At 51.2% G+C, this 71469-nt stretch overlaps 3 protein-coding genes and 1 long non-coding RNA gene across 7 annotated transcripts in view; 3 read left to right on the top strand and 1 right to left on the bottom strand.

Moving 5' to 3' along the window:
- Positions 1 to 754, bottom strand: part of LOC116945738 (uncharacterized) — an 11580-nt gene extending 10826 nt beyond the window's left edge. Inside the window, exon 1 of the mRNA XM_032960247.2 lies at positions 1 to 754. This exon is cut by the window's left edge and continues 1581 nt beyond it. The gene's annotated coding sequence lies outside the window, so the exon portion shown is untranslated.
- A 1513-nt stretch (positions 755 to 2267) lies between these two features.
- Positions 2268 to 12201, top strand: LOC116945743 (ER membrane protein complex subunit 8-like). 3 transcript variants are annotated; one of them, XM_076069569.1, is made up of 6 exons: positions 2280 to 2688; positions 2747 to 3136; positions 5327 to 5403; positions 6022 to 6091; positions 10015 to 10112; positions 10904 to 12201. In XM_076069569.1, exons 2-6 carry the CDS (start codon positions 2807 to 2809, stop codon positions 11055 to 11057), a joined length of 729 nt encoding a protein of 242 aa, XP_075925684.1. In that variant the 5' UTR covers positions 2280 to 2688; positions 2747 to 2806; the 3' UTR covers positions 11058 to 12201. The 3 variants fall into 3 exon arrangements, with proteins under 3 accessions (XP_075925685.1, XP_075925684.1, XP_032816148.1); XM_076069570.1 differs by having other exon boundaries at positions 2268 to 3136; positions 10853 to 10986; XM_032960257.2 differs by having other exon boundaries at positions 2281 to 3136.
- An 11725-nt stretch (positions 12202 to 23926) lies between these two features.
- Positions 23927 to 33443, top strand: COG8 (component of oligomeric golgi complex 8). Its single transcript, XM_032960237.2, has 4 exons — positions 23927 to 24879; positions 25862 to 26810; positions 29944 to 30112; positions 31844 to 33443. Exons 1-4 carry the CDS (start codon positions 24380 to 24382, stop codon positions 32251 to 32253), a joined length of 2028 nt encoding a protein of 675 aa, XP_032816128.2. The 5' UTR covers positions 23927 to 24379; the 3' UTR covers positions 32254 to 33443.
- Positions 33444 to 34641: 1198 nt separating this feature from the next.
- On the top strand, positions 34642 to 66864 carry LOC116945749 (uncharacterized). Of its 2 annotated transcripts, XR_004403363.2 has the most exons (4): positions 34642 to 36056; positions 44611 to 44738; positions 50335 to 50481; positions 66241 to 66864. It is a non-coding gene; the product is annotated as an uncharacterized LOC116945749 (long non-coding RNA). The 2 variants fall into 2 exon arrangements; XR_012945259.1 differs by lacking the exon at positions 44611 to 44738 and having other exon boundaries at positions 34649 to 36056.
- Positions 66865 to 71469: the final 4605 nt, after the last annotated feature.

The following is a 71469-nucleotide window of genomic DNA, read 5'->3' as shown; positions in this document are numbered from 1 at the left end:
AACACCGCCCTTAAAATTACTCTCCATTAGCTTCACAGTCTGAATTAAACTGTTTAACCTTATCACCTGTAATCTTACGTGTAAAAACAAGCCCTTTATTTTAAAAAAATAATCAACCCAACCTGAGAAAATCGCAGAAAACGTTGAAAGTTGGCCCAACGTTGGCATATATACTGGGATGTTTCCTTAACAAATGGCAAATCTTTAAATACATTTTGCCTGGATGCCTTGTGCATTCATATTTTAGACAATTGTGGTACGGTACAGAAATGAATTAAATTATGGATGTTTCAAATATTGCGGCAGTTTCATTGCGCTCAATACAGCTGATAAGCACCGATATTCACGTAACATTAACGTGTAGGGTCGTGAGTGTACCTCAAAGTATTACATTTATAAACACTATAACGTATTTGGGTAATTTTACGCAATTACATGTATATTTTAACTCTGGGCCTCGTGTTTTTTCATTTTAAGGCTACAGTGCTATTGTCAACTGTTCAGTTTTCGTCAACTGCGCTTGTGCACCATTGCCAACCCAGCAGCGGCACAAGGTCATTTGTGAGAATTTGGATGTCTAAAAAAATCACAGCCCTTCGGTTATTTGGTTTCCGAATAATAGGGCAGGTTCAGCTTAACGTTCAATAATCGCCTAAAGCCTCTCCAAACACTTACAACCCATGAGAATAAGTTTTCCCTTTTTTCTGGCAAAAAAAAACCATATGTTAAGATGTTAAAACACCAAACTGAAACCTTTTACAAGGAATCATATCTGCATTAACCACAATACTCGCATTCTCACCGCAAGTATTGTGGTTAATGCAGACACGATTCCTTGTAAAAGGTTTCAGTTTGGTGTTTTAACATCTTAACACAACTGTTTTGTTGCCAGAAAAAATGGGAAAACCTATTGTCATATTTTGATACTGGCAAAGAAGGTCCCGTGATGTAACTTACAACGCATCTCCATCATCGGCCAACCAAGACATGTGCCTCCATCGGAGGGATGTACTACTACACTTGATACAAGTGCACACGAGTCCTGCCATCACCAGTTTAGCCGCACATTCAACAATGTCCAGGTGACCACCGTTTCTCTACACGAAAACTAATTTATGACACCATCCCATCAGCCCCACGGCCTTTTGGGAGTGCATCATGCAGCATTGTTTCAGGACAATACACTTTTTTTTACTTTGACATGTATATAAGTAAATTCTCCACAACGACGATAGTAATCAATAGACAATAGGTCTCGTTTATATATCTGCCCTCTCCACACTAAATATAAAAGTGTTTTCGTGTTTTCATACCAGGCCTGTATTATCCAGTAGGGCCTACGAAAACTAAATTTGACTGGTTTTTTTTGGGGGGGGGGGTTATGAAAAAAATGTAACCTAGATATCTTCTTTAATACATATATTTATAAAGTGCATGGGTAGGCACAGTGTATATAAAAAGAGGCAGAGAAATGTCAATGGTTCTTTTTGTCATAAGGTGAGAGAATGTAACACTGGAGATGAACTTTTCGATATTTTTTTCACATGCAAAATTAACAATAACATTTTCAAATGGTGTTTTCTTACAATAAAGCGAGTAACAACGGCGGTAGTTACATGGGCAACAGTACCAATTGAGGGACTTTATCATTGAAGCCCTGCAAAACAGAAGTGCCTAGGGCCGACACAAACCATAGCTGTAAACCCATACAGTTTACCCCGTATTCTTACACGTGGAAATTTAGTTTTCAGGTCCATACTGCGTACAGCCGTTTCAATACGGGCAAAACGTGTGTTGTCTATTTGTTTGTGTTTCTCCCTTGTGATAGGACTTTGTAGGATGAACGTTGAGATTTATTAGGGCACGGGTGACCAAATCAACTTTAATCCGACCCTGGTTCATACATCCCCATAAGTTGAACGAACTCATGGGGGTGAGTGCATAATGTCAGCAGCATTGATTCAAGACGAGCAAATTCTTTCACGTTTCCATTGTATAGAACGACGATGGTGGAAATGAAACGGACAACAAGTCTCCTTCACATAATCAGTGCCTCCACCCAACTGGCTTTCAACAAATCCCATCAGCCAAAGGGCTTTCCGGCAGGGAATCATTTCCAGCAGCATCGCTTCGACCCAGAGACACACACACACACAATGGGTTTGCTCCCCCACAGTAAGATGGTGCCCCCCACCCCCCACGGCGTCTCTCCCTCCCCCCCCCTACCACTACAAACCATGGCGACCTCCTGGACGTCACGGCTGAGGAGGAGGAGGAGGCGGTGAGTGCCGCTCCTCGCTCCTCCTCCTCGCTCCGCCCGCCCGCCCGCCCGCCTTGGCCTTACGGAGACGAAGCGAGCAAGGGTCCGGGCCCACCGACTCCGCTGTCTCGTCCGCCGCGGTTGGAGGTGGCCTCTGTTACTCCACGTCTGGTCAACGTTGCAGCGGGGGCATCGCCTGCGCCGGCGAGTCCCAGGCGAAACGAAAGGGAGGCGGTCTCTTTGCGGAACGCTCACACCATCAAAGCTCGTAAGAGGTTGAACAAAAAAAATATCAGATCCAGGAGGTTGAACAACAAAAAAAAAATCAGATCCAGGAGGTTGAACAACAAAAAAAAATCTGATTCAGGAGGTTGAACAAAAAAAAAATCTGATCCAGGAGGTTGAACAAAAAAAATCTTACTCAGGAGGTTGAACAAAAAAAATCTGATCCAGGAGGTTGAACAACAAAAAAATCTTATTCAGGAGGTTGAACAAAAAACAAGCCAACCCCCCCATTGTTACATAGGAGGCCTTCCAAAGCACACCATGGCCGATGTGGAGCTGACGCTCACGGTGCTCGCCTATGCCAAGATGCAGCTGCACGCCGCGCGCTACCCGCACTGCCCCGTGAGCGGGGTGCTGCTGGCCGCCCGGCGCGCCGACGATCACACGGAGGAGAAGCTCGAGCGGGAGGAGCGGGAGCGGGACGAGGGCGGCGTCGCGGCCGAGCAGGGAGACCGGGAGGCCGCCGGCGGCCACCGCCACCACAACGGAGGAGAGAACGGCCCCGCGCGGGCCGTGCTGCTGTGCGATGCCGTGCCGCTCTTCCACGCCGCGCTCTCCCTGGCGCCCATGATGGAGGTGGCCCTCTCTCTGGTGAGGAACGTTCCATTGTTGGTCTGGACCCACGAGGGTCGCCCCCCCCCGTACCCCCTCGGGCCTTGTCGGCTCGGGCGGGCTAAGCCTGGCCGGGCAACTAGGCCGAGTCGGAGCGCAGCTGGAGGCGGGCTGGTCTGGGGTTGCCACCGGTCCCGGGAATCATTAATCGGCGTCTCGTGTTCGGGTGGTAGGAATTTATTCGTAACGATATCTGGTACCGATCATTGCGTCGAACTGTATTGCAGTATCATTCGGAATTTATGTTTTTTTTGGAGGTCAGATCGCCTCGTGAATAAAATGCTAAATCGTGTGTGTCGTACAACCCTCCTCCACCCGACACTACCAAATACGAGTTATTACTGTTTCAGCGTCTCGCCTTTGTTTGACAGCAATCCACACACATTTAATTATTTGGGACGACGTTTCGCGCTTAACCACAACCAGCATCAGGCGACTGCCAGAATTGTGACGTGGCTGTGTCGGGTGGAGGAGGCTGCACGACACACATTGGGAATTTACTCACGCTGTCTCAAAAAAACATCAACAATGAATCATAATATTGGTCGCGAAAGCCATCTTTGTGTTAAATGTGTTACAGTGTATTGCATAGTGCTGATAGACCTAGGCTGGCAGGTCCATGTCATGTTTGTGTTTGCCACGTGCGGGTCTTGTTTCATGTATGCTGAACTCCTTTCGAAAACCGTGCTAATCGGACGTGTAGAGGTTCATGACATTGAGTGAAGGGACCTTTTCTTACGGGGAATGGGAGTGGGGAGGGGGAATCCATATCCCCATTAGCCATGGTAAATGCACTGCTCGATGAAGGCGTCAACCACGTCGTGCTGGTCACCTGTGCTGGTTATGTTTGACCGTACTTTACCTATGTATGTAGAACTACTTTCTGTTTGCACAGTCACATAGTCACTTTAAGATGTTTTTTCTTGTTCGTGTTTTTTTGTTTGTTGTGGTTGCACCCGATTCAAGAGCCGAATGGCTCACAGGGCTATACCAAAATAAATAAACTGAAAACAGCCAACCAAATGCTTGCCATTTGGGGTTGGCGAAGGTAGGGGAGGCCAGGACCAGTTCAGAGGATAACTTGCCACTCATGTTAGCTGTGGCCGATAATTATCGAACTCTGCCAAATATGTTTGTATGATGCGTGAACTGCTACTCTACCGCTCCTCTCTGAACAGAGGTTATTTACTACTATAGTGAGCCAAGAATGTCTGTGTCCCGCGTGTGACGTCACTCCACATCGACAAGCCCCTTTCATTAATAATCATGAGCAGGTGACGTCGCTCCACATCGAACAGCCCCCCTCATTAATAATCATGAACAGGTGACGTCCTCCTCAGCATCAACTTATAACCCTCACTATAAAGGCAGAATCCTCACGTCACGCGATCTCCGTAACGCTGTTGAGACATAGAAGTAAAAAGGACGTCATGATGAACAAGGGATTATAACCTTTAAATGAAATAAGTCTTGTGTCACCGCGCCCTTACAAATTGCACACGAATGGATGCAATGAATATCACGTCACGGTCTGCTTTTCGCTTGCAAGTTTCAGATTTACGGCAATACACCCGTCCTTGAACGGGCAAAAGGCTAGTACAGTAAAACCTTGGATTGCGAGCATAATTCGTTCCGGAAACGTGTTTGTAATCCAAAGCACTCGTATATCAGTTGTGATCACGTGACGCTCGGCAGACAAAGCGTATACATACTACTCGTATTGCAAGGCCTCGCTCGTTTATTAAATTAATCTTTATTTGAAAAATTTGCTCGTCTTGCAAAACACTCGCAGACCAAGTTGTTCGCAATCCAAGGCTTTACTGTATATCTTTAATCGGCTCAACCCTCCCATCGATCACGTGACTTGTGTGTGGCTATCCCCACAGAATCCCTCCCCTCGCCCCACCTCCTGTGAAAACAGCACCTGCCCCATGCAGCTCAGTTCTACTCGCTCCTCTTCTACTCTTCCTTTCTCTCTCATGACTCTCGCATCCCTGCCATCTGAGTCATTCATCCTCCCCAGCGCTCCTCCTCCTCTTCCTCGCTGCTCTTTTTGAGCCACGCCCTCTTTGCGAACCTCGACTCCCCTTGGTGTGGTGTGGCACGGGTAAAAGGTTTTGCGTTATATAAAAAGTTGTTTTGTTCATGTTTGTTCGTGTGTACTTTCAGATCGATGCGTGGTGCAAAGAGCAGGGCCTGGCAATCGCAGGATACTACCAGGCCAACATCAACGTCAACGACTCGAGGTGCCAGGAGCATCGAGACCCATGGCTTCGTGTCCACAGCGACGATAACTCGCCGTGTAACGGTGGCAGCCAGGCAGGATGTGAGAATGAACAGTGAGATTGGGGTCATGGAGTCCATGGTAATGTAGAGCTGGAAGATATCAGCAGTTTCAGTCGAATGGCCTTCACAGAAACCACTTTGTGCCCGGTCATGGAAGCCATGGGGAGGTGTTTGAAAATATGGAAGAAAATAACCCTTTAACAGACTCTTCAAAAAGAAAGGAAGGTTTGAGATGGTGCGTTGATGCGCGCGTGCTTGTGTATTGGGCGTGGCATAGTGGTTAGCGCACTGCTATACGAACCCGGCAAGCCGAGTTCGATTCCTCTCATTGCCAATAAGAGTGATGATTATTTGAACTAATGCTGGGCCTCCCTTAGGTTCACACACCCTTAAATGAGTACCTGGTGCAGTGTGTAAACATCATCACTGGGGAGACAAAAGCGGACAGGCGTGGTGTTGGCCACGCACCCCCTCGTGTGCCGTGCCAGCCTTAATAGGTACTCGCTAACAGCTCTTGCCCTAACAGTGTATTAAAGGCTATACGGGGGATGTTTGTCTTTGGGTGCTGTGTCCCACAGGCCAAACGTGGTCGCTCACAAGGTAGCCGATCGGATCCTGGACAACTTCCGTGATGCCACTCTCGTCATGGTAATGACGCCTTGCATCGACACGTAGTTCCAAACTTCTGCATAGGGTTGTTGTTATGGGGTGATTGTTTTTGTCAGCCTGCAACTTCCCATTGCTGGCCAAAGACCTCTCCCAATTTTTCCACTTTTCCTTTGTCGTGGCTTCCAAATTCATTTATTTCATCTCGCCATCTCTTCCGCTGACTCGCCTTGATTGGGGCGCCGCGATGGTGAGATGTTAACTACCTAGCCTGGTACAGTGAGGGGAAAAAAGTATTTGATCCCCTGCTGATTGTGTACGTTTGCCCACTGACAAAGAAATGATGAGTCTATCATTTTAATGGTAGGTTATTTGAACAGTGAGAGACAGAATAACAACAACAAAAATCCGGAAAAACGCATGTCAAAAATGTTATAAATTAATTTGCATTTCAATGAGGGAAATAAGTATTTGACCCCCTCTCAATCAGAAAGTTGTTTGGCTCCCAGGTGTCTTTTATATACAGGTAACGAGCTGAGATTAGGAGCACACTCTTAAAGGGAGTGCTCCTAATCTCAGCTTGTTACCTGTATAAAAGACACCTGTCCACAGAAGCAATCAATCAATCAGATTCCAAACTCTCCACCATGGCCAAGACCAAAAAGCTCTCCAAGGATGTCAGGGACAAGATTGTAGACCTATTCTTAGCTCTTTCGGCAAAGTCACGTTGAAGGGAAACAATAAAATAATAAAATATATATAAAACAATAAAAATTCTCACGATGTTTCGACCATAACACAAACGGTCGTCATTAGGTGTGAAAAACCAACGGCAAGAAACATTTGAAAGAAGTGTTGGTTTGCGTTTATTTACTTATTTTTAAACGGTGTATTTATTTATAAAAAACGTCAGCGCCACGCGCAGCGATTGGCAGTTTATTTAGAAGGACGAGTCCATCTATGTTCTGAAAAGAGGAGGGGGGAGACGAAAAATTAATGTATGCTGTCTGAAAGCCACCGTAAGCGTGAACAATCAATTAAGACCTGAAATGGTTGATCAAATCCTTCCAATGATTGCTAAGCCAGAAATCCATCTTCTCGGTTGAAATTGTCTCTGTGCTTGTATATGTGGATAAAAATACACCGTTTAAAAATAAATGCAAAACGACACTTCTTTCAAATGTTTCTTGCCGTTGGTTTTTCACACCTGATGACGACCGTTTGTGTTATGGTCGAAACGTCGTGAGAATTTTTTATTGTTTTATATATATTTTATTATTTTATTGTTTCCCTGCAACGTGACTTTACCGAAAGAGCTAAGAATATGAATTACTGCAGTCACGAAAGCTTTAAATCAAAATTGTAGACCTACACAAGGCTGGAATGGGCTACAAGACCATTGCTAAGCAGCTTGGTGAGAAGGTGACAACAGTTGGTGCGATTATTCGCAAATGGAAGAAACACAAAATAATTGTCAATCTCCCTCGGCCTGGGGCTCCATGCAAGATCTCACCTCGTGGAGTTGCAATGATCATGAGAACGGTGAGGAATCAGCCCAGAACTACACGGGAGGATCTTGTCAATGATCTCAAGGCAGCTGGGACCATAGTCACCAAGAAAACAATTGGTAACACACTACGCCGTGAAGGACTGAAATCCTGCAGCGCCCACAAGGTCCCCCTGCTTAAGAAAGCACATATATATGCCCGTCTGAAGTTTGCCAATGAACATCTGAATGATTCAGAGTACAACTGGGTGAAAGTGTTGTGGTCAGATGAGACCAAAATTGAGCTCTTTGGCATCAACTCAACTCGCCGTGTTTGGAGGAGGAGGAATGCTGCCTATGACCTCAAGAACACCATCCCCACCGTCAAACATGGAGGTGGAAACATTATGCTTTGGGGGTGTTTTTCTGCTAAGGAGATAGGACAACTTCACCGCATCAAAGGGACGATGGACGGGGCCATGTACCGTCAAATCTTGGGTGAGAACCTCCTTCCCTCAGCCAGGGCATTGAAAATGGGTCGTGGATGGGTATTCTAGCATGACAATTACCCAAAACACACGGCCAAGGTAACAAAGGAGTGGCTCAAGAAGAAGCACATTAAGGTCCTGGAGTGGCCTAGCCAGTCTCCAGACCTTAATCCCATAGAAAATCTGTGGAGGGAGCTGAAGGTTCGAGTTGCCAAACGTCAGCCTCGAAACCTTAATGACTTGGAGAAGATCTGCAAAGAGGAGTGGGACAAAATCCCTCCTGAGATGTGTGCAAACCTGGTGGCCAACTACAACAAACGTCTGACCTCTGTGATTGCCAACAAGGGTTTTGCCACCAAGTACAAAGTCATATTTTGCAGAGGGGTCAAATACTTATTTCCCTCATTAAAATGCAAATCAATTTATAACATTTTTGACATGCGTTTTTCTGGAATTTTTTGTTGTTATTCTGTCTCTCACTGTTCAAATAAACCTACCATTAAAATTATAGACTGATCATTTCTTTGTCAGTGGACAAACGTACAAAATCAGCAGGGGATCAAATATTTTTTTCCCTCACTGTATATAGGAGCGCATGGGTTCAATCCCGACCCTGACGCTTGTGTATGTGGCATTTGCATGTTCTCCCTGTGGCCACGTGGATATTTCTCCAGGTCGTCTGGTTTTTCCCTCCATAATTCTAGATTTGAAGCTTTCGTGACTGCAAGGATTCATACTCTTTGGTTTTATTCGGTAAAGTCACGTAGGTAAAACAAATTAAAATAAAATAAACAATTAACACATGACGTTTTGGAGGCAACGCAAGCTTCCGTCTTCAGGTGGGACCAGTCACAGCAAAATCGCTGCACCAAGTGGTGAGGTTCTGGGAACCTCGAGCTTAAATACAGGTTGAGGGGGGAGGGGGTGTGGGAGGCGTCATGTAGGGGACTTTAGTGGAGTGCGGAGCTGAGTTAATCCGTCTTTTGTTGTGTAGATGGGTCACTGTGTGTGTGCAATATAAACGGGAAAAAATAGAAGAAAATTAAAGAAGATCGTCGAGGATGTGCTGTACGGGGGCAGTAGAAAAAAGGGAAATAGAAAAGTTCGGAAAGAATATGTTTGGTATACCACTGCTTGAAATTGCAGTTAGAAATTAGTTAACGTTTGGTATTTAAGCTCGAGGTTCCCAGAGCCTCAGAAAGACGTTTTAAATCATACCAAACGTTAACTAATTTCTAACTGCAATTTCAAGCAGTGGTATACCAAACATATTCTTTCCGAACTTTTCTATTTCCCTTTTTTCTACTGCCCCCGTACAGCACATCCTCGACGATCTTCTTTAATTTTCTTCTATTTTTTCCCGTTTCTATTGCACACACACAGTGACCCATCGGCACAACAAAAGACGGATTAACTCAGCTCCGCACTCCACTAAAGTCCCCTACATGGCCCCTCCCACACCCCCCCCCCCTCAACCTGTAAGCTCGAGGTTCCTAGAACCTCACCACTTGGTGCAGCGATTTTGCTGTGACTGGTCCCACCTGAAGACGGAAGTTTGCGTTGCCTCCGAAACGTCGTGTTTTAATTGTTTCTTTTATTTTATTTTAATTTGTTTTACCTCCGTGACTTTACCAAATAAAACCAAAGAGTATTTTTCCTCCATATTTAAGAGATAAGTTGAGAATATTTGGCTGCTATAAATTTCCACATGATAAGCCACTTAGTTGGGCTATCATTTGTGGCCAGGTCGCTTCTGGAAAATACCTACATGGCTGAATGGGCCTTACCTGGTAAAATAATAAATAGTGAAATAGTTTCTATTGCCCTCTCCCAGAATCCCACTCCGTCGCTAATTTTGTCAGTCTCTCGCTCATTGTCCTCACAATGTCGCCTTGCCCATTCACACAGGCAATTTCCACTGCGAACACCGCAATCAAAACCGCCCGGTTCTGATGTTGCGTGTTTGTGTGTGGCTCCTGGCATCCATTCAGCTGGACAACAAGCGCATGAGTTTGGAGCACCAGGAGCCGGCCATCTGCGTGTACGAGAGCCAGGGCAGTGCACAGTGGCGAAGGAAGGACCTCAACCAGTGAGTAACGCCAGAGCTTCACACTTGACTGGGTATTTTCCAGGTTGCTGGTCGGCTGGAGTAGGCGGGTATGTTGACAAGTAGCCACATCCCACAATGAGAGGCATTATTACTGGATGCAGCCGTGTTATTGGTGGTGTGGAAACGTTTTCTGGGTCTCCCGACATCAACAGACCCGGCTAATATTACGCCCGGCAATACTGTCCTTTCCAATGAAATTGTAACCTAAACCATTGCAAATTTGTGAGGCCAGCCAGTGCGGGGGAAGCGTGGCAGCTGGCTTGGCTGAGCAGGGCTCATCTCGGGTGTCACGATATTCGAGCCAGCAGCTCGTCGGCGAGCCTCGATCGCGTCCCGCTTTGTACTGGACATCTGTGAAAAAGAGCTTCAACGCTCATTGGATTCCTCCCTTCTAACTAAAGATTCTGATTTGTACATAGCGATTTATGCAAGCTCCAGCGACGAAATAAATAAACTGCAATGGCCTGGGGTCGCGATTTGACTCGGGAATCGATAACTTTTTTTTTATGTTCCAGCTTACTGATTGGTTATTTATCCAGACAACCAATATACAAAACAACGTCTTAACTGTGGAGGCCACACGAGAGTCCTCATTTCTACTACTGAAGACATGCGCAGTAGTGTATGGCAAGAGCTTCAGAGAAGAAATATTCAGCAGGTGGCCTCACCCGGATTACGTGGCTGTGAAAACCACTTCTGGTTTCGTGCTTTTTTTGTAGCCCGCCCCTGGCCCCCCACTTTTCTTCCTAACGCCACTCGTCGTGGGGCAGGGTTCTCCTGGAGCGAGAGGCTCTCCCCATCACGGGATCGCTGCTGGGCTCGGGCGAGCACAGCCGACTGGTGGACTTCGACGCGCACCTGGCGGACATCCGGCAAGACTGGAGAAACCCGGAGGTGGCTCGCTCCATACAGCTGCTGTGCTGAGTCCCGGGATGATGAAAGGCCTCCTCACAAACCGCCCCCATCCCCCCGACTGCAGAGAACAAAAATCGGACCGGGTTGGCTGTTCAAGCTCCACCCGTGAACACTCTGGAACACTCGCGGCCACTCGCGGACACTCGGGGACACTGTTTACAGCGCTTCATTATTATCAAGGCAGCCATTGGAGTGGTGTCCATGAGTCCGGCGACCAAGGGAAAGACCTAAAGCCTCGCCTCTTCTCTATTGCCGATTCTCTTCCTCTTGTCCCTCCACACCTTCCGTCCCTCCCCTATCCGTTCGTGATCCCTAAGTACCCTCTGTTGTGGTCACTCCTTCCTTGACCCTTGCACGCCCCCTGCCGTCTAAATCATTCTATTTTGTCACTGTTTTGTAAACTATGTTACGTCGCCTTGAGTGAAGGCGCTCTATATAAATAGAAGATCAGATGGTGGGGAGAATGTTTATGGCACGTCTTGGAGGTCGCGTCTCTACTGTGCGCAGCAGCTGCGGAATCTGGCAGGAGGCGGACAACGTTGGCGATGAGGTGTGGTGGCAATGACGGTTTTGATGACGGTGACTTTCTCTATTGATCTGGAATATCTCCCTGAATATTTCTGGATCTCTCGTAGACTGGAGGAGGTTGGTACGTGATTGGCAGTAAGCCACAGCCATTGAGAGGTAAACAGGATGGATGCGGTGTGTGCCGGTGTGCAGAAATATTTTCCGGATCACTCAAACGGACGCAGACCTGGCCAAAGTATAAGCTCTGAACTATTTATTTTAGCAAAGGTAGCCTAAGTTATTGTTGCGTAGTGGATGAGAAATTTACAAGTGAAGGTTTCGGATTTGGTTATCTTAATCCCGAATGTATACGCTCGGTTTGTTGTGCGTTCATGTGGCACCCCACAAAAAAAACGCCTCTTGTCACTTATGTAATATGTGTAGACGTATATATACACACACACTCGCACAAGCATATACACACGGTGTTATAAATACGGTGCTATGTGTTTCACTTGCCACTGCGAAGATGCCTGCTTGTAACCACACATAAGCTTTACCTTGTTTTACGAACTAAGTTATTCATGTACGGTGGAAACTCAATAAAGAGTGTGCCTGGGCTGGGCCATGTTCTCCAGGAAGTCAACACGGGTGTGCGTTTTGTGCGTTTGTATCCTTGCCAATATCTGGACACGGTCACATCTACTACACACGTACAGTGCTTGGGTCATTCCACTGCTGGATTAGGGCTTAGCCGTGCAAGTCGTTGGGGGTGGGGGGATTGACTAGACTTAACCACGCTGGTTGGTAAAGGTGGGGGGGGGGGGGGGTGATAGGGTAGGCTTGCGAGCATAAGTACAGCACAATCGATTTTGCTGCGCTGTCATCTGCTGCCCACAACTTTAGCTTATAACACCCGTTATGTACAATGCAAGCAACTGGCCAGATTATCTTCTGAGATCGTGGGCGTATTCCGGTTTCGTTTGGTCATGAACGATTTCCTAATTAAGACTGGAGAGTAAGACGCACCCCGAACTTGTGACTGGTCTGAATACGGTTACTGTAAATGCGGTCACACACAGATAACAGATTATAAAACGCACACTCGATACGGCAGTACAATTCCTACCACCTGAACACACGCCAATATGTCAGAATATTAATATTTATACTGGAGAAATCCGATGAGCTGTACAGATCTTTTTTCACAGATGTCGAGTAGGGCAGTTCAGAATGTTACAACAAACTATACAAAAACAACGAGGGGGAGGACAAAATATAGTCCACTGAGCTGTTGGCTTCTCGTTAAAACGTGACCTGCCCATAAATGATAGCTCAACGAAGTGGCTTACGTGGAAATGTATAGCAGCAAAATAACAAATAATCTAAACGAATATTTCTAAATGTAGAGGGAAAACCCACAGAAAAAAAAAATCCACGCAACCACGGGAAGAACATGCAAACTCCAAATATAGAGGCGTCAGGGTCGGGATTGAACTTTTGACCTCCTTCCTGCCTGCATACCAGACCAGGAAGATAACAGCATACCACCGTGGTGCCCCTTAAATCATACATAAAGTATCTCGGCCCAAAGTGCATTTGTTTGTACATCGATTCCCAAGCTTTAAAAAAATAATTAAAACAGTCCCTCGATCAAATTGAGCTATCGATACGTTGTTGCGAATCGTATGTACAAATCACATTGGCAAATGTGGCTGTATCCAGCAGTACGCTGCTTCGGAATTTGTTTTATGTTATGGGGAGGAAACAAGGTCGTTTCAAAACGTCTGTGCTGCAATGGTAAGGGCGTCGTCACCTATTCCAATTCGTGTTCTTCACAAAGTTAAACAGCAATTTGATGGACGTCTTGGGTTTGACAATGGGTATTGTAGATTATCTGAGTATAGTGCAAAATTGCCAAGAAGGATTTGATGGATGAACAAGGCCCAATGTAGATTTCTTCTTTGCATTCAGTGATATGCGATTGGATTTTAAGTGGAGGTCACAATGGGGTGTCGTGTATGGTGCAAATCGAAGAGGAGAATTAATAATCGGGTTTAGTCTGTTTAGTGATTCATTAGTAGCTGATCTGTAAGCATCACAGTAGTCAAACAGTGGTAGAATATCGATTTAAAGCTTTCGTGACTGCAGGGATTCATATTCTTGGTTCTTTCGGTAAAGTCACGTAGAAGGGAAATAATAAAATAATAAAAATAAACCAATAAAATAAAAGAACCAACAATAGTGGTAGAATAATAGCTTGAACAATTTGCAAGTGTAATCGAATGGAAAATAAACGTTTGTGTCTATATAAAACCCTATCTTTGATTTGATTTTCAGTGAGATGTGATTAATACGTGGTTGGAACTTCAGTTTTGAATCAATTCGTGAACCCAATATCAGATGGGGGAGGACCTCTCGAGCAAGAAGCCCATGGCCACTGCACGGTGTCTTCACAGAGCGAACTCCCAGAGCGGTGGCTGAGGCAGCTGAGCAGCTGGGGTGCTGGAGACGCACGGAGGGGAACTCGGCTCCCTAGAGCGGGTGGCGCAGGGCACCGCCGTGCATCGACGGTGATGCCAAAGGGGCACTGCGCTCTCGATCACACAGTACACTAACGACACATGGCGACACACACACACACACACCAAATTGCATCACAGGCTGCAATATTTATCAAACACTACTCCCACTATAAGACACGTTGTACTTCACCCATCAACATCCCACTTTACAGTACATCATTGTACAATACTCTTCATTAAATGACACGCACCTAGCACACACGTGAACATACAAACACACAAATACAAAAACAGATATACAATGACAAAAATACGAACACAAAACACGTCTGCTAATTAACAAAAAACGGATGAAAATACCCGTTAAAAACAGAATGAAAAAATACTCTTTTCAAAACTCGTTAAGAACTAAAAAGTAAAAAAAAAACCTGTTTAGTGTTAAACTAATATAATAAGTAAAATAACAAACACATTTCTACAAACCCACGTATACATTAACACTTTTAATTTAAAAGGGGGGGGGTAAAACTTATAGAATGATAACATGTGGAGTGACACAGCGCCCACCGCTGTCCAGCAGCGGCAACTGCGGTGGACAATTTGCGCACACGCCGTCGACTAGAGGGTCCCGGGCCCCTGGAACCCTCTGGTGGGTTCGAGAAGGGAGGCGCGGCCAGGGCGGAGCCAGGCCGCGCCGAGTAGAATAAAAGCAGCGGAGAGCGAGAGCTCCGGGCTGCCGGTTCTGGGAGTGGACTCGTCTCGTCCTCGCCGTCGTCGTCATCGCCGCCTTTGTCGCTGCCGCCTTCGCTCGATCATTGCGCGGCCGGACAGTAGTTGGCTGTCTCGGTCGACGCCGTCGGTGCGACGCGGTCAGGGTCGTGTCTAGGCCGGGCTGTACGGCAGCGTGGTCGAGAGAGGCCGGAGTTGGTGTGACGGGATAATAAAGACACAGAGGGAGACGGTGCCTCCTGAAACTACCTCGTCTCCGACCGAGTGTGTGCGCCGCACACCACACACAGACACGCCGAGAGGAGGACACCGCATGTGGAGTGGTATAGCGCACTACACATCTATAACAATACTGTACTAAAGAACTAAGCTTAGAGGCCGATCTTGACAATGCTGGTACCGGTCTTCGGCAAGTCCACTCCGCTATAGTTGTTGTTGATGGTGTTGTTGGTGATGGTGTTGTTGATGTTGTTGGTGGTGTTGTTGATGTTATTTTTGTTGGTGTTGTTTTTGTTGTTTTATTTACTAACACAGCTAACGGTGGCTGTGTTAGTGAATGTAACTCAGAGAGTCGAAAATAACTGCTAACATAGGTAGGTAGGAAGGGAACAACAGAGCCAGTTATGACATAAACTGGTTAATGACGTCCTTCCAATGATTGCTCAGTTTGTACCCATCTTCTCCGTGGAAATTGTGTCTGTGTTTAGATATCTGGATGGCTTCATGAACGAATCTTTGTTGCTAGCCAGTGGGTTTGCAGAGTACCTTCGTCTTAGCAAAATTAATTTCGTGTGTGCCCACAGCGTTAAAATAATGATCAGCCACGGCTGAGGTATTGGTCCTACCGTGTTTCAGATCTGCCTTATGTTCACGAACCCAGTCCGAGAAATGTCGCTTAGTATCCCCAATGTAACTGCTGCCACAGACACAGCTTAGTTTGTAGACACCGGGGTATTGCATGTCAGGGATCACATCCTTCACAGATGAGATCAAATCACGAATTTTATGTATTGTACTCTTTGGTTCTATTCGGTAAAGTCACGTAGGTGTCTCGAAGACTGCGCTGGAGCGCAGTCTTCGAGACAGGCTGGTCCCTTCACCTGATGAAGGCCGCTTGTGTTGTGGTCGAAACGTCGTGATTTTTGTTGTTTTATTTTTTTACCTACGTGACTTTACCGAATAGAACCAAAGAGTATGGATCCTTGCAGTCACGAAAGCTTCAAATCTAGAATTTATGTACTGTGTAGAATCGTACCTGGATCTGGTGTTTGCTCATGATTTTGGAAATCTTTTGGTGACCCCTGTTATGTATGGCAAGGTGATGGTTTTGATTGGCTCCTCGGATGGTTCTATCCCAACGGTTGGGGCGATAGCTTTACGGATTGTCTAGTCTGAATATCCATTCTTCTTTAGGGCTTGGTGTACGTGCTACAGTTCACAGCAGCAGTGCCACTGGTTTGTTTGGGTGTCTGGGGTAGTTCGTTTGAGTGTTAGAGAGTACACATCAACACCACCACCACCACCACCACTCACTGACATCAGTGGGAAACCACTTTCAAGTGCCCATTCTTGATGGATAATTACAATGATTTAATACCGACGATCTTTACACTCATATGTTGAGCTGATTACGTTCAATGTGCCTGACCTATTTGGCCTGTGGCCGCATCTGTCAGAGGACCGTGTATTTGTAAATTTCGCCTTATTTAAACATGACAAATTGCGATATAAGGATGGTTTCTCGGTAATGATACAATGGTACACGGGTGCTAGTTAAACAAGTAAAGTCTTTATTATAGCGACTTGGCTGGGTAACAACGAACCCGGGTACGCATGCCAACTGCCTCTCCAGCTACCCTAGCGCTGTGGATTTCAATATTTGGCTTTGGCTACTCTGTGCCCCCGTTGCTTAATTTTGCTTGTTGCCTGACCCAGCATGGTTATGAGAAATAAATGTACGAACAATGAACATCAATGTTTTAACCAAACTTTCCATGTTGTGAGGTAATCCCTGACGAGCTTAAGGACTGCGAGCGAATAACACGGAAAAAAACCAACGGACAATCTGCACGCCTAAGATAATTTGTTCACGCTCGCTGGTTTACTCTTGGAAACTGCATTGTTGATGATCAATGCATTTATAAAGATCTTTTATATGGTTCTAGGTTACCACATGGATTTCAATGTTATCATAGTTACTTTATATTGGCAGATTCGCACTTGATTATTCACCCAAAGACTTGCAGTTATGATAAAACTTCATACATTTAAAAATCACCTCACGTACCCCAGGGGTCTGCGTACCACTGCCTGAGTGGATAGATAGGTGAGTTACTGAGTGACTTGCCAAATGAATGAGTCGATGAGTTAGCGAGTAACTTGCCAAATGAATGAGTGGGTGAGTTACCGAGTGACTTGCCAAATTAATGAGTGGGTGAGTTACCGAGTAACTTGCCAAATGAATGAGTTTGGTGAGTTACCGAGTAACTTGCCAAATGAATGAGTGGGTGAGTTACTGAGTGACTTGCCAGATGAATGAGTGGGTGAGTTACTGAGTAACTTGCCAAATGAATGAGTGGATGCGTTAGCGAGTAACTTGCCAAATGAATGAGTGGGTGAGTTACCGAGTGACTTGCCAAATGAATGAGTGGGTGAGTTACCGAGTGACTTGCCAAATGAATGAGTGGGCGAGTTACCGAGTAACTTGCCAAATGAATGAGTGGGTGAGTTACCGAGTAACTTGCCAAATGAATGAGTGGCTGAGTTACCGAGTAACTTGCCAAATGAATGAGCGAGTTACCGAGTAACTTGCCAAATGAATGAGTGGGTGAGTTACCGAGTAACTTGCCAGATGAATGAGTGGGTGAGTTACCGAGTAACTTGCCAAATGAATGAGTGGCTGAGTTACCGAGTAACTTGCCAAATGAATGAGCGAGTTACCGAGTAACTTGCCAAATGAATGAGTGGGTGAGTTACCGAGTAACTTGCCAGATGAATGAGTGGGTGAGTTACCGAGTAACTTGCCAAATGAGTGAGTGGTGAGTTACCGAGTAACTTGCCAAATGAATGAGTGGGTGAGTTACCGAGTAACTTGCCAGATGAATGAGTGGGCGAGTTACCGAGTAACTTGCCAAATGAATGAGTGAGCGAGTTACCGAGTAACTTGCCAAATGAATGAGTGGGTGAGTTACCATGTAACTTGCCAAATGAATGAGTGGGTGAGTTACCGAGTGACTTACAAATGAATGAGTGGGTGAGTTACCGAGTAACTTGCCAAATGAATGAATGAGTGAGTTACCGAGTGACTTGCCAAATGAATGAGTGGGCGATAGAGTAACTTGCCAAATGAATGAGCGAGTTACCGAGTAACTTGCCAAATGAATGAGTGGGTGAGTTACTGAGCGACTTGCCAAATGAATGAGTTTGGTGAGTTACCGAGTAACTTGCCAAATGAATGAGTTTGGTGAGTTACCGAGTAACTTGCCAAATTAATGAGTGGGCGAGTTACCGAGTGACTTGCCAAATGAATGAGTGGGTGAGTTACCGAGTAACTTGCCAGATGAATGAGTGGGTGAGTTACCGAGTAACTTGCCAAATTAATGAGTGGTGAGTTACCGAGTAACTTGCCAAATTAATGAGTGGGTGAGTTACCGAGTAACTTGCCAGATGAATGAGTGGGCGAGTTACCGAGTAACTTGCCAAATGAATGATTGAGCGAGTTACCGAGTAACTTGCCAAATGAATGAGTGGGTGAGTTACCGAGTGACTTACAAATGAATGAGTGGGTGAGTTACCGAGTAACTTGCCAAATGAATGAATGAGTGAGTTACCGAGTGACTTGCCAAATGAATGAGTGGGCGATAGAGTAACTTGCCAAATGAATGAGCGAGTTACCGAGTAACTTGCCAAATGAATGAGTGGATGAGTTACTGAGTAACTTGCCTAATGAATGAGTTTGGTGAGTTACCGAGTAACTTGCCAAATGAATGAGTTTGGTGAGTTACCGAGTAACTTGCCAAATGAATGAGTGGGCGAGTTACCGAGTGACTTGCCAAATGAATGAGTGGGTGAGTTACCGAGTAACCTGCCAAATGAATGAGTGGGTGAGTTACCGAGTGACTTACAAATGAATGAGTGGGTGAGTTACCGAGTAACTTGCCAAATGAATGAGTGGGCGAGTTACCGAGTGACTTGCCAAATGAATGAGTGGGTGAGTTACCGAGTAACTTGCCAGATGAATGAGTGGGTGAGTTACCGAGTAACTTGCCAAATTAATGAGTGGTGAGTTACCGAGTAACTTGCCAAATTAATGAGTGGGTGAGTTACCGAGTAACTTGCCAAATGAATGAGTGAGCGAGTTACCGAGTAACTTGCCAAATGAATGAGTGGGTGAGTTACCGAGTGACTTACAAATGAATGAGTGGGTGAGTTACCGAGTAACTTGCCAAATGAATGAATGAGTGAGTTACCGAGTGACTTGCCAAATGAATGAGTGGGCGATAGAGTAACTTGCCAAATGAATGAGCGAGTTACCGAGTAACTTGCCAAATGAATGAGTGGGTGAGTTACTGAGTAACGTGCCAAATGAATGAGTGGGTGAGTTACCGAGTAACTTGCCAAATGAATGAGTGGGTGAGTTACCGAGTGACTTGCCAAATGAATGAGTGGGTAAGTTACTGAGTAACTTGCCAAATGAATGAGTTTGGTGAGTTACCGAGTAACTTGCCAAATGAATGAGTGGGTGAGTTACCGAGTGACTTGCCCAATGAATGAGTTTGGTGAGTTACCGAGTAACTTGCCAAATGAATGAGTTTGGTGAGTTAGCGAGTAACTTGCCAAATGAATGAGTGGGCGAGTTACCGAGTGACTTGCCAAATGAATGAGTGGTGAGTTACCGAGTAACTTGCCAAATGAATGAGTGGGTGAGTTACCGAGTGACTTGCCAAATGAATGAGTGGGCGAGTTACCGAGTAACTTGCCAAATGAATGAGTGGGTGAGTTACCGAGTAACTTGCCAAATGAATGAGTGGCTGAGTTACCGAGTAACTTGCCAAATGAATGAGCGAGTTACCGAGTAACTTGCCAAATGAATGAGTGGGTGAGTTACCGAGTAACTTGCCAGATGAATGAGTGGGTGAGTTACCGAGTAACTTGCCAAATGAATGAGTGGCTGAGTTACCGAGTAACTTGCCAAATGAATGAGCGAGTTACCGAGTAACTTGCCAAATGAATGAGTGGGTGAGTTACCGAGTAACTTGCCAGATGAATGAGTGGGTGAGTTACCGAGTAACTTGCCAAATGAGTGAGTGGTGAGTTACCGAGTAACTTGCCAAATGAATGAGTGGGTGAGTTACCGAGTAACTTGCCAGATGAATGAGTGGGCGAGTTACCGAGTAACTTGCCAAATGAATGAGTTTGGTGAGTTACCGAGTAACTTGCCAAATGAATGAGTGGGTGAGTTACCGAGTGACTTGCCCAATGAATGAGTTTGGTGAGTTACCGAGTAACTTGCCAAATGAATGAGTTTGGTGAGTTAGCGAGTAACTTGCCAAATGAATGAGTGGGCGAGTTACCGAGTGACTTGCCAAATGAATGAGTGGGTGAGTTACCGAGTGACTTGCCAAATGAATGAGTGGGTGAGTTACCGAGTGACTTGCCAAATGAATGAGTGGGCGAGTTACCGAGTAACTTGCCAAATGAATGAGTGGGTGAGTTACCGAGTAACTTGCCAAATGAATGAGTGGCTGAGTTACCGAGTAACTTGCCAAATGAATGAGCGAGTTACCGAGTAACTTGCCAAATGATTGAGTGGGTAAGTTACCGAGTAACTTGCCAGATGAATGAGTGGGTGAGTTACCGAGTAACTTGCCAAATGAATGAGTGGCTGAGTTACCGAGTAACTTGCCAAATGAATGAGCGAGTTACCGAGTAACTTGCCAAATGAATGAGTGGGTGAGTTACCGAGTAACTTGCCAGATGAATGAGTGGGTGAGTTACCGAGTAACTTGCCAAATGAGTGAGTGGTGAGTTACCGAGTAACTTGCCAAATGAATGAGTGGGTGAGTTACCGAGTAACTTGCCAGATGAATGAGTGGGCGAATTACCGAGTAACTTGCCAAATGAATGAGTGAGCGAGTTACCGAGTAACTTGCCAAATGAATGAGTGGGTGAGTTACCATGTAACTTGCCAAATGAATGAGTGGGTGAGTTACCGAGTGACTTACAAATGAATGAGTGGGTGAGTTACCGAGTAACTTGCCAAATGAATGAATGAGTGAGTTACCGAGTGACTTGCCAAATGAATGAGTGGGCGATAGAGTAACTTGCCAAATGAATGAGCGAGTTACCGAGTAACTTGCCAAATGAATGAGTGGGTGAGTTACTGAGCGACTTGCCAAATGAATGAGTTTGGTGAGTTACCGAGTAACTTGCCAAATGAATGAGTTTGGTGAGTTACCGAGTAACTTGCCAAATGAATGAGTGGGCGAGTTACCGAGTGACTTGCCAAATGAATGAGTGGGTGAGTTACCGAGTAACTTGCCAGATGAATGAGTGGGTGAGTTACCGAGTAACTTGCCAAATTAATGAGTGGTGAGTTACCGAGTAACTTGCCAAATTAATGAGTGGGTGAGTTACCGAGTAACTTGCCAGATGAATGAGTGGGCGAGTTACCGAGTAACTTGCCAAATGAATGAGTGAGCGAGTTACCGAGTAACTTGCCAAATGAATGAGTGGGTGAGTTACCGAGTGACTTACAAATGAATGAGTGGGTGAGTTACCGAGTAACTTGCCAAATGAATGAATGAGTGAGTTACCGAGTGACTTGCCAAATGAATGAGTGGGCGATAGAGTAACTTGCCAAATGAATGAGCGAGTTACCGAGTAACTTGCCAAATGAATGAGTGGATGAGTTACTGAGTAACTTGCCTAATGAATGAGTTTGGTGAGTTACCGAGTAACTTGCCAAATGAATGAGTTTGGTGAGTTATCGAGTAACTTGCCAAATGAATGAGTGGGCGAGTTACCGAGTGACTTGCCAAATGAATGAGTGGGTGAGTTACCGAGTAACCTGCCAAATGAATGAGTGGGTGAGTTACCGAGTGACTTACAAATGAATGAGTGGGTGAGTTACCGAGTAACTTGCCAAATGAATGAGTGGGCGAGTTACCGAGTGACTTGCCAAATGAATGAGTGGGTGAGTTACCGAGTAACTTGCCAGATGAATGAGTGGGTGAGTTACCGAGTAACTTGCCAAATTAATGAGTGGTGAGTTACCGAGTAACTTGCCAAATTAATGAGTGGGTGAGTTACCGAGTAACTTGCCAAATGAATGAGTGAGCGAGTTACCGAGTAACTTGCCAAATGAATGAGTGGGTGAGTTACCGAGTGACTTACAAATGAATGAGTGGGTGAGTTACCGAGTAACTTGCCAAATGAATGAATGAGTGAGTTACCGAGTGACTTGCCAAATGAATGAGTGGGCGATAGAGTAACTTGCCAAATGAATGAGCGAGTTACCGAGTAACTTGCCAAATGAATGAGTGGGTGAGTTACTGAGTAACGTGCCAAATGAATGAGTGGGTGAGTTACCGAGTAACTTGCCAAATGAATGAGTGGGTGAGTTACCGAGTGACTTGCCAAATGAATGAGTGGGTGAGTTACCGAGTAACTTGCCAAATGAATGAGTTTGGTGAGTTACCGAGTAACTTGCCAAATGAATGAGTGGGTGAGTTACCGAGTGACTTGCCCAATGAATGAGTTTGGTGAGTTACCGAGTAACTTGCCAAATGAATGAGTTTGGTGAGTTAGCGAGTAACTTGCCAAATGAATGAGTGGGCGAGTTACCGAGTGACTTGCCAAATGAATGAGTGGGTGAGTTACCGAGTAACCTGCCAAATGAATGAGTGGGCGAGTTACCGAGTAACTTGCCAAATGAATGAGTGGGTGAGTTACCGAGTAACTTGCCAGATGAATGAGTGGGCGAGTTACCGAGTAACTTGCCAAATTAATGAGTGGTGAGTTACCGAGTAACTTGCCAGATGAATGAGTGGGCGAGTTACCGAGTAACTTGCCAAATGAATGAGTGAGCGAGTTACCGAGTAACTTGCCAAATGAATGAGTGGGTGAGTTACCGAGTGACTTACAAATGAATGAGTGGGTGAGTTACCGAGTAACTTGCCAAATGAATGAATGAGTGAGTTACCGAGTGACTTGCCAAATGAATGAGTGGGCGATAGAATAACTTGCCAAATGAATGAGCGAGTTACCGAGTAACTTGCCAAATGAATGAGTGGGTGAGTTACTGAGTAACTTGCCAAATGAATGAGTTTGGTGAGTTACCGAGTAACTTGCCAAATGAATGAGTTTGGTGAGTTACCGAGTAACTTGCCAAATGAATGAGTGGGTGAGTTACTGAGTGACTTGCCAAATGAATGAGTGGGCGAGTTACCGAGTAACTTGCCAAATGAATGAGTGGGTGAGTTACCGAGTAACTTGCCAAATGAATGAGTGGGCGAGTTACCGAGTGACTTGCCAAATGAATGAGTGGGTGAGTTACCGAGTAACCTGCCAAATGAATGAGTGGGCGATAGAGTAACTTGCCAAATGAATGAGTGGGCGAGTTACCGAGTAACTTGCCAAATGAATGAGTGGTGAGTTATCGAGTGACTTGCCAAATGAATGAGTGGTGAGTTACCGAGTAACTTGCCAAATGAATGAGTGGGCGAGTTACCGAGTAACTTGCCAAATGAATGAGTTACCGAGTTACTTGCCAAATCAATGACCGGTTTAGTTACTGAGTGACTTGCCAAATTAATGTGTTGGCGAGTTACCGAGTAACTTATATACCTGTCAACCCACGTGGTTTACCCCGTATTCTTGAACAGGGAAATTGAGGTTCCAGGTCCATGCGGCGTACAGCCGTTTCAATACGGGCAACAAAAACACGTTTTTTTTGTATATTTGTTTGTGTTTCTCCCTTGTGATGGGATTTTGTAGGATGAACGTTGAGATTTATAAGGGCAAGGGGTGACCAATAAGGTCTGAATTGGCCTGTAATAAGGCAGGCACTGATAAGGGGTTGACAGGTATGGACTTGGCAAATGAAAGTGTTGCAGGTTGAGTGTCATGTTACGTACAGAGCTGCTACTGTACAGTACTTTCACATTAAACATAGTGCGGGAAACGGTAATATGAAGCTCAACACAATGCAGAGACCACCACCACCAGATCTCGGACCAAATAAATTCCTCGCACACAAACACTAATTCTCGGACTGCTCGGGTTAAACCCCGGGACAGGTGGGAACCCCATCGCAAACCGCGGGCCCCCGGGCGCGAACTTTGACGGACATTGCCACCGTGGCCAGATCCGCCTTCACATTCCACAGTCCGCGTAGGCGACTCCCGCCGTGTCGGCTCTTTTGATTGGGCTACGCTGCAACACGCGCTCAGCGTCGACCAATGGGACGCGGCGACACCGCGGGCCGAGCTTATACGCTGTACGCTTTTAAAACGCGCTACGCCAGGAAGAACCCCCCACCGCCGCCTGCCGCCTGCCGCGCTCGGATCAATGGCTACGGCGTTCGAGGACGAGGGCGAGGATGAGCTCGCCTCGCTCGCCTCGCTCCTCGGCGACTCGCTGCCGGCGGGCTGGCGCGACAGCGGCGACGTGGGCCTCTACCTGCACGAGCTGAGCTCGCACGGCGTCGAGTGGCTGCGGCGGGAGCCCGAGCGCCTCGCCGAGGAGCGCGGCCGCGTTCAGCAGCAGACCCGCGAGCTCGCCTACCACGACCACGGCACCTTCGTGCAGACGGCCGAGTGCTCGGCGCGGGTGCTGCGCGACTTCGGCGACGTCGAGGAGCGCCTGGGGGCCCTGCTCGACAAGCTGCCCGCCTTCGGCGAGCGCTGCCGACGCTTCGCGCGCGACGCCGAAGGCCTCGGGGCCCAGCGGCGCACGAACGCCCTGACGCTGGGCCGACACACCGAGCTCCTGGAGCTGCTGGAGGCGCCGCAGCTCATGGACACGTGCGTGCGCAACGCCTACTACGACGAGGCACTCGAGCTGCTCGAGTAGGTGAACACCCCCCCCCCCTCCCGCGAGTATAGGTGACCCCCCCCCCCGCGAGTATAGGTGACCCCCCCCCGCGAGTATACGTGACCCCCCCCGCAAGTATAGGTGACCCCCCCCGCGAGTATAGGTGACCCCCCCCCCCGCGCGAGTATAGGTGACCCCCCCCCCGCGAGTATACGTGACCCCCCCCGTGAGTATACGTGACCCCCCCCCCCCGCGAGTATAGGTGACCCCACCCCCCCCCCCGCGAGTATAGGTGACCCCACCCCCCCCCCCGCGAGTATAGGTGACTCCCCCCCCCGCGAGTATAGGTGACCCCCCCCCCGCGAGTATAGGTGACCCCACCCCCCCACGCGAGTATAGGTGACCCCCCTCGCGAGTATAGGTGACCCCCCCCGCGGGAGTATAGGTGACCCCCACCCCCCACGCGAGTATAGGTGACCCCCACATCCCCCCCCCCACGCGAGTATAGGTGACCCCCCCCCTCGCGAGTATACGTGACCCCCTCCCCGCACGAGTATGCGTGACCCCCACTTCCACCGCGCGAGTATAGGTGACCATTCTGAATTGGTGACCCGACTCCCCGACCTGGTGACCTGACCTGGTCACCTCGCAGGGAGCCTCCATGGTGGAAAAACTAAGATACAAATGCAGTCTCCCGACTCTGTCATCCACTCTGCCTGTGTCCCCTCTGGCTGCCGCTCTGTTTGTGTGCTCTGAAGAATGGCTATTACCCAAAACGTCGCCTATTATAGCCATACATTATTTATTGTTTTACATTTTAATGCCATACACAGTGTTGTTGACGAATGTGTTGGAGGTTTGTCTGTTGTTTGTGCACCACTGCCAACGCAGCAGCAGCAGCAGCATCCCCACATCCGGCCACTCTAATGACAGCTCAACCCCGAGCGCCGGTCGCGGCTGAGCTTGATCCCCACCCTCCCTCCCCCACCACCACCACCGCTGTCCACCTCCACGCAGGTACGTGAAGCGTCTTGAGAAGCGCCACGCCTCCATCCCCGTGGTGGCCGCCATCGTGAGCGAGGTGCGCGCCTCCGCGCAGCTCATGCTCAGCCAGCTGCTGCAGCAGCTGCGCACGGCGCTGGCGCTGCCCGCGTGCCTCCGCGCCGTCGGCTACCTGCGCCGCATGCGCGCCTTCTCCGAGGCCGAGCTGCGCCTCAAGTTCCTGCAGGCGCGCGACGCCTGGCTCGCCGCGGCGCTGTCGGCGTTGCCGCGCGACGACCCCTACGCCCGCGTCGCCAAGACGGTGGAGGCCTGCCGCGTGCACCTCTTCGACGTCGTCACGCAGTACCGCGCCGTCTTCGCCGACGACGACGCGCCGCCAGAGGCGGCGGCGTCGTCGTCGGTCGGCGTCGGCGAGCGGGACTCGGCCCGCGAGGGGGCCCTCTTCCACGCGTGGGTGGCCCGCAAGGTGGCGGACTTCCTCGCGACGCTGCGCGCGGCCCTCCGCGCCGGCGTGGGCCCGCGTCTCGATGCCCTCGTGGGCCAGTGCTTCTACTTCGGCCTGTCGTTCGGGCGCGTGGGCGCCGACTTCCGCGCGCTGCTGGCGCCGCTCTTCCAGGAGGCGGCGCGCGAGGCGCTGGCGCGGGCGCTGGCCGAGGCGGGCGACGCGTTCCGGGACGACATGGACGCCTACACGCTGGTGGCGACGCCGCTCAAGCTCACGGGCGGCGCGGGAATCCGCCCGGAGAGAGGGGTTGGCGCCCAGGGTGCGGCAACCTGGCAGCAGCAGCAGCAGCAGCAGCAGCAGGCCGGAGCGTCGTTGCAGCCGCCGGCATCGCTCATGGACTTCCCGCCGCTGGGGTACTTCCTCAACAACGTTCTGGCGGCGTTCAACGAGCTGCGGCTGTGCTGCCCGCTCGCGCTGGCGGAGGATGTTGGGGCCTGCGTGGAGGCCACGCTGGTCGGGGTGAGGTCGGGGTGCGGGTGAGGTTCGGGGCGGTGGGTGGGGGGGGTAGTTGAGGTTGAGGTGTGGTCAAGGTGAGATTGGAGTGTGGGTGAGGTTGGGGTGTGGTCCACGTGAGTGCAGTCAGGCTATGGTTGGTGTGTAGTTGGGGTGTGGGCGAGGTTGTGGTATGGTCGGGGTGAGGTCGGGACGTGTGTACAAATCCGCTGCTAGTGGAGGGTGGTGGCTGTCACGGCCGGTTCAGATCTCGCTCGCCACCGCCGTCCTCGCACTCCTGACACTCTCGCAGCAAACAACACTCGCCCAATCCCGGTGCTGACGAACAGCGCAAATGCAGCCCACATGGTCGTATCACCCACAGCCTGGCAGGGGGTCTGCCAACGGCAGATGGCAGACGTGCGTTCGCACGGTGACTGGTAAACCACGTTAGGTCGAGGGCGTACGTGACAATTGGATTGCGTCTGCGGTGCCGGTAAACGGCAAATGCTGGAAAAGCCAGGGGGCTCGTAGGGAGGGTCCAGGCTGAACCGCTCGCAAACAGACGGTTCCTAGTTAGCCCTTTTTGCGATGATGTGCATGTACCATTGCGATGACGTGCATGTACGTACGTCCTAAGTAAAAGGCCATGCGGGAGGGCGTGTGGCACAGTTTGACACCGGCTATCGTAGAGTTCGGTCGTGTCGCTACAGTTCTCTGCGGTGAGTACAATGTCTTTAATAGACAGCAGCGCTACGCCTCTCTAAATAAAATTAACACTAACCGCGTGCACGTTCCGAGATTCAGTGGTGAATGGGACTCGACCTGCAACTTGCAGACGTCTCGGAACGGGAAAGGGTGAATGATGTTCCAGACCTATTGTCTTTCCGCTGCTTGATGAGTGCCTCCACACGCCGTATGGGTCGTATCTGACCATACTTCACCCCGCTGAGTCAGTGCGGGAGACTCGATGTGGTTTTCGTGCATAATTGAAATGCCAGGCGATGGTGGTTATGATGCACGTGGCCGTAGACTAACATTGCCCATTGACTAACATTGCCAATAGATTTACACTGCCCATTGACTAACATTGCCCATAGACTTACGCTGCCCATAGACTAACACCGCCCATAGACTAACACTACCTGTAGACTAACACTGCCCATAGACTAACACTACCCGTAGACTAACACTACCTGTAGACTAACACTGCCCATAGACTAACACTACCCGTAGACTAACACTGCCCATAGACTAACACCGCCCGTAGACTAACACCGCCCATAGACTAACACCGCCCATAGACTAACACCGCCCATAGACTAACACTGCCCATAGACTAACAAACTGCAGAGTAATATTATGTACAGAGCTAAATGGAAGGAAGGGGGCCGTAATCTCCGACCCCATTGAGAGAGGACACGGCTCGCGTGGAAAGGGAGGGTATCTTTTCATGAGGGGTTTGAGTCGCTCAGAGGGCCTACTGGCAGCCGAAGGTGCCAGGCGCCGCTGTGTGTGCGCGCACCTCACAAGCGATCGTATTGACCGCGATTGCCATGACATTCCGACACTGTTTACGGAGCGCGTCTTGGCAGCGCCGGCCGCTCGGCAGACTCCCGCCCGGCTGGTTATGCGCTCGGAGGGGAAAAAAGAAAAAAAATACCGGCATTGATTTGGATCAAAGCTGGACTGTAAACGGCCCCTGGGTTCTGTGAAGCTGCGAGGCTGCACTGTACTCCCAGCAATCGCCCCCTTTATTTGAAGCAGGTGACACGAGCCCAGACGAATTCTGAAAGGCAGGTGTGGGCATTCCACACTCGTCACCGGCCGTGGTCGGTCCACTGCTGTGGGTTAAGGCCGCCCCTCCGAGCCGTCGATTCGTGTCGCAGTCCCCTGGGACGAGAGTCGGAGGGAGGACATTGACGTTTGTGTGTCGAGGTCATGCGGATTTTTTTTCTTCACGGGTTGTAAAGTTAGGAGGCCGTGATTGCCAATTCTGACGATGCCATCACACCTCACCGCTGTTGCTGCTTGCCGCCTTCCAGTCGTCGTCGGTCATGTTCTAATTTTAGATGCGCAATTTCCTGTGTCCTCGTAAGGAGGAATGCCACCCCTAACGGAAAATGTATTCTGAAAGAAACGTTTCAGAGTTAGGCTCCGTCCGGCCGTCCTCGGCTCAACTATCAATCTGTGGTTCTCGGTCAGATGCGTCTCGTATTTATTACGCGTACGTAACCTCGCCTCTCAACCACCCTCCTCGCCATTCACTGTCCCACCAACTCTTGTGCCACCCAGAAATTACCAAATGGCCCTGAACGCGCCCGATCTCGTCAGATCCTCGGAAGCCGCGTGAAGTGTGAGCCCGGTTTACGCTCGGATGGAGAGACTGCCCGGGAAATACCAGGTGTTATAGGCATGGGCTTCGAGTTGGCCAGCAGATAGGCACCGCAGCAATGGTTTCTTGGTGACGTCTGCTTGGTGCTCTGAATGTTACCCAGCTCGTGTGCATGGCTGTTCTCTGGGCAGTTTCTTACCACGCGCCAAACACTCTCAGAGAAGAGTGTTTAGTCTTAAGACGATACGGGGGATATCTGTGTTTGTGCGTGCGTGTGTGGGGAGCGGCAGTGTAGCGGTTGGCACGCTACGCTACGAACCCGGCCACTCGAGGTTAATTCCCACGCACGGCCAATACCGGTGACGATTATCTGAACCAGTCCTAGTCCTCCCCTAGGTCGATTCGGCCTCAAATGAGTACCTGGTGAGATGTGTTAACATCGCCACTGGGGAGACAAAGGCGGCCGGGCATGGTGCTGGCCACACACCTCGTGCGGTGTGCCGGCCTTCACAAGCGCCACTCGCTTGCAGCACTTGCCCCAACAGTCTGTTAAGCTTATCCGGGTGATCTTTGTCTTTTGTGTGTACTAAGCGCAGCAGTTAGCGCTGCGCTGTGCGACTCACCCGGCGACCCGAGTTCAATTCCCACTCGCGGTCGACACCGGTGACGATTATCTGGACCGGTCATCGGCCTCCCCAAGGTCGACTCTGCCTCAAATGAGGCGCCTTGCCGGCCTTCACAGGCGTGACTCGCCTATGTAACAGCCCTTGCCCCAACAGTCCGTCGAGGCTACACGGGGGATTGTTCTCTTTGTGCCGTGGGCAGGCGGTGGACGCGGTGCTGGCATTCCACCGCGCGGAGGAGCCGGCGATGAGCGCCCGCGAGGCGGAGCTGTTCTCGCGCTTCTGCGCGGCGCTGGCGCGGGAGCTGGTGCCGCACGTCGACCGCTGCCTGCAGGCACTGTTCCCCCCCGCGGAGCTCGCACGCGCGCTCGGTGGGGGCCAAGCACACGCACGCACGCACGCACACACAAAAGACAAAAGACAAAGATCCCCCCATATAGCCTTAACAGACTGTAGGGGCAAGTGCTGTTAGCGAGCACCTATGAAGGCCGGAACGGTACACGAAGGGGGTGGGTGGCCAACACCACGCCCGACCGCCTTTGTCTCCCTAGTGGCAATGTTTGCACACCGCACCAGGTACTCATTTGAGGCTGAGTCGACCTAGGGGAGGCCCGGAACCGGTTCAGATAATCGTCACTGGTGTTGGCCGTGAGCAGGAATCGAACCTAGGTCGCCAGGTTCATAGCGCAGCGCGCTAACCGCTACACTATCGCTCCCCACGCACACACACACACACGCACGCACGCACACACCCACGCACACACCAATGCACACACAAAGACATAGATCAAGCCGTGTAGCCTCTAGCAAGATGTCCGGGGCAAGTGCCGTTAGCGGGCAACGACAAGAGGTGGGGCGTGGCTAGTACCACGCCCGCCCGTCCGCCTTTGTCTCCCCAATGATTATGTTAATGACACACTCATTTAAAACAGAGTGGATCTAGGGGGAAAACCAGGAGCGGTTCAAATATTCGCCACTATTATTGATGGTGAGTGGAAAATCGAACTCGGGTCGCCGGGTTCATAGCGCAGTGCACTGACATCTACATAAACCAATCCCCACATGCTCGCGCACCTGAATACGCCCATACACCTGTGCACGCACCTGTGCACGCACACACCTGTGCACACGCCTGTATACACCCTCGTACACACATGCACGTACCACCGTGACCGCAGTCAGACTCTGGTAATTTGTGTCGATTGCCGGGCAGCATTCGTAACCATAGTTGGTTCCGAGCCACCGGTTGGAAATTCCGCATTCCCCTGGCAGGGCCACTTCTCTCTGTGCCGTACACAAATCACTCTCTCAGCCATGTGTGAGGTCTCACCTAGGCCTGGGCGGAATGCTGAGTGGTGCTTTGCTTGTGTCCCCGTGTGCCCGTGCCTCCGTGTACCTGTGTCCCCCATTCCTCGTGTCCTTGTGTCTCCATGTCCACCTGTGACCTTGTCCCCGTGCGTCCATGCGCCTGTCCCCCCGTGTCTCCGTGTCTCTGTGTCCCCCATGTACCCGTGTCCCCCGTGTCCCCGTGTCCCCCATGTCCCCCGTGTCCCCCATGTACCCGTGTCCCCCATGTACCCGTGTCCCCCATGTACCCGTGTCCCCCATGTACCCATGTACCCGTGTCCCCCATGTACCCATGTACCCGTGTCCCCCATGTCTCCGTGTCTCTGTGTCCCCCATGTACCCGTGTCCCCCGTGTCCCCGTGTCCCCCATGTACCCGTGTCCCCCATGTACCCGTGTCCCCCATGTCCCCGTGTCCCCCATGTCCCCCGTGTCCCCCATGTACCCGTGTCCCCCATGTACCCGTGTCCCCCATGTACCCGTGTCCCCCATGTACCCATGTACCCGTGTCCCCCATGTACCCATGTACCCGTGTCCCTCGTGTCCCCCGTGTCCCCGTGTCCCCGCGTCCCCCGTGTCCCCCGTGTCCCCCGTGTCCCCCGTGTCCCCCATGTCCCCCGTGTCCCCCATGTACCCGTGTCCCCGTGTCCCCCATGTACCCGTGTCCCCCATGTACCCATGTACCCGTGTCCCCCGTGTCCCCCGCGTCCCCGCGTCCCCCGTGTCCCCCATGTGCCTGCCGTCTGCTTGCTTGCAGGTGTCCCGCTGGCCCATCTCTCGCGCCTGGGCCACCTCGGCCGCTTGGACGTGGAGGCCATCGTCGCCCCCCTGGCGCCGCTGCTCCCTCCCGCGCCGCCCGAGCTGCCCCCCCTCACGCCGCCACCGCTCGTGCTGGCGCCCCCCCATTCGGGACCCCCGCCTCTCCCGCCCGCAAGCAGTGGCTCACCCCAGGCGATCGCCGTCCTCGGGTCGGTCCCCCCCATCCTCCCGGGCGGCCCACCGCTTGCCACCGAGGGCCAGCCCCCGCCGCGGGACCCAAGTCCTGCTTCGGACGCTCCGTCCGGAACAACGCCGCCCCCCCAGGATGCCCAAACAGCAGCAGCAGCAGCAGCGGAGGAAGGGGAAGGGCCCCCCACGATTTCACGGAGCCAGGCGGAGGAGGATTGAGAGAGAAACGAGGTTGAGGCAGCTTGTAGTGACGTCGTGCTGCTGCCCCCCTGAGTGAGACTGGTGGTGACCCGGGGGCGGCGGGGGGGGGGGTGTTGGAGGGGGCTGATGACCTCTGCTCGGTTCGCAAAGGTCACAACGGGCAGAGAGCGGCGTTTATGAAGCAGACACTGCTCATCATCTGGGACCACGGCGCTCACTCCGGTGGCGACGTTTTGATCCCGAAGAGAGGGTGGAGGGTGGTTGGTTGCGTGGGTGGGGGTGTTAAGGATTTGGGAGATGGTGGTGCAGCAGAAGGAGACCATTTTATATGTTGGTGTTCGTCTGGGGTCAGACTCGCACAGTAATTGTCAACGGGTTCGTGCGAGCGATGTCCGAGCTTGGAGGGGGTGGTGCCGTATCGAGTCGACCATTTCCCCATGGGAACTCTTAATTGTTGGCCAGGGGGCACAGCTTATGGCTCATCTCCTATGTCTGAAAGTTGTTTGTGGGGGGCGACATACAGCTGTTCCCTCTGCCCCCCCCCCCTCCCCGTGTTGTTGTTGAGTTGCGTGCTCGCTGCTGTTGTGCATTCCCGCACTGACATTTGATTGGAAGCTCTGGGGCGTGCGTGTCGCGGATCGGGAGATAACACCGTGTTTGCGGGTTGTGTAACGCGTGTTGCAACAGTGGGTGGGTGTTGGGTGTGTGGGCGCGTGTGTTTGCGAGCGCGCGGGGAGCGGTGGCGCAGCGGTTAGCGCCGCCGCTCGGCGGTTTAGCGCCGCGACCCACGTTGGATTCCCGCTCACGACTTAACGTCCGTGACGAACGATCTGAACCGGTCCCCAGGGGCTCACCCGAGTCGACTCGGCCATAGATGAGTACGTGCCTGGTGCGGTACTTGTTAGACATCAGCACTGGGGAGGCAAAAGGGGGGCCGGGGGGCGAGGTGGCTGGCCACCCACCTCTGGTGCGTGCCTTCTAGGTGCTCACCAATGGCACTTGCCCCCAGCACCCTGTTGAAGGCTATACGGGGGAGCTTTGTCTTTGTGCGTGCTGGGTGTCCCCACCTGACCGGTCGCTCGTTGCGGCAGGGACCCGGGGACTTTGTGGAGGACTCAACGCGGTGGTCCACTTAGTCCAGGGGTGACAGCAGAAGGTGGTGACTGCATAGACCGGCCAAGCCTTGCAATAAAAACAACATTACACAGTGCACTCTTGAGTCCACTTTCTGGATGAAGGCCTCCCCATGCATGCCGTGTTGGTTGAGGTCAGGTTCTCCCTACGCGTGACCACGTTGGTCGGTGCTGGTTGGTGAGAGGGGGTGAGTGGACCCAGGATCGGTTCAGGCATCGCACGCAACCCGTGTTCGCCGTGACTGGGAATCGAACCCCGCTCGCTGGGTTCGGAGTGTGGGGCGCTAACCACTGTGCCACCGCTCCTCTCCCCCCGAGTTAGCAGTTTCTGGACACGGCCATTCAAAGTGAATGATGCAATCGCTCAATATGGCCATTGAAAATTACTTTAATAATAAATGTATTTCAATGACCATATTGGGAAATCTTTTCAATTCAAATGTTCGCCCCCTCGGAGTGGGTGGGACTGACAAGTTGGACTCCTGGTCCTGGCTCCGTGCGGTTATTTACGTCGCCACGCTCTAGGGGTGGGGGGGGGGAGACAATCTCGGAAGAAACAATTCTGCGGCGGATCAGCAATTCGCTCCGTGCTTTTCGAGATGCACTTCCCCCTCCCGAACCAAAAAATAAAATGTACAGCGCTTGAGTTTTAAACAAATATATAAATAACGGAGCCCGGCCTGGATTCCTGCTCCCCATGGTCATCACGGCCGCCGCTAAACGGCGGCACATTTTTGTCGACAGATTTCACGATTAATGCGGAAAACTGCCAAGTACGTGCGTCGCTCCAAACAACACGAGCGGTGCGTTCCAGACGACTCCCAGGTCCGCTGTGCTCCGCTCCGGGATTCCGCTCTGCTCCCGGCCGGTGGAGTGATCGGCTCGCCATCGGAAGGATCCGAGTTCAGGCCCTGGTTGGGTTTGGGGGGTTAACTCGGCCCATCGTCACCATCCCTCCCCTCCGTGGGGCCAGCAAACAAGGACCAACTTTGTGGTGAAGTCAACATTGGTTGTCCCATGGTTAGATTCGCACCCCCGCCATGTGAACGTGGAATTCCCACCACAATGCTCGATTGAGCAGGGAATCGCTGAATTTCTGTTTATATTTCACACCTTGTCAGCATCTGCCCCCCCCCCCCATACACAACATTAAGACTTTCATTCCAGACATTCAGTTCCAGCAGCCCTGCTCCCAGATTCTGGGACAGCAATCTCGCACCTTGCCGACAGCTGCCCCCACGTCTCCCACCGCCGCCCCACCCGCCCACCCTCCCACAGCCGCAGGGCTCTTGACAGCTCGCTTTGTGTGGCGTACATCGCTGGCGTGCCGGCCCGGCGTGCTGGGCCGGCAGCCACGGAACTGCGTGGCGCGCGATCGCTTGGCGTCGCGTCTGGCGAGCGAGCCCTGCATCGCTGCTGCCCCCTGCCTCTCCCTCACCCCACCTCACCCCCCCGCCCTCCTCTCCCTACTCCCCCCACCATCCACGAGCCGCCGACGGCCGCCCTCTAACCCTGACTCGCACCGCCGATAAACGGCTCCAGAGGCGGCCCGGTCCGAGCAAGCGCTGCTGCCGTGCTGCTGCCACTGCGCGGGCCGCCGTGGTTCTTTGGGGGCCCCGAGTTCCGATTTTTTGTTTTCATCGCGCTGACGATTTGCGAGAAAGCCCGACGCCGCTGTGATGGATAAACTGCCATTGGCCGCCATAGGAATGTGGAATTTTCACCGCCGAGGACAGCGCCAGGGTGTGTGTGTGTGTGGGGGAGGAAGCATGGTTATATTTTTAAAGTCTTAAAAAGTCCCAAGTGGCTTTGAACTCGGTTCGTGTTTCTTTGGGGCTCAGCCAGAGGTGGGAATTCCACATTCCTAGGGCGGGGGGGGGGGGGAGTACATCTATATGGCAGGCGCTGTGTTTTTTAAATAGTAAGTATAAATAGGTGAGTAGCTCGATCCGGTTAAACTAAAACGGCAACCGGTGACGAGAATCACGAACTTGCCATCCACGCTCACGGACCCCACCCTTCCCGGGCACTCCCCGCTCTCCCTGCTCTCTCTCTCTCTCTCCCCACCCTCTCGCCTCTCCATTATAAAACACTTGTTCCTATCCCCTCTGCTGCTCGCTCCACTCTTTGTTTGTCTTCATCTCTGAGCTCCATTCCGCCTTCTTTCCAGAGCCCCCCTCTCCCTTTCTCCCAGCTCACCGATTTCCACTTCCCGATTCCCTCTCTCCATCTCTCTCTCTCCTCTCCACCTCTCCTTTCCCCGCCTCTCCTCGCTTGACACTCTCCCCCTTCCTCTCTATCCTCTGCCTTATTTCTCTTCTCTCCCCTCTTATTTCCATTCCCCCATCTCGCTCCACCATCACATCTCTAACTCTCTCGCTGCCTCTCATCTTCCCTTCTCCACTCTCCTGTCATCTTCTTTTTCCATCTCCTCTCAATGAATCCCCACTCTCTCCCCTCCCCGTGATCACCTCTCCCCCCCCACTCTCCCCTCGCTCCACTCTCTTCCTCTCCCCAGGCTCCTCCTCTCAACCCCGTCTCACCACAATGCCCGCGTGCCCCCCTTGCCCCCCCCCTTTGTCCCCCCCTCCCTCACCATCAACTCCCTTCTCTTCTCCCCCTCGTCTGCTCCTCTTCTCCCCCACACCAGCTCGGCTCCTGCTCTTCGCATCCATCGCCCGTCACCAGGTGAGTGTCCTCATCAAGTTGAATTACACGCAGGGCGTTGTGCAGATACTTTAACCGAGGTTGTTGGTGCAATTCCGAGAATGATAGGCCCGCAGCTTTTCAATTACGTGCACGTTAATAATAACATTGTTTTATAATGATGATGATCGTCATCATCATCATCGGCGGCTGTAGTCAATCCACTGCGGGATGAAGACCTCGCCGTGCCGACGCAGGGCGTCGTTTAAGCCTCTGCAAGGCTGCAACCGGCAAGAATTGCGATCGAATTTGCCGTGCAGCCTTTGCGTGAACACGGCGCGTGTTCACGTCCGTCCGCAGCGTGTGCACGGCGCGTGCGCGCGTGAACACGGCGCGTGCGCGCGTGGACGCGCTGCGGACGGACGAAGCCGAGTGCCGTGCACGCCGCGTGGTGTTCTCGAAAGGGCTTGGGAGGAGCTGGAATGTGGCACGGAGTCGCCGACTCTGGCCGTAACGAGAAACAATCTGCACCGTGTGGAATTCGGGCCTCAGACCTGGCTTACGTGGGTGGGGGGGGTGACATGCAGACTCGGCTGAACGTTCCGCGTACCTAAGTAACAAGTCCCACGAACTCAAACACACATGGCTCCGGACCACACGTGGTGTGGTCCGTGTTGTAACATCGGCGCCACGGCGGCGAGATGTTAACTACCTCGCCTGGTATGCAGGAGGTCGTGGGTTCGATCCCGACCCTGACGCCTGCTGCTGCTGCTGCTGTATATTTGGAGTTTGCGTCTCTCTTTCTCTCCCCGTTGTCGCGTGGATTTTTCTCCGGGTCCTTCGGTTTTTTTTCCCCTCCACATTTAAAAACGTGCGTCTAGAGTACTTGGCCGCTATAAACATCCACGTGATAAGCCACTTCGTTGAGCTATCATATGTGGCCAAGTTGCTTCTGAGTTATATAGCTCAGTGGACCTTACCTAATAAAATAAAACTAGTTTAGTATTTTTTAATAGGAATGCGGTAAACCACGCAACGATCCTCGTCATCGGTGGACTAAGTCATTCGCCTTCCCCGTGTAGTGTGACGCTGAAACCTGTACAAAGTGGGCCTACGCATGAGCACAACGTTGAAGTGCCTGCCCAATAGACTATCGAGCCTGTGCAGATCTGCGTTCATGGTTTTGGCCGGTGGTGGGAATTCCACATTCCTATGACCAGGCCCTGTCACGGCAGAGGAACAACTACCGTTGACTTGCCGGAAGTTGATGCACCGACAGAGACACCCAGATACTTATCACTGAACCAGCCACCTGCATAATCATCAGCCATGATCAGTCCACTGCTGGATGAAGGTTCTGCAAGCCGTTTCAGTCGTGGGGGCTGTTTGACCATACTTCACCACGCTAGCCAATGCAGGTGGGGTTGGTGTAGTGGGTGGCGGGTGCAGGCATGGTTCAGGTATATCGCCACTGATGTTATCTGGGTTCGTAGCGCAGTGCACTAACCACTGTGCCACCGCTCACCACAATCTAACGTGGCACCACCGTTGAAGGGAAACGCATCATACGCTTTTACGAACACAATATGACGATTATCGCGACATCACTGTCCCATAACTGTAAATTGTAATGAACAATTGTTATTGTATCGGTATTTGTGATTTGCTGTACTTTCATGATGAATAGAAATGCAGTTTAAAAGTTATTTAACTGCAGTTCGCTGAAATATGATCCTGTTTAACCCGGTGTAACTTTGTAACTTGTAACGCGTTTTAATATATTGACGCACGTGCGGTCAGTCATACACGCACGAGATTATGAAATAATTAGGGGTCGTCCCACGATCATGATGAGATCAGCTAAAACTAAACTTTTTTTTAAGCAGGTAAGGTCCACTGAGTTATATATCTATGTTTCAGAAGCGACCTGGCCGCAATTGATAGCTGAACGAAGCGGCTTATCATCACGTGCACATTTATAGCAGTAGTCAAATGCTCTAAACACGTGACGTTGATTCCAAATGTGGAGGGGAAAAACCGGAGCACCCAGAGACAAATTTACGCGACCACAGTGAGAGCGACACGCAAACTTCGAATATACAACAGGCGCCAGGGTCGGTCTCGAACACCACGACCCTCCTGTAAACCGGGCGAGGTAGTTAACAGCTTGCCACTGAGACGTCCCAGCTGATGGTGACAGCCCTGCTCTGCGTGCCGCCGGCTCAGGACGATACGTTGCTGAGCCGTTCGGCGTCGGTGGTGGTGGTGGCTACGGTGCACGTGGTCTGTAGTTCAGCGCTGTGGAAGCAGCAGCGAGGGTTGGTAGATCACGCACAGATATTGCGAAATTTATTTCGCGTGGGTTGGCCGCCAGGGGAAAAACCATGCAGCAAAAACTGTGGGCTCCCATCTATTTCCACCTGTATGGGATAGAGTGTTGCCCCCTCGCACGCACGCGTGGGCTTTCTGCGGGTTCTCCGGTTTCCTCTCACGTGTATAAATAACTCATTAACATCTTAATGTATAGAGGACGGCAGAACTTGGACAATTGTTGGTGGCGCTGGCTCCTTGCCGCGGGGCTGCTGCTGCCTTCCCGCTTGTCCGTGGCTCTTCGTCCTGGCGCCTCCGAGTCGTCCCCTCTCTCTCTCTCTCTGAGTCGTCCCCTTCCTCTCTCTGAGTCGTCCTCTCTCTCTCTGAGTCGTCCCCTCCCTCTCCCTGAGTCGTCCCCTCCCTCTCTCTCTGAGTCGTCCTCTCTCTCTGAGTCGTCCCCTCCATCTCTCTCTGAGTCGTCCCCTCTCTCTCTCTCTGAGTCGTCCCCTCCCTCTCTCTCTGAGTCGTCCCCTCCCTCTCTCTCTGAGTCGTCCTCTCTCTCTCCGAGTCGTCCCCTCTCTCTCTCTGAGTCGTCCCCTCCCTCTCTCTCTCTGAGTCGTCCTCTCTCTCTCCGAGTCGTCCCCTCTCTCTCTCTCTCTGAGTCGTCCCCTCCCTCTCTCTCTGAGTCGTCCCCTCCCTCTCTCTCTCTGAGTCGTCCTCTCTCTCTCCGAGTCGTCCCCTCTCTCTCTGAGTCGTCCCCTCTCTCTCTGAGTCGTCCCCTCCCTATCTCTCTCTGAGTCGTCCCCTCCCTATCTCTCTCTGAGTCGTCCCCTCCCTCTCTCTCTGAGTCGTCCCCTCTCTCAGTCGTCCCCTCCCTCTCTCTGAGTCGTCCCCTCCCTATCTCTCTCCGAGTCGTCCTCTCTCTCTCTCCGAGTCGTCCCCTCTCTCTCTGAGTCGTCCCCTCCCTCTCTCTCTGAGTCGTCCCCTCTCTCTCTCCGAGTCGTCCCCTCGTGTTCCGTGCTTCGCCCCACAGTGGCTATGTTTATATTATTGAACTATTTTGCGTGGCCTGAGAACTCTTTTCTAGAATTCATCCTTCTGGTTTTTACTTCCGGCATCCTATGAAGACTTCACGGCTGTACAGAATGTCCTAATCCTCACCAATCCCTTCTCTTTATATTCCTTCGCGAGTTGTTTTAACAGCCGCGTGTCTTTGTAGGTGTTTTTTTATCGTGACTTGTGTCAAGTGGCCATAAGCCTTGTGGTATTAAAGTCCCCTCTGTCAGTAACATTGTAATTATCTAAATATCGCAGACTCCAATTACCTCCAAAACAATTGACACAGCAAGTGATTTAATCAGTACAGAGCTATTTAATGTAGAACTCTTATGAACTTTAACATTGTGATCTCAACAACAACAAACAACAACAATAATAACGTATTTCCAGGAAATAAAACTTGTTTTTTTTTTCCATTATAGAATTAGCGCTCGTTAATAATCATACAAATATACTTTTAGCCAAACAATGCAATGCGACGAACGATCCACGATTTTCGCACGATGTGTATCGTGGGCCTCTCCGTGTCGCGGCAATTTGCAGCGTCCACGATCGCGCGGACGCTCGCGGACTCGCGAGCATCCGCTGAGCGCGGGGTGCTTCGGTGGGGAGCGGTGGCGCAGCGGTTAGCGCACTGCGCTACCAACCCGGCCAGCCGAGTTCGATTCCCGCTCACCACCGATGCCAGACGTATGTATGTTGACCTTCTTTCGCACCGTACGTAGCCAACGGCGCTAATCGCAGGATGGGTGAGTGTGTGGGTGAGTGACTATGTGTTTGTAGGTGAGTGACCATCTAAGTCTATATTTGCGTGTACGTTGAACTTTTTTCGCACCGTACGTAGCCAACCGTGCTAATTGTAGGATTGGTGAGTGTATGGGTGAGTGACTATGTGAGGAGGTGAGTGACCATGTGAGTCTATATATGTACGTTGAACTTTTTTCGCACCGTTTAACATCATCAGCATTGGGAGAGACAAAGACGGCCGGGCGTGGAGGTGGACACACCAGCACCCGTCGTGTGCTGTTCCGGCCTTCATAGGTGCAACTCGCGAACCGAAACGTGCCCCAACAGTCTGTTAAAGGCGACACGGGGCGACCGTGCTTTGTAATTAGAGTGTAAATAGTTTAATGTTCGCGATTCCGAGTTCAATACGTGCAAACAAATGTGTCTATTTGTTTGTGTTTCTCTCTTGCGATGGGACTTTGTAGGATGAACGTTGAGATTTCTAAGGGCACGGGGTGACCATCAAGGTCTGCGTTGGTCTGTAATAAGGCAGGGCACTGATAAGGGGTTGACAGGAATGGGTTCGCAATTAAGCTTCAAGAAGCGATTTTTTTCGTAATTTACTTTTCTGACGAATGTAACGGCCTCTAGTGGCTTCAGCAAGGGGATGGGGGGGGGGCGCGTGAACTCGCGATCCGCAAACACCGAAACTCTCCTCCACATACGCCAATTACAACCAATGCGGCCTTAATATAAAATATTTAAGATCGGCAACGTTTCGGGCAGAGTCCCCTCCTCTTCTTCTTCTTCACTTAAATTATTGATATGCCATGAAGAAGGGCCGTTCCCCCGAAACGTCGCCTATTGTATACATTTCCTTCCAAGGCCACGACACACACACGCGCTGTTCAGGGCGACCGTGCTCCGTGTTTTGCTGTTTGCCGCTCTCCTAGGGCCCCAACGCCGCAGCGGCAGAGTCACCGCAGACCTCACACCTTGAACGGTGAACGGCGAAATGTTGCACTCGCGATTCGGTGGGTGTGTCGAGATCTCGGCTCGGCAGATGCCCTTATCGATTCATCAACGTAACGTGTCTCTCAACGACGCCGACACACGCGTCATAGGTAACGAGCAATAGCGATTTTCTTGCTGTGGTTTTCACACCTGATGATGATTGCTTGTGTTGCAGTCGAGACGTCGTGAGAATTTTATTGGTTTATATTTTTATTATTTTATTGTTTCCCTCCTACGTGACTTTACCGAAAGAACCAAGAATAGAATAACAATTGGTTCATTTATTCCAGTAACAAAACTAATCATGCAAAGCACCCGCGTACATATTTGTGATATTAAAAAAAACTGATAACATGCGCGCCACAGCGTGGAAGTCAACGGCGGTTATCCTATGGGTAGCCTCGGCCCCGCCATAGGAACACCGAATGTCCACCACTGACTCCATGACACTGTGATTCATCCGCACTCGTAACGCGTCGCTGTAGCCGCACATTAGTCGCTCGCTCTCGAGGAGAGAGAACAACTTCATTTGCCACAAAACTCTGCGGTCCTCCGTATATTAAGATGTTTTCGTCCAATTGACGAGTGTTAATGCTGCACGTGGGAGCAAACCGGAACGCCCGGAGATAACCCTCGCGTGCCAGGTGGGGGTTGGTAGCCCCTACTTCATCAGACCGGTCAGCGAGGATTATTTTTCTCTACAAGTCAGGGTGAATTACGCTGAACGAAACTAAACAATGTTTTATTTTGCCAAGCAAGGCCTACTGAGCTATGAAGCTCTTTTTCAGAAGCGACCTGGCCACAAATGATAGCTCAACGAAGTGGCTTATCATCATCGCGTGTAAATGCATAGCAGTCGTCAAATACTCTAAACGCGTGACCTTGCTTCTAAATGTGGAGGGGAAAAACCGGAGGACCCCGAGAAAAATCCACGCGACCACCGGGAGAGAGACACGCAAACTGTATCGAGCCCACGACCTCATGTAGACCAGGCGAGGTGGTTAACATCTCGCCACCGTAGCACCCCACGCACACTGAGCGGAATCCCAATGATAATCCCCGATTAAAGCTCAAGGAATTGAATTGAATTTGCTGTCTTTGCAATCGAGCGTCATTTTAATGTTACACTTGTATTGCCTATAATATAATAATTTTCATTCCAATTAAAATATTATCATGACCACTGTCGTTATGATATTTGAATGACTGTACACTGCATGGGGGTTCCGCAGTGTGCTGTGTTCGGGCTTCGTACTGCGTGCTGTTTGGCACGATGTCCGACGTTTCGCACCAGGTGCTGGGAGCTCCTTCCTGGAAGTGCAGACGTTCCCAGCACGTGGGTGTCCGAAGTTTCGCGCCACGTGCTGGAAGTTTGTCCACTTCCAGAAGAAGTTCCCAGAACGTGACGCGAAACGTCGGACATCGTGCCGAACGACACCACGCATCAGACGGCTGTACCTTAATTATCTCCCGAGTTACATCAACTAAATCCAAATTACAGTCTCATGATAGCCACGAGTCTAAGATGAATACCCATACAATACTACTCATAGTATAACCACTGTACTAATAGTATAACCACAGTAATTATTACAATCATTTCCTAATGAGCACCACGTTAGAAAACATCACGAAAACCATCACTGCTAGATTAACCCCCCCCCCCCCCCCCAAGGCCTCGACAGTCTTGTGATGTGAGTAACGATCTCACGATTTACAACTGAACACGGCATGCTTTTGAATCGCTCCATCTCCGCTTTGTGTGTCCTCTGTGGCGCGCGTCATCCCCCACCCACCCACCCTTGGGCTGCCACTAGAAACCTCCAATTATCACGGTTGGCTACGTACGGTGCGAAAGAAGTCCAACGTACACACACTCCGTAACCAGCCTCGACCCCACGGCCACCGTCTCTCGTCTCGCCGCCTCTCCTGCTGCTCACCCCAAACCCCGTGACTCTTTGATTAGCAGGGTGATGTCTCTAACCTGCGAGACACTCTCGAACCCACGTGTTCCTCTCCCTGACTCGCAGTGAAAACCATGCTGACGTTAACTTACAAACTATAAACTAAACCAAAACTATTTTTGTTTCATTTCCCACGTGAGTCCCGCTTGAGCTATATAGCTCTTTATCACAAGCGGTCTGGCCGCAAATGATAGCTTAACGAAGTAAGCTTATCATCACGCGGAAAGCATGGTGAGTCTTAATGTGGAGGAACATGCAAACTCCAAATATACAACAGGCGTCAGGGTCGGGGTGGAACCCACGACCTCCTGTATACCAGGCAAGGTAGTTAACATCTCCACCACGATCCATGTGTAGATACCCCACGGCTGAGTGGATGTTTGCGAGAAGCGATGGTGCCGATATCTTTACATGGGAGACTGCTTACGAAAACATGTATTTGCCTTGACGTTTGTGGGGGACGCGCGGAGGCTTTTAATTAATTTAACATCTCGCCGTGGTGGCTATGAGATGTTAACTACCTCGCCTGGTATACAGGAGGTCGTGGGTTTTATCTTGACCCTGACGCCTGCTGCTGTATATTTGTAGTTTGCATGTCTATTTGCTCGTGTTCGCGTGGATATTTTAATCCGGGTCGTCCGGTTTTTCCCTCCACATTCAGAATCAACATCACGCGTTTAGAGTCTCTGGCTGCGATACATTTCCATGTGATAAGCCACTTGATTGAGCTATCATTTCTGGTAATCAGGTCGCTTCTGGAAAATATCGATATAGCGCAGTGGGTCTTCCCTGAATCTATCGGTAGAATTGGCCACACCATTCCAAATATAACAGCATCTATGTGTTAGCTTGAGACGTAGTCTTGAGACTCCGTGCGGTTAGTCCGTGACATTTCATGTTGATGAAATTTCACAGCGTGCTCGAATTGTACAAACTCTGCTCAAGACCAAGATCCCCCGTATAGACTTAACATACATTTGGGGCAAGTGCTGTTAGCGAGCACCTATGAAAACCGGTATGGCACACGAGTGGGTGGGTGGCCAGCACCACGCCCGTCCGCCTTTGTCTCCCGAGTGGCGATGTTTACACGCCGTACTCATTTGAGGCTGAGTCGACCTCGGGGAGGCCCAAGACTGGTTCAGAAAATCGTCACTGGTGTTGGCCGTGAGCGGGAATCGAACTTGGATTACCGGGTTCGTAGCGCAGCGCGCTAACTGCTACACTACCGCTCCACACACCAACTCTGCTCAGACACACACTGGCACACACACACCGTGAGGGTGTTCGGTGAAGCCTCGTAGCCTGGGACATGTGGGAAACACGGCAGCGTTTGGTTGTGGGCTACACCCTGCTGATGAATCTCAGAGAAGTTGAGACTCGGTGAGACTTTCGCCGCATAAACAACTTAACCCATCAAAATTAGAGCGTGTCCCTTATCAATAGCAGGTGAGTGCCACTTTGTGTGGAAGACCAACAGTGGTTGTCCCATGGATAGACTGCGCCCGCCGCCTCCACCACCATAGGAACGTGGAATTTCCACCACTGGCTCCTGCGGGGCTGGACACAGTAGCTGATGACCAACGCCATGGATGTCTCTGTGAGCGGGATCTCACCCCACTCGCCGGCCTGCGTGGGTCTTCATCAAAACCGGGTGAGCGCTCGCATCCCCCAAATTGGAACGCCCCACATGTCTCGGCTGCCGACGAGAGGTCACGGGGTACGGTCTCTGTGTTTTAATCCAGCCAGACTCCAATCCCATAGAGAGCTGAACTCAAAAAACAAAGATTCACCGTGTAGCCTTAACAGACTGTTGGGGCAGGTGCTGTTTAGCGAGCGCCTATGAAGGCCGGCACGGCACACGAGGGGGTGGGTGGCCAACACCAAACGCGGCCGCCTTTGTCTCCCCACTGCCGATATTTACACATCGCACCAGGTACTCATTTGAGGCTGAGTCGACCAGTGGGAGGCCCTGGACCGATTCAGATAATCGTCACTGATATTGGCCGTGAGCGAGAATCGAACTCGGGTCGCCGGGTTTGTAGCGCAGCGTAGATCAACACTACACTACTGCTATGTATGTGTGGGAGCTGAACTCACACATACACACAATCCTAACCGCACTCGCACACACTGAACCCTACACTCTGCACACACCCCCACGTGTGCCAGTCGCATCGACTTCCACACAGAGACTACATTAACTACACAAGGTGGTGGTGGTGGAGGTGGAGGTGGGGTGGTTGGTGGTGGGGTGGATGGACGTGGTGGGGATTGGGGGGGGGCGGTCTACGGGGAGGTGGTGGGGCGCGCAGGCGAGAGAGAGAGAGAGTCTGGAACTGAAAGGAGTTCCTTATGCAGAGGCATGACTCAAGCAATGGGAGTGTCTGTACCAAAGAAATTCTGCGTTTGTGTTCGCTCCGAGTTGTAACACAAACTGACCCCCACCCTTACACCTCCATCACCCCGGCACACCCCCCTCCCCACACAGACCACCAAAACCCAACCAAACACCGCCCTCGCCCACCCCCACTCTCTCTCCCGTCTCGCCTGCGTCACGCGAAATGAAAAGGGCCCTTGTTGGCGAGACACGAGGCAGCAATTATTGCAGCCGCGGCCTCGAGTCCATGAAGGCGCGCACATTCACTGACACCGAGAGGCGTACGCGGACACACACACACACGTGCACACACACACACGTGCACACACACACGTACACACAGACACACGTGCACACACACACGCGTGCACGCACACACGCGTGCACACGCATATAAATAATCGTCACTGGTGTTGGCCGTGAGCGGGAATCGAACCCGGGTGGCCAGGTTTGTAGCGCAGCGTAGCGCTAACCGCTACACCAACGCACACACATTCAATGGCACACACAACACACACCACCAGACACACAGATATACAAAAGACAAAGGCACCCACACCCACCACCCCCCGCGTAGCCTTAACAGACTGTTGGGGCAAGTGCTGTTAACGAGTAGAGCCTATGAAGGCCGACATGGCACACGAGTAGGTGGGTGTCCAGCACCTTGCCCGACACAGACATACGCACACAAAGACAAAGACCCCCCTGTAGCTTTAACAGACTGTTGGGGCAAGTGCTGTACACGCAGACACAAACACACACAGACCTGCGCACGCACAGATCAACAGACACACAAACAAACACAAAAAACGCAACACAGGTTTAAAGGGCCGGATTAAGATTTCGTAGGCCCCCTGGGCTTACAGGTACTGTGTGAGGCCCCCAGTAATATTTTCAAAAGGAAAACAAAGTTAAAGAAAAATAAAATTTATTTTTACAAGGCTAACAACAAATAAAATTCAGCATTCACAAGTAAAATAACTTTTCACTTCATCTTTGGAGGCCCTCCAGCTGTCCTCCGCTCCTGGTCTGCTGCCCCTAAAAGCTCGTGCCTTAATCCGGCCTTGCACGTATACCTAAACACACACACAAACTCACAATGACATGAACACACACGCACACACGCACATGGCCATAGAAATACACATGAGCACACAAGCACATAAATACACACACACAAACTCACAATGACATGAACACACACGCACACACGCACATGGCCATAGAAATACACATGAGCACACAAGCACATAAACACACACACACACAAACTCACAATGACATGAACACACACGCACACACGCACATGGCCATAGAAATACACATGAGCACACAAGCACATAAATACACACACACAAACTCACAATGACATGAACACACACGCACACACGCACATGGCCATATAAATACACATGAGCACACAAGCACATAAATACACACACAAACTCACAATGACATGAACACACACGCACATGGCCATAGAAATACACATGAGCACACAAGCACATAAACACACACACACAAACTCACAATAACATGAACACACACGCACACACGCACATGGCCATAGAAATACACATGGGCACACAAGCACATAAATACACACACACAAACTCACAATGACATGAACACACACGCACACACGCACATGGCCATAGAAATACACATGAGCACACAAGCACATAAATACACACACAAACTCACAATGACATGAACACACACGCACATGGCCATAGAAATACACATGAGCACACAAGCACGTAAACACACACACAAACTCACAATGACATGAACACACACGCACACACGCACACACGCACATGGCCATAGAAATACACATGGGCACACAAGCACATAAATACACACACACAAACTCACAATGACATGAACACACACGCACACACGCACATGGCCATAGAAATACACATGAGCACACAAGCACATAAACACACACACACAAACTCACAATGACATGAACACACACGCACACACGCACATGGCCATAGAAATACACATGAGCACACAAGCACATAAATACACACACACAAACTCACAATGACATGAACACACACGCACACACGCACATGGCCATAGAAATACACATGAGCACACAAGCACATAAACACACACACACAAACTCACAATGACATGAACACACACGCACACACGCACATGGCCATAGAAATACACATGAGCACACAAGCACATAAATACACACACACAAACTCACAATGACATGAACACACACGCACACACGCACATGGCCATAGAAATACACATGAGCACACAAGCACATAAACACACACACACAAACTCACAATGACATGAACACACACGCACACACGCACATGGCCATATAAATACACATGAGCACACAAGCACATAAATACACACACACAAACTCACAATGACATGAACACACACGCACACACGCACATGGCCATATAAATACACATGAGCACACAAGCACATAAATACACACATACAAACTCACAATTACATGAACACACACGCACATGGCCATAGAAATACACATGAGCACACAAGCACATAAACACACACAGACAAAGATCCCCCGTATAGCTTTTACAGACTGTTGGGGCAAGTGTTGTTAGTGAATAGCTCGTAAGGCCGACACGGCGCACGAGGGTGTGGGTGGCCAGCACTGCGCCCGGTCGCCTTTGTCTCCCCAGTGGCGATGTTTGTACACATCGCACCAGGTGCTCAAATTTGAGGCTAGGGGAGGCCCAGGATCGTGAGCGGGAATCGAACTCGGGTCGCTGGCTTTGTTAGCGCAGGGCGCTAACCGCTACATTACTCGCGCATACACAAACACACGCATACAGAAACACGCGCGCACGCTGATATACACAAACACGCACACGCACATACGCAAACATGTACAAACACACGCACACATTCAAACACACAAACACACACTGATACACTCAAACACACAAACACACACTGATACACTCAAACACACAAACACACACTGATACACTCAAACACACAAACACACACTGATACACTCAAACACACAAACACACACTGATACACTCAAACACACAAACACACACTGATACACTCAAACACACAAACACACACTGATACACTCAAACACACAAACACACACTGATACACTCAAACACACAAACACACACTGATACACTCAAACACACAAACACACACTGATACATTCAAACACACAAACACACACTGATACACTCAAACACACAAACACACACTGATACACTCAAACAAGCGCGCACACACACACGCAAATACGCAAACATGCACAAACACACGCGCACACACACACTCAAACACACAAACACGCACTGATACACTCAAACACACAAACACACACTGATACACACAAACACGTACACACGCACGCACATACGCAAACGCACACACACACTAACACGCACAAACACGCATGCACACTAACGCGAACACACAGACGCACACACGCACACAAACACGCGCACGCTCCGCGCGTCTCCCCCGAACAAATTAATGCCAGATGCGGCTGGGACGCACCAGGCGCCTCTCTCCTCTCTCTCCCTCTTCTCTCTCCTCCCCCTCTCCGTTACCTCTCCCCCCCCTCTCTCCCTCCTCTCTCTCTGTCTATCTTTCTCTCCGTTCTCTCTCTCTCGGCCCGTACGTGTGAGGCTGCCTGTGCCCGCTCTCTGAAGCGTCTGGGAAGGGACTACGCCAGGAAGGAGCTCTCAGCTTAAGGGGGTGGCTGTGGGGAGATGTTCGCGACACTGCTGAGAATTCAGAACCGCCAGCTCCTGGGATTAACGTCATCATCATCATCTTCTCGGAGTCATCATTAACAATCTCGGATCATCATCACGGTCACCATCACCATCGGATCGTCATCAATAACACTGAAGCACACACACACACAACCACACACACAAACAACCACACACAACCACACACACAACCCCACACACACACACACTATCGCGCGATTGTGCTAGGCAAGGTGCACTATGAGACCACATTAGTGAAGACTTGCTGGAAGGAGGTCAAGGGACAGACCCAGGTGTTATTTGATTCACTAAATGAGCTGACCAGCAGAGGCAGCACCTATGCTGCCCACTGGTGCCAAGCTGATGCATGTACACAAAGACAAAGATCCCCTGTGTAGCCTAAACAAAACTGTTGGGGCAAGTGCTGTTAGCGAGCACCTACGAAGGCCGGCATAACACACTACGGGGTGGGTGGACAGTGGCGATGTTTACACACCACACCAGGCATTCATTTGAGGCTGAGTCGACCAATGGGAGGCCCAGGACCGGTTCAGATAATCGTCACCGGTGTTGGCCTGTGAGCGGGAATCGAACTCGGGTTACCGGGTTCGTAGCGCAGCGCGCGAACCACTACACCACCCTCCCCCCCCCAAACACACACGCCCATATATCCACAGACATGCTCACAAACACAAGCACGACACATACACACAGAAACGTTCACGTCAGCAAAACGTACACAAAGCACACATACATGCGCGCACACAACACACACAGGAGACCTTATTCGGGCGAGAACGCATATCGCCTTTTAAAACGTGACCCACCCATGCAGAGTTGGTGCGAGTTGCATTGAAACGACAAGAGATGGAAAATTTGGTCGCCGAGAAACTCTGCGTTTCGCTGTTGCATCACTGCTTCCAATTATGAACAGGAGAGTGAACTCCACTTTCACGAAAGTAAAGAAATATGTAAAAAATACTAAAATATATAAGTATATAATATGACACCCTCTCACGCGACGCATTCATTACACATTTGTACGATTGATGAAGAAAAAAAAATCTCTCAGTAATAATAATGTCATTTGTTTATCCTGAAAGGTCTCACGCGAGGATCGAGAGGCTCGACGAGAGCGGAGGGGGTGCCCGGCTACGCTGAGATGTCGAGCGACGCGTGGAAGGAATCCCGGCGAATGCTCCCTGCCACCCGTCACGTGGTCGATGGCTACGCTCCGCGCTCACGGCGGGGTCAGTAACCGGCCCACGTGCATCGCGGAGTACCGACGGGGTTGAGGGGTTCACGGGTCATTTTGCGTGATCCACTAAATACCGCCCCCCCCCCTCCCTCCCCAGCACTTGGTGTACATGAAGCAGCCCCCCTCCGTAAACCTCCTTGCGTTCCTCTCTTAAAGCCTCACCTCTCCCCAATTGTCTATTTCTCTTCCCTCCCCTCGCACCTCCACTCCTTCTCGTCCATCCCCTACACTGCCGTGACCCATCAGAGCCCCTCCATCGTGGTCACTCGTTCCCCAACCCTTGTAGCTGCCAACTAGATCATCCCATCGTGTGACACCGCTTTGTCAGCTATGCCAAGCGCCCTGAGCGAAGGCGCTCTCTCGATATAAATTTCAATGACATTGTACGGGGCGCGCACTCTCACGCCTGCGGATCACTCGGAGGGGCGTGTGAGGGGGAGAGGGTGGGGGGGCACTATCGGAGGCACGGCCAACCACAAATAAAAAAACAACAACAATAACACAAACAAACACTTGGAAAAGTGCGCAAAGATTCCGAGAGAGATAGACGCATGCTGGAAGTTCAGTGTGGTCACCCCACACTCTGAATCCCTCCCCTCTCCCCGCCCACTGTGAAAACAGACGCTGCTCCGTACAGCAGCGTCGAGGCGCTGTTGAAGCCTCTCCCTCCTCCTCCCTCTCGTCGCCTCTCCTCACCCCTGTGCTCCCGTTTCTCTTTCCATTATTGTCATCTCATGCCCCATGCTCTCTCTCTACTCTGTTCCCTCTCGCTCTCTTCTCCATCTCTCCCTTGCCTCTACTCCGCTTCCCGTGGTGGAGTGGCCACGGGTAGAGCAGTTGCGACTGTGTAAGTTACCGTCACCTGGGACCTCACTGAGAGGCAACGAGAGAGATCGAGGGGAGACACGTGGGTTAGAGAACGAACGCAGGTTGCTGACGTCGTATTGACCGTTGAGAGAGGAGGGTTCGGGTTGGGCAGGGTATGTATGCACGTTGAACTTCTTTCGCACCGTACGTGGCCAACCGTGCTCATCGGAGGTGCGAGAGTAGGTCACGACGATTGGTCGACGGTAGAGACGGGTGACGGAGCCCAAAGTGGAGAGTTACGATCGAGATGACGTACACTTGCGGAGATGGAGCGATGGAACCAAAACAAACTCCCCACAGGGCTGCGAGGAGGTTGGTAGTGCAGCAAGTTGGATCTTGAATTCGCCTGTATGAAACTCTCATGAAGGGTGTTCTCCCCTCGTCTGCGCGGTGAAGTTTCTCCGGCCACCCCCCCCCCCCCCCCCCCAGTGCCGGGAAAAAAATATTTATTTTAAAAAAGAGTCATTGTCCAAACATCCCGCTGTAGCATGACCCTCTTGTACCATGAGCCTCGAGACTCAGTGGAGCCTTCCTCCTTGCTCATCTAAGTGGCTCCATCATTATTAATGTCAGTGGTTAATAACGGTGGTCAGACCCCCCGGGGCGCAATTATGGCTTGCGTGAGGGATGAATTTAGCCGCCGGCGATGTGATTGGTCGCTTGTGAATCCGCCACTGAACACGTGGGCCGCGAGGCGAGATGGGTGACGGTTCGAGGCCTGCCGAGGCGTTTGCTCGTTAATGGATTCTGGTGGCAAACTTAGAAGCAGCGTGCCGCTGTGTGTCGGCGTGATGTCTCGTGCACAGCGCGGCATGTGTACGGGGAGGGGGGGAGGGAAGGGGCGGAATAATCCACATTAGCGTGTAAAGTTTACATTGTATAACTTCAAATGCAGCGGGCTTCAAAAAAATGTTAACACTTACATTAACAACAATAGCACGAGTAATGTGCCTTCGGGCACTGGAGAAGATTCCAGGCGTGCGTTTACGATGATAGCGAACAAGTGGTGACTCTTTGACTTTTTTAAGCTATTGACATACATTTGTTATCATGTTACGGGGTATTATCCGTTCTAACATTGTTTTGAAGCGCCCTGTGGTAATCACGAGCGGTGGCACATATGTCAGCACGCGCTGCATTAACGATCCCGGCAAAGCTGAGTCAGATTCTGGACCACGACTAACGTCAGTGGCGAGTGAAATCCGAACCGTGCCTGCACCGCCACCCATTTCACCAAGGCGCGGCGACTAGTGTGGTGAAGTATGGTCAAACAACCGGCGAATACCGACACGTGCACTAGGCTGCCTTCCCTCCGTTCGTGAATTCTCCAAAGGGCTGTAAATTATAATCGTTATATCATCATCACCACCACACTCATTGCATTACTGTTACTGCCTAACACGGGCCACGTGGCCCCCTGAAGTCAACTACGGGTGTGAGACCACAGCGGACCCGCGTTGGTCCGATTGGTCTCACGATTTGGAATCCCACCGTAGCCAGGCACTTTTTTTTTAAATCGAAACTTTAGAAGGGCGTGTTTTTGTTGTGTTTAGCTTGTTGTCCTTCCACCCCCGCGCCTCGAAACCCAAGTCACCCGAGTTCGATTCCCGCTCACGGTCAACACCAGTGACGATGATCTTGAACCAGTCCTTGTGTTTAGTTTGTTGTCCTCCCGCACCTCCGATTTGCACGGTTGGCTACGTACGGTGCGACAGAAGTTCGACATACATACAACATACATACAACATACAACATACGTGGTCTGACTCGGCAGCTGGGTCAGCTTCTGGATGGATCAGAAACTCAAACCCCTTGACCATACCTCAGGAACCGACTCAACAGTTGGTTAAGTTCCTGCATCCAAAGCCTGCTCCGAACCGTTTCTCAACTCCTCTGCTAAAAAAAAAAAACATTGCTCAGGTCCTGGCTCAGTTCAATTGCTCAGAACCCGGCTCAGGAAGGGTTCCTGTTAACCCCCTGGCTCAGTTCCAGGCTCATTTCCTAGCTTAGATCCTGGCTCAGTTCCTGGCTCAGTTCCTGGCTCAGTTCCTGGCTCAGTTCCTGGCTCAGTTCCTGGCTCAGATCCTGGCTCAGTTCCTGGCTTAGATCCTGGCTCAGTTCCTGGCTCAGTTCCTGGATCAGATCCTGGCTCAGAGCCTGGCTTAGATCCTGGCTCAGTTCCTGGCTCAGTTCCTGGCTCAGTTCCTGGCTCAGATCCTGGCTCAGTTCCTGGCTCAGTTCCTGGCTCAGTTCCTGGCTCAGTTCCTGGCTTAGATCCTGGCTCAGTTCCTGGCTCAGATCCTGGCTCAGTTCCTGGCTCAGTTCCTGGCTCAGATCCTGGCTCAGTTCCTGGCTCAGATCCTGGCTCAGTTCCTGGCTCAGTTCCTGGCTCAGTTCCTGGCTCAGATCCTGGCTCAGTTCCTGGCTCAGTTCCTGGCTCAGTTCCTGGCTCAGTTCCTGGCTCAGTTCCTGGCTTAGATCCTGGCTCAGTTCCTGGCTCAGTTCCTGGCTTAGATCCTGGCTCAGTTCCTGGCTCAGTTCCTGGCTCAGTTCCTGGCTCAGTTCCTGGCTCAGATCCTGGCTGAGATCCTGGCTTAGATCCTGGCTCAGTTCCTGGCTCAGTTCCTGGCTCAGTTCCTGGCTTAGATCCTGGCTCAGTTCCTAGATTAGATCCTGGCTCAGTTCCTGGCTCAGTTCCTGGCTCAGTTCCTGGCTTAGATCCTGGCTCAGTTCCTGGCTCAGTTCCTGGCTCAGTTCCTGGCTCAGTTCCTGGCTTAGATCCTGGCTCAGTTCCTGGCTTAGTTCCTGGCTCAGTTCCTGGCTCAGTTCCTGGCTCAGTTGGTGACCGAACTACTTGTTTAGAACTCTTCTCACGTCCTGAGGTGGTCAGAGCCTTACTCAGGTGATCCCTTAGAGCCATGGCTCAGGATCGGACTCACACCCTGGCTCAGTTTTCTACTCCAGTTCCTATCTCAGATGTTTCACTCGGACCGTGGCTCACTACTTCCGGCTCAGAGTATTGCTCAGGGCCTCACTTTGGATGTGACTCGGGAACTGGCTTCAGTTCCTGGAGATCAGAGGCTGACTCTACCCCCCCCCCCACCCCATCTCAGAACATTCCTGAGCACCCAACTAAGATTCTAGCTCAGCTCCCTGCTCAAACCATAGCTCAAGTCCCGACTCAGACCATGGCTCAAGCCCTGGCTCAGACCATGGCTCAATCCCTGGCTCAGACCATGGCTCAAGCCCTGGCTCAGACCATGGCTCAAGCCCTGGCTCAGACCATGGCTCAATCCCTGGCTCAGACCATGTCTCAATCCCTGGCTCAGACCATGGCTCAATCCCTGGCTCAGACGATGGCTCAATCTCTGGCTCAGACGATGTCTCAATCCCTGGCTCAGACCATGTCTCAATCCCTGGCTCAGACCATGGCTCAATCCCTGGCTCAGACCATGGCTCAATCCCTGGCTCAGACGATGGCTCAGACGATGGCTCAATCCCTGGCTCAGACCATGTCTCAATCCCTGGCTCAGACCATGGCTCAATCCCTGGCTCAGACGATGGCTCAAGCCCTGGCTCAGACGATGGCTCAAGCCCTGGCTCAGACGATGGCTCAAGCCCTGCCTCAGACGATGGCTCAAGCCCTGGCTTATACCCCCGTGCCGCTCTCGGAGGCGCGAGTAGCCGGCGCGGGGCGGCACAATCACGTGATTGTTAGAGGACTCCACTGCCGGCCGCCTTCGCCTGCTGCTGCTGCTGCCGTTGCCGCTGTTGCCGCAAACGCAGCGCGCCCAGCCGTCACGGGGCAATGTTCAACGGGGCGACTTTAATAGGGGGCTCGTGGAGGCCGTGGCGGTGGTGTTTTCTAACAGAGTTGAATATTTAAACCCACTCACTCGCCCACCCCCCATCTCCACCCTTTCACAACCACCACCACCACCACCAAAACTGCCCACCGCACACAGCCCCCCACGGCCTCCTACCTCCCTCCCCCCCCACCCCTACCCACCCACACCCCCAACAGCCACAACCTCGACCCACCCACCCTTCTACCCACAAACTAACACACACGTCCCACCTCAACCACACCCTCCTGTGTCCAGTTTTAGACTGTTCTCTCTCTCTCTCTCTCGTTTTACGCAATTTCCCTCGTGTGAGGTCACGGCGCGGCACGCGGTTTCTCCTCGAGTCATTATCAATCTGCGGCTCGGCATTAGCGGTCTCTAACGCGCTCGGACAAGCGTGCGCTGTGTGCCCGTGTACGCAGTGCGGGACAGGGGGGGGAGGGGGGCGAGGAAGGGGATGGGCGCGAGAGGGAGGGAGGGGGAGAGGGAACGAGGTGATGGCGGCGGGGGGGGGGGGTCCAGGGAGAGGGGGCGAGCCCGGAGTCGCGCGCGCGCGCGCGCGCTCCCGTGCCAGGCCGTGTCCCGGGTCTGAATGGGCTCTCTTTGTTCGGGTGCTGAGCGGCCGCGCCCGGCTAGGTGCCCCTATAAAGCGAGGCGCCGCGTTACCGCATTCATCGCGACCTCCTCGTCCCCGTCGGTCGCACGCGGCCACTCGCGGACTGCCCGTGGGTGAGGTGGCGGGGGGGGGGGGTGGGGGGTGGCACGAGCGGCCGCCCAGAACGCGCGCCCCAGCGCCGCGCAGCCGCGCGCACGCACGCGGCGCGCGGCTGCGCGTGGAGGCACCGCGGGAGAGCGGCGGCGTGGCCGCTTGCGTGGCGGTGCGCGCTCCAGCGGCCGCTTACGGTGGTAGAAAATGTTGTGTCTTCTTCTTTGGGCTGAGACCGCAACAAGTCGCCGCGGGGTATCTGCACCCCCGGCTACCACTCCCAGCCAGCACCCCCCGCCCCCACCGGCTACCACTCGCCTACCCCCCCACGGCGCTCGCCAGGTGAGTGAGACTTTGAGCGCGCGAGTGGGTGAGTTACGAGATGAGTCGGTTAATGGGTGAGTGTGTGAGTGGTTGAGTGGGTGAGTTTGTGAGTGAGCCAGTGCGTGGTGAGTGAGCGCACGAGTGGGTATGGACGGGTGAGTAAGTGAGTGATTGAGTGGGTGAGTGAGTGAGTGGGCCAGTGAATTAATGAGCGTGCGGGTGAGCGAGCGTGCGAGTGAGTGAGCGGGTGAGTTTGAGTGACGATGATGATGATGATGAATTCACGATGTGGTGATGGAGTTGGTGATGAGTTTCTTTGACGAGGTTGTGTCACGATGCGTTCCAGTGGATGATGAATTCGCGTGATGATGGCGACAGCGACTGGTACAGGCGCGGGCATTGTAGACTATCGTCGCGAATGTGTTTCGCTCGTATAGACTGTCGCGATTGAGTGGACGAAGCAGGTCGGTGAATGGCATCAATCCTAACGATAGTAGAGTTCTCAATCGACACGTTAAGTTCTATTCCAGAAATATCTGCGCGTTATAAATGTTTTAAAACATATATATTATTATTTTGCTAGAAAGACGACATTTCGCAAACTTTTAATCTGTCTACCCCTAAAATAATTAAAACAAGCCCAGTGCCAAATACATCTGCAACCGCTTCTGGTTCTTGTATTTCGACGCGTCCACGTTTGTATGGAACACTTTCCTGAGGTTGCGAAATCCAAATAAGGCCCTGACGTAATATTTGAAAACTTATTGACCACATTTTCCGATATTTAGGCCTTCCAAAAAAAAGTGTAAGTTGTTATATATATTTTTTTACGTGGAAAAGTTTCAGTTGTTGAACCAAAGCCTAGGAACGTTTTTTTCTTGCGAATTTAGAAAGGGTACTCACCCCCCCCCCCCCCAAAGTTAATAAAAACACATTTCAAAGAAAATCTGAAAACTCCCAAGATCCTTCCCAAATTCTGCCCCCCCCCTCCCACCCGCAAAAAATATATACTTAGGACGGATAATGTTTGAAACGTTTTTTTTGTGTTCGTTGTTGGTGATCCACTTTGCTTTGTATCCGGATATCGTTTTTGAAGGGCGCTGAATCTTAATGGTAACAAAAAAAAATGATCACAATTTTCGCCCGCTCAATTCGTTCGGATACTTATCGCAAGGAGTGTGACGCTAAAGCCGATGAAAATGCCGGCAAAAAAAAACCCCCTGCTACCCGTAAGTATTATGCGTATACAGTATATACGCCATGCCTACAGTATGCACACGGTATACACACGACATGCAGGCCTACGAAGTCCGCCCCGTGACGTTCACTCAACGTTGGGCCGTGTAGTCAAGCGCTTTAGCCATGAGCTCCTTGAACGGATGAGGCAGGAGGCAGGAACAGCGGCACGAACTCTGTTTCTGTTAGCTGAAGCCCTCTCGTCGTGGCGAGCAGCAACAGCAGCAGCAGCAGCAGCACCAAACCTCGACATTGGCATCGAGCTGCTTGAACCGCATCACTGCTGCTCCTCCTGCCATCGCCGTTATCGTCGTCATCGTCGTCATCGTCGTCATCGTCGTGGGCAAGAATGGAATGCAATCGGCACGGCACGGACTTTTGGTGAGGACTTAATGCGAAGTGGAGCTGATCGCGTCGCAGGATCCTGAGAATTGATAGCGAGTTACGGAGGCCCTTCAGTCCAGCAGTGGATTGACCACGGGGGAAATTATTAATTGCATTTAGATATCCCGTGAGATATACGTTCTGTTAAACAGGCAAAATCATAGGGTGATGATGATGATGATCATTTGTATTGCAAGCTGCTTGAATCTCTCACCAGTGGGAGTAAAATTAATATATTTCCTGAACGAGGCCAACCAAATGACGCGTCGAGAGCTTTCTTTCGTCCCGGTGACAGTAGAGAACGCACCCTTATTATTTAGAATTAACCCGTTACCCAAAAACCCAGTGGAATTCAACGTTCCACTCTGCCTCTGCACACACATATATATACAAATACAAAGATCCCCCGTATATTTTTTAACGCGCTGTCGGGGCAAGTGCTGTTTGCGTGCACCTATGAAAGCCGATGCCCGGCCGCCTTTGTCTCCCCAGTGATATGTTTTACACGCCGTGCCAAGTATTCATTTAAGGTTGAGTTGAGACATAGCGAAGAGGTCCTGCACCGGTTCAGATATTCGTCGCCGATATTATTTTCGTAGTGGGAATCGAACTCGGGTAGCCGGGTTCGTACGCAGTGCGTTAACCATTACACTACCGCTCCCCGCTAATGCATACATATATAGACACATACATTATATACACACACAGGGAATGTAATAATAAATCATTACTCTTCAAACTACATGCACCATAAATGAAAACAGGCTTTCATCCGCTCGAATACAAGTTTAGAAGATACACACCACACGCGCCTGATGATTGGTAAACGCGAATAGCCCGGGCCACTCGTGTGAACGAGTCTCTATCCTGTTCTCTCGAATTCTCACGTGGGCACGCAAAAGAAGACACCTGGACAATTGCAAGTCTTTGTGACGTCATAGTGTGCTAAGCACGTGACGTCGCCACGTGTCCACGGCGCTGGAAGCAAAACCCCACCGTGGATTTGGAGCCGGAGTGGAGTTAATTTTTAAACTGTATGTGCGTTGAACTTCTTTCGCGCCGTACGTAGCCGACCGTGCTTAATCGGAGGTGCGGGGGAAGGACAACATGTGGATGGGTGGGTGGGTAGGTAGAGGGAGCGGTGGCGGAGTGGTTAGTGCACTGCGATCTGAGTTCGATACCCGGCCACGGCTGACATCAGTGGCGAGTGAGATTTAGCTGGAAACGGTCGTGAGCAGATCCCAACCCACTTCACCAACCCCCGAATGGCCACGTATGGACAAACAACTTCCAGCACTTGTTCAGCCAGCCTGACACTGCTGATGAGCAGTGTCACTGCTGATGAGCAGTGGGGCGGCGGTGGAGGAGTTGAGACGGGCCGGGAGTGGGGGCTAACGGCTGTTTGCTGCAGCAATGCGCATGCGCGTCTAAGGAGCGGGTGGGTGAGGGGGGGGGTGAGAGGTGGGGAGGGAGGGAGGGGGCGGGCTAGATCGGCAACTGAACGGCACGGGGGAAGAGTTCGTCTGTCCTCGCTTGCGAACAGTGAGGATCGTTCCTACGATTTCAAAAATTGCCAAAATTGCCGCGTGGCACAACTGAGACTTTGCCGGGGCCACGCCGCGTGAGAAACACGACAGCAGTTCCACTCGCCGCTGGACTATGCTTGTGATGCGGCGAGGGGGGGTTTGCGTATGCAGGTATTTATGTATGAACCTTTTTAATGCGTGCCGTTATGTGATCATTTACTAAGTTAACTTAGGATTGTCTGTGGCCGAATCATCCCGAAATGCGCGCGATCTCATCAGATCTCGGAAGCGAAACTTGAATTGGGCCTGGATAATGTTTGGATGGGACGCTATCATGCGCGGGTCACGTTTAGGTCAGAAATATATATAATTGGTGTACTGTACTTCTATGCTTTCCCTGAAATTACCAGCGTGGTGAAGTATGGTCAAGTTTTACAACCACACACAGAGGCGTGTGGCGGCACTGACCCAGCAGTGGATCGAGTCGAATATTTTTTTTTATATTTATCCAAAATCTGACGTCGCTCCTTTGTGACAGCAAAATCTTCACTCGCGCCACTCCCGAGTCTCCCTCGCTCTGAGTCAGCTCACGGATTCGCGTCTCAGCTGTTGCCTGTGGTCGCTCGCACCAACGAACTGAAGAAGGTGGCCGCGTGGCTCAGCGGTCGGAGACGCAGAGGCCGCCACCGCTGAGGGCCTGGGTTCGAATCCGGGGCTTGATCCGCGCAGCGACAGCGATGAATCCGGGTCCTTGAGCCGTAGCGGCGAGCTGATGGTCTCAAATATACCCCCGTCGTATTACGTTACGGGTTGCACATAATTTGGCAAACTTTTGAGCTCTGAGAAATTTTATATATATAAAAAAAGATATATAATTTAGCTGCCACACGGAGATAATTCCCCCTGTTAAAGGGGCTAGCCGAAAGTGCAAGCGCCCCCTCGTGTCTCGATAAAAAGGTCACGTGGAGGGATCCCAGAAGCAGTTCTGTGATGACTCCTTCCGCGTGCCGTTCTCTACTATGAGACGCGCAGACATTGAGTGAGTGTCACTGCGAGTGGGATTCACAACGAGTGAGGTCGTCAGCGAGTGAATCTCGAAAGTGAGTGAGACTCATTGTGAGACTAAAACTTAAACTGTTTTAAATGTTACCAGGTAAGGCCCACTGAGCACTGTAGCCTTTTTTTCCAGAAGCGACCTGACCACAGATGATAGCTCAACAAAGTGGCTTATCGCGTGGAAATGTATTTCAGCCAAATTATCTAAACGCATGAATGTTGATTCTAAATGTGGAGGAGGGGGCGGGGGGGGGAACCGGAGGACCCGGAGAAAAATCCACGTTACCACGAGCAGAGAGAACACGCCAACCCCAAATTTACAACAGGCGTCAGGGTCGGGATCGAACCAACGACATCCTGCATACCAGGCGAGGTAGTCAACATTCTCGCCACCGCGAGACTTACTGTGTGAGAAACTCCAACGGAGTCTCAGCCAGCGAGTCACGCGTTGGCAGACACACTCCTACTGCTGTCTGGCTGCGAGGTGGGGAAGATGGGTTGGGGCTGGGGTGCTGCTGGGGCCGGCTGGGTTGGCTGTGCTTCTGGCAACTTACAGCTGTCCGCGTGGCTGTCTGTCGGCCCAGTTCTAACACAGCTGCCCACGCCTTGTGTTTTCATGGCACGGCCGGGATACGTTACTGCAGGAGACGTGACGTGGGTGTCCGTCTGTCTGTACTCGTCTGTCTGTCCGAGGACACTGCACGTGTTTCACGATGCTTACTTGAACCAGTCGCTATGAGACTCACCACGCAGCTCACCAGCACGTAGTACTAGACTCACCACGCAGCTCACCAGCACTTAGTACTAGACTCACCACGCAGCTCACCAGCACGTAGTACTAGACTCACCACGCAGCTCACCAGCACGTAGTACTAGACTCACCACGCAGCTCACCAGCGCCCATCACTGAATTCACCACCCAGCTCACCAGCGCCCATCACTAAACTCACCACCCAGCTCACCAGCACCCATCACTAAACTCTCCACGCAGCTCACCAGCGCCCATCACTAAACTCTCCACGCAGCTCACCAGCACCCATCACTAAACTCACCACGCAGCTCACCAGCACCCAGCACTAAACTCACCACCCAGCTCACCAGCGCCCATCACTAAACTCTCCACGCAGCTCACCAGCACCCATCACTAAACTCACCACGCAGCTCACCAGCACCCAGCACTAAACTCACCACCCAGCTCACCAGCGCCCATCACTAAACTCTCCACGCAGCTCACCAGCACCCAGCACTAAACTCACCACCCAGCTCACCAGCACCCAGCACTAAACTCACCACCCAGCTCACCAGCACCCATCACTAAACTCACCACGCAGCTCACCAGCACCCAGCACTAAACTCACCACGCAGCTCATTGGCAAGCAGTGGTATGTTGCTAACGAGACACTTGGTTCTAAAGCGCGGCTATTGAACGGAATTGTGACGCGATGCTGTGTACCGGCGCGTGGGTGCAAGTTCGCGTGACTGGAGGAGTGGAGGCTCACTTATTGCTGCGGCCTGGCAGCCTGTAATTAGTGTTGGACGGCGAAGTGCCTTGGGTTGGGGTGGGGAGCGGGTGGCGGTGGCGCAGCGGTTAGCGCCCTGCGCTACGAACCCCGGCCACTGGAGTTCGATCGCCGTTCACGGCCAACACCGGTGACGATTATCTGAAGCGGTTGTGGGCCTCCCCTAGGTCGACTCAGCCGTAAATGAGTACCTGGCTTAGTGTGTAGTTAAACATTCAGCACTGGAGATACAGCGGTGGGCGTGGGCTCGCTTAAAATGACGATCTCCTCCTTCCCATATTTGTCTTTTCACGATGAAATAAATTAAAATATTTTTACGCAACCCATTCTTCTGGACAAGCCTCTTGGACGTGAATTATTATCAGCTGCATTTGTTCTAAGCAAGCAAACTCAGGACCGGTTTCCATAATCAATGTCCCGTCAGCGGAGTAAGGCTCACTTGGACCAATCCTGGTGAACTGTTTATGGACAAAGACCCTCTCTGTAAGAAATCGCTCCTAGTTCGACGCAAATTTCTATAATTTCTAACTCCAATTAATCAAAACTATGTTAGAATACATCACGCTCAGTGAAGCCGTCAAAGGTCACTGTTTGGCCGGGACAGTCCGGGTAGATACAGAAACTCTGTCCCCGTGTCTCCGCCGATACATTTGTCAAACTCGGTCCTGAACCCAGTTTACAAGGTTCTGACCTCGTGGTGTGGGCAGTGGGTGGGGGCTACCTTAGTGGGCGGGGCTACCTGAGTAGTGGGCGGGTCAAACCTGAATAGTGAGATGGAATAGCTGGGCGGTGGGCGATGTTACTTGAATAGTGGGAGGGGTTACATGAGCAGTGGGCGGGTCATACCTGAATAGTGAGATGTGCTAGCTGGGCAGTGGGCGATGTTACTTGAATAGTGGGAGGGGTTACATGAGCAGTGGGCGGGTCAAACCTGAATAGTGAGATGGAATAGCTGGGCAGTGGGCGATGTTACTTGAATAGTGGGAGGGGTTACATGAGCAGTGGGCGGGTCAAACCTGAATAATGAGATGGGCTAGCTGGGCAGTGGGCGATGTTACATGAATAGTGGGAGGGGTTACATGAGCAGTGGGCGGGGCTCCCGGAGTAGTGGGAGGCGCTACTTGAGCAGTGGGAGCGACGACCTGAGGTGTCCGGGCAGGCTCAGACTAAAGAGTAGTTCTACATTGTTTTGGGTCTCGTGTCAAAAGTGAGTTTTTTTCCCCCCGCTCAAATGAGCATTGAGAGAGCGCGCATCGCTTGTTTACAGCCCTGAGCGAGTGGTGGAAATTCCATATTCCTATGGCAAGTGCGAGTCGATCCATCGGACAACCACTTTTTGAATTCTCCATAAAGTGGCACACGACGCCTCATTCGTTGAGGGGCCGAGTCAAGGCCCAGCCATGTGTTCATGTGTGTGTTTTTAACTTCTTTCGCACCTTACGTAGCCGACCGTACTAATCGTAGATAGGCCAGAGTAGTAGAGCCACTGCAGAAGGGCTACTGAGCAAAAACGTCGCCAATTTTCTATATATGTTTGATATATATGTGTATGTTTATATATGCGTGTGTATGTTTTTTAAGGCCACAGTGTGTTTGTTGTTGTTTGTGTTTTGTGCACCACTGCCACCAATATTATCCATAATAGAGGGGTTTTTTGGGGGGGGGATTAGACCGCATAAATATATAAATGTTGTGTCGTTAAACCCGCCACCACCCGACACAGCCAACTAGTAAGGGTTGTCACGTGAACAGAACGTGGCCAATTCGTCACTAGTACAGCACACCGGTGTGTTGGAGAGCCAAGCCACAACATTTACAATCTGAGTACAACGTTTCGCCAGTAATTATAACCAGCTTCATCAGGCGACAGCCAGATTTGTAGAGAAGTCCACCTGTTTCGTTACTTAAATAGAGGCGTAGGCGTGATGACGTCACTCGTGTGTTCTTCTTGGGTGTAACGACACATTTATATTTTAACGCGATCTAAACCCCCCAAAAAACCCTTGTATTATCGATGATATTGGTCGCGAAAGCCTTCTACGTGTTAAACTGCCACCAATTCATTTGTCTGGTCGAGTGACCAGATCAATGCACGAGTGACGCCCAAATCTAAGAGAGGCGTTGACTGCCCGTGGCTGGTGGCGGGAGTGTCATCCCGGGACCAGCTGTGCAGCAGCACAGACATAGAGTACACGGTTGGCACGGTTGGATACGTACGGTGCGAAAGAGGTTCAAAAGTACACACGTACTTACGTGACTGTTCAGAGTCACGGGGATGCGCGTCAGGGATGAAGATTGACAGGCGATGATCCTTAGCCCGATGGCGCAGATTCAAAGATCGAGTAATGTTCATGATGATGTTGGCGATGATTGATGGCTTTGGTGACGGATTGATGATGATAATCATGAAGATGTTGATTAATATATGGATGCTATTTCTAATGATGATAAATTGATGATGACAATGGTGATGGTTGTATTGTTTTATAGTTTGTAGTTAGGCATGTATAATAAGTGAGTGAGTGGGTGAGTGAGTGGGTGAGTGAGTGGGTGGGTTGTTGGCTGAGTAAGTGGGTAAGTGGGTGGGTGAGTGAGTGACTTGCGTGGGGGAAGGGGGTTCCCCCTCTCTTGACACACCAGTGCGCTTGTTACTTGTGTAGTTAATGTGTGTTTTAGTGGTTGGGTCAGTGCATGAGTGGGTAGGTGAGTGGATGAGTGAGTTGGTGGGTTTAACATTGAGTGTGTGGATGATCGAGTAGGCTGATGGGAGAGTGAGTGTGTGTGTGAGAAGGTGGATTGGTGAGTGAGTGGGAGAGTTAGTGAATCTCCCGCCCCTCCCCCCCCACCAGGCCCGACTTCGCAGTTACGCGATTCATATTTTAGGGACATTCTTCACACTTACGCTCTGCGTTTCACAGTTGCGCACTCAATAAAAAAACAAGAAAAAGGGTCAACTTAAACATTTTAAAATACATAATAATTTAAAATTGTAAAAAGTAAAACATATATTTCGCAGATTAACCAACTAAAATCTCAATATGATGTATGTACGTATGTTGAACATATTTCGCACTGTACATAGCCAACCATATTAATCGGAGGTGCGTCATTTCAGTAGTAATCTTTTTTTTAATAATGTTCATATTTGTATCATTAAATGTAAACGTATTTTGTAAATCCATGGCTAAAATAACGAAATCATACTTGTTTTTTTATTCGATAACGCATCCCACCTTACAACATGTATGTCTATGAGAAAATAGGCTTCACACAGCGCGCTGCTTTTTTCAGGAACGAATGTCGCACGTTATGCGAGGGGCGGACTGTATATGCATACAACTGAACACATTCGTCAATAACACTGTGGCCTTAAAATTAAATATCACTTCTCGCCACCGTTGTACCCGCGGCACGGCAAAGGCGAGTAGGGGAAAAGACACTTTGGGAAAAAGACAGAAAGAAGGAAATGGGAAATACAAGGCGAAGGGTGGAGCAGGAACGGAGAAACGGGAGCACAGGGGTCAGGAGAGATGAGGAGAGGCAGGAGGCTGAATCAGGGCCTCGACGCTGCTGATGCTGCTGCTGATGCGCGGAGGAGCAGCGTCTGTCCTCGCAGTGGGCGGGGAGAGGGGAAGGGGAGGGGTTCAGAGTGAGGGTGGCCACACAGAAGTCACGTGGTTTACGAGAGTAGGCGAAAGCTGATTTAGAGAGATATAATGGGCAACGTTTCGGGCAATGACACTTCTTCATAGCGCATGAAATGATGCATTGTTAATATATACGATCATGATGGCCATAGCCAGCTATGGCTGCAAAGTTTGGTAGTACATGTTATGTATATCGTTTATTGTAAAATTTCAATCACAGTTCCTATGATCACTGTTACATTGTTTTGATAGCTTTATTTTGGTGATTTTTAAAACGTTTTGGTTTAGCCATATTTGTTTGTTGTGGTACAGAGTAAGACTGATAACTTTATTCTAAAATTTCTTATGGTTGTTATTGTTTGACTTGCATCCCACTGGGATTTTTGCACAGAGCATTGATATTCGGTGCTTTTTCTGGAAGACTTTGCTGCTTTTTCCTGGATTTTTGTCCATTGCGCGTAGGCACTTTAAGATGTTTCTTGCCACTTTAAGATGTTTTCTTGTTCATGTTTTTTGTTTGTTGCGGTTGCACCCGATTCAAGAGCCGAATGGTCTCACAGGGCTATACCAAATAAATGCAACTGAAAACGATTGATTAAATGATGATGATGATGATGACCGTTATCTCATTGTCTTGCAGGTTGCCCGGGCCCTACATGGCCATGCCCCCCGTGCATACCCCGCGTGCCCCGCCAGTGGTTTTACCCTATGGTAGGTGAGCCTGCCAAGCGCTACCACAGGGTAGAACCACGGACGGGTCGCGTGGAGGAGCCACGCGGAGCCGGGACGTCACGCCCAGGATTCTGAGGACCTGCTCGCTCAAGATTTCTGGGGACCCACACCAATCCCACCCACGCTTCCCAGCTCGCCCCCCCCCGGTCCCTCCCCCCCCGCCCCCCCGCCTCCCCCACACCCCCGCCCTCCTACCCATAACTCTGCATTCTCATTCGCACGTCTGTCTCAGAACTCACACGACCCAAGAATGTGGCACATCGCGCTCATGTTTGAGTTTGTCGAGAGGCGAGGAGCTTCAACCAATTTCGCGCGGGGCTATGATTACACGCGCGGCGTAGGGGGTGGGGTGGGGGGGGGGTGGCTGGGGGGTGGGGGGAGCCTGGCGGGAGGGGGGGGCAGTCACTCTCTCGCTTGGCCTCACCGCGGGTGAGGAATGCGAGTTCGCTGTGCGCCTGTGATTTCGTTGTGTGTGTTTTTTTTTTGGTTGCTGTTGGTTTGTTCCCAAAAAAATAAAATTGGAAAACAAGAAGAGGCCAAAAGCGTGAAAAATCCCGTGCACATTGTGTGTGACCAGCATGGTGACATGGGGTCTTTAAACCCTTCTGGAGGGGGAAATCTCGTATCTCGAGGGATCTCTATCGAAGGAATTTCCGACAGCGGTGGTGCGCAAATATATTTCAAGGGCTGCGCCTTTATCTCTTACCTCTCTGTGGCCAAGTCATCCAGGATGGCGATGACAGGCGTTAAGGAGAGTTGAACCTGGATGTCGCTTGGTGGATGGGCGTGGCACGGGTTGGTCTCGGGCTGCTGCTGCTGCTGCTCGCTGAGTAAAGATTGTGGACGGCACACAGAGGGCAGTGCAACAAAGCCCATGCCGACACGTCTACACTCGCCCCCCACCCACGCCTTCACGAACCCGTGCTGACCAAGAGTGGCGCTCCGGAACGTTGGTCAAATAGCCCCCCACGACCCCGCACTGACGCGGAGAGGTCCTCATCCAGCAGTGGAGTTCACGCTGGGTGCTGCACGCGCACCGAGCGTGAACACCCAGGCACGTGCACGCACGCGGAGTGCTTGTGGAGCAGAGCGACGGTGAGTGCAGGGGCAGTGGTAGTGGTGGCGGTGGTGGTGGTGACGGTGGTGGTGGTGGTGGTGGCGGTGGTGGTGGCGGTGGTGGTGGCGGCGGTAGTGGCGGCGATGGTGGTGGCGGTGGAGGTGGCGGCGGTAGTGGTGGCGATGGTGGTGGTGGCGATGGTGGTGGTGGTGGCGGTGGTGGTGGTGGCGGTGGTGGTGGCGGTGGTGGTGGTGGCGGTGGTGACAGTGGTGGTGGTGGCGGCGGTGGTGGTAGTGGCGGTGGTAGTGGTGGTGGCGGTGGTGGTGGCAGTGGTGGTGGCAGTGGTGGTGGCAGTGGTGGTGGTGGCGATGGTGGTGGTGGTGGCGATAGTGGTGGTGGTGGTGGTGGCAGTGGTGGTGGTGGTGGCGGTGGTGATGGCGGTAGTGGCGGTGGTGGCGGTGGTGACGGTGGCTTTGCTGCCACTGCTGCACGTGGGCTGCCTGTGAGCCATCACTGTGGCGGCAGCAAGCGAGGGTTGGTGGATCACGCACACAGATGATGTGAAACTCCCTGCTTCCCATGGGCGTCGAGAGGAGAAGCCGTACCTGTGGCTCAACGGGGAGAAGGTGGTACAGCGACTTGTGGGCCAATATGAACTGTTCCATCTAGTGGACGTCTGTGAAAAAAGAGCTGTATTGCTCCTCGGATTCCTCCAGTATGAATACAATTTCTGATCTGAGTGTTGCCATCCCCCCACCCCTCGCACGCGCGGGTTTTCTCGTCTTCATACGTAGAGGACGGCAGAGCTTGGGCAATTGCTGGTAGCGCCAGGCCTCTGCGTTGTGTGCGTCGCTGCCTTATCGCTCTCGCACGTGATTCCTCCTCGCCCGTGTGAGTCGTCTCTCTCTGAGTCCACGAGAGCGAACGGGTACCCGTGCGGCTGCGGTGGAGCGGTGTTACGAGTTGCCACGATGTATGATTAACAATATTGTTGGTGTTGTTGTTGTTGTTGCACGTCGTGCGAATCTCCGTCGAATCGTTGTGACGTTTTCAAGCGTCCCTTTTCCCACGCGCGTGCGTTGTTGTCATTTTGAATTCGACTGGACACCTGCGACAAAGAGCTTCATAGCTCATCGGATTCCTCCAGTTTACATCAATATTCTGAATTTGCGCGGCGGTCACTGGCACCGTGCGTGCTCGCGGGGCCCGCTGTCACCAACAGACGGAGACCCCATTCGGCAATCTCACCGGGCAGTGCACCGATCACCCCCTGTGTGGTCGATATACAGGGACACAGAGGCACAGAGAGACAGAGACACAGTGACAGAGAGACAGAGACACAGAGAGACAAAGACACAGGGACACATAGAGAGACAGAGACACAGAGGCACAGGGGCACAGGGACACAGAGACGCAGAGAGACAGAGACACAGAGAGACAGAGACACAGGGACATTGAGAGACAGAGGAACAGGGACACAGAGATACAGGGATACAGGGACACAGGAACACCGAGAGACAGACACAGGGACGTATAGAGAGACAGAGACACAGAGACACAGAGACACAGGGGCACAGGGGCACAGAGACGCAGAGAGACAGAGACACAGAGAGACCGCGAGACAGAGACACAGGAACACCGAGAGACAGAGACACAGGGACATACAGAGAGACAGAGACACAGAGAGATAGAGACACAGAGAGACAGCGAGATAGAGACACAGAGAAACAGCGAGATAGAGACACAGAGGCACAGAGAGACAGAGACACAGTGACAGAGAGACAGAGACACAGAGAGACAGAGACACAGGGACATTGAGAGACAGAGGAACAGGGACACAGAGATACAGGGATAGAGGGACGCAGAGAGACAGAGACACAGAGAGACCGCGAGACAGAGACACAGGAACACCGAGAGACAGAGACACAGGGACATACAGAGAGACAGAGACACAGAGAGACAGAGACAGAGAGACAGCGAGACAGAGACACAGGAACACAGAGAGACAGAGACACAGGGACATATAGAGAGACAGAGACACAGAGAGATATAGACACAGAGAGAGAGCGAGACAGAGACACATGAACACCGAGAGACAGAGACACAGGGACACATAGAGAGACAGAGACACAGGGACATATAGAGAGACAGAGACACAGAGAGACAGAGACACAGAGAGACCGCGAGACAGAGACACAGGAACACCGAGAGACAGAGACACAGGGACATATAGAGAGACAGAGACACAGAGAGATAGAGACACAAAGAGACAGCGAGACAGAGACACAGGAACACAGAGAGACAGAGACACAGGGACATATAGAGAGACAGAGACACAGAGAGACAGAGACACAGAGAGACAGCGAGAAAAAGACACAGGAACACCGAGAGACAGAGACACAGGGACATATAGAGAGACACAGAGAGATAGAGATACATAGAGACATCGACACAGGGACACATAGACAGAGAGACAGAAACACAGGGACACAGATACAGATAAACAGAAAGACAGAGACACACAGACACACAGACACAGAGCGACAGAAATACAGAGAGACAGAGAAACAGGGAAACAGAGAGACAGAGAGACAGAGAAACAGAGAGACAGAGAGACAGAGAGACAGAGACACCGAGACACAGAGACACAGAGACACAGAGAAACAGAGAGACAGAGACACCGAGACACAGAGAAACAGAGACACAGAGAAACAGAGAGACAGAGAAACAGAGAGACAGAGACACCGAGACACAGAGAGACAGAGAGACAGAGACACCGAGACACAGAGACACAGAGAAACAGAGACACAGAGAAACAGAGACACAGAGAAACAGAGAGACCGAGACACCGAGACACAGAGACACAGAGAAACAGAGACACAGAGAAACAGAGAGACAGAGACATCGAGACACATGGAAACAGAGAGACAGAGAAGCAGACACAGAGAAACAGAGAGACAGAGACACCGAGACACAGGGAAACAGAGAGACAGAGAAGCAGACACAGAGAAACAGAGAGGCAGAGACACCGAGACACAGAGAAATAGAGGCAGAGAAACAGAGACACAGAGAAACAGAGAGACAGAGACACCGAGACACAGAGACACCGAGAGACAGATAGACAAAGACACAGGGACAGAGACACAGAGAGACAGACAGAGAGAGAGAAAAACAGAGACAGAGACACCGAGAAACAGAGAGACAAAGACACAGGGACAGAGACACAGAGAGACAGAGAGAGAAAAACAGAGACACAGAGACACAGAGAAACAGAGACACAGAGACGCAGAGACACAGAGAGACAGATAGACAGAGAGACAGATAGACAAAGACACAGGGACAGAGACACAGAGAAACAGAGACATAGAGAAACAGAGAGACAGAGAGACGGAGACACCAAGACACAGAGAAACAGAGACACACAGACACAGAGACACCGAGAGACTGAGAGACTGAGAGACAAAGACACAGAGACACAGAGACACCGGGAGACAGAGAGACAAAGACACAGAGAGACAAAAACACAGAGAGACAGAGAGACAAAGACACCGAGAGACAGAGAGACAAAGACACCGAGAGACAGAGAGACAGAGACACAGAGAAACAGAGAGACAAAGACACAGAGAGACAGAGAGACAGAGAGACAGAGACACCGAGAGACTGAGAGACAAAGACACAGAGACCCAGAGAGACAGAGACACCGAGAGACAGAGAGACAAAGACACAGAGAGACAAAGACACCGAGAGACAGAGAGACAGAGAGACAAAGACACAGGGACAGAGAGACAGAGACACAGATAGGCAGAGACACAGAGAGACAGAGAGACAGAGACACCGAGAGACAGAGAGACAAAGACACAGAGACCCAGAGAGACAGAGACACCGAGAGACAGAGAGACAAAGACAGGCATACACGTGCAGACCGGTAGACGCACCTCCGTGTCGTGGAAGAAGACGTCACAGAGATGATGCCCTCTGCTGCTGCTCCACAGCACAGCAGCAGGGGCAGTAGTGCCCGCACCACGCTTTAAGTCAACTTATAATCATTGTTTATTTTGTGTGTGTGCAGTCATTTGTGAC

This window comes from Petromyzon marinus, chromosome 25, assembly GCF_048934315.1.
Source record: "Petromyzon marinus isolate PM22_M1 ecotype Great Lakes invasive population chromosome 25, UKy_Petmar_22M1.pri1.0, whole genome shotgun sequence".
NCBI lineage: Eukaryota > Metazoa > Chordata > Hyperoartia > Petromyzontiformes > Petromyzontidae > Petromyzon > Petromyzon marinus.
Note: the sequence above shows the minus strand (reverse complement) of the source record. Positions and strands in the feature narration are given on the sequence as shown.

What these genes read in the sequence shown, in the direction of transcription:
- LOC116945743 (XM_076069569.1), top strand. Translation starts at nt 2,807, where the DNA reads ATGGCCGATGTGGAGCTGACGCTCACGGTGCTCGCCTATGCCAAGATG. An exon ending in TGGAGGTGGCCCTCTCTCTG is followed by an intron (nt 3,137 to 5,326) that starts GTGAGGAACGTT and finishes GTGTACTTTCAG; the next exon opens with ATCGATGCGTGGTGCAAAGA. An exon ending in CGAAGGAAGGACCTCAACCA is followed by an intron (nt 10,113 to 10,903) that starts GTGAGTAACGCC and finishes GTCGTGGGGCAG; the next exon opens with GGTTCTCCTGGAGCGAGAGG.
- COG8 (XM_032960237.2), top strand. Translation starts at nt 24,380, where the DNA reads ATGGCTACGGCGTTCGAGGACGAGGGCGAGGATGAGCTCGCCTCGCTC. An exon ending in TGGAGGCCACGCTGGTCGGG is followed by an intron (nt 26,811 to 29,943) that starts GTGAGGTCGGGG and finishes TGCCGTGGGCAG; the next exon opens with GCGGTGGACGCGGTGCTGGC. An exon ending in GGAGCTCGCACGCGCGCTCG is followed by an intron (nt 30,113 to 31,843) that starts GTGGGGGCCAAG and finishes GCTTGCTTGCAG; the next exon opens with GTGTCCCGCTGGCCCATCTC.